At 48.9% G+C, this 70,812-nt stretch overlaps 2 protein-coding genes across 5 annotated transcripts in view; both read left to right on the top strand.

Moving 5' to 3' along the window:
- Positions 1-2,783, top strand: part of GMEB2 (glucocorticoid modulatory element binding protein 2) — a 20,164-nt gene extending 17,381 nt beyond the window's left edge. For all 4 annotated transcript variants that reach the window (XM_081916994.1, XM_081916996.1, XM_081916995.1 and 1 more), the window contains one exon: positions 980-2,783. In XM_081916994.1, coding sequence (XP_081773120.1) covers positions 980-1,626 — 647 coding nt within the window. In that variant the 3' untranslated portion in view covers positions 1,627-2,783. The remainder of the gene's footprint in view (positions 1-979) is intronic.
- A 16,979-nt stretch (positions 2,784-19,762) lies between these two features.
- HELZ2 (helicase with zinc finger 2) lies at positions 19,763-68,282 on the top strand. Its single transcript, XM_081916567.1, has 20 exons — positions 19,763-19,939; positions 33,940-35,046; positions 36,505-36,688; positions 37,526-37,633; positions 38,768-39,294; positions 40,037-40,669; positions 41,784-42,570; positions 45,000-45,075; positions 45,729-49,245; positions 50,877-50,962; positions 52,214-52,348; positions 52,844-53,002; positions 54,852-54,996; positions 56,022-56,138; positions 60,094-60,289; positions 61,804-61,938; positions 63,707-63,928; positions 65,235-65,391; positions 67,095-67,262; positions 68,108-68,282. The coding sequence occupies exons 2-20, from the start codon at positions 34,046-34,048 to the stop codon at positions 68,227-68,229; spliced, it is 8,475 nt and encodes a 2,824-aa protein (XP_081772693.1). The 5' UTR covers positions 19,763-19,939; positions 33,940-34,045; the 3' UTR covers positions 68,230-68,282.
- The last annotated feature ends 2,530 nt before the right edge of the window (positions 68,283-70,812 follow it).

Here is a 70,812-nt window from a genome sequence, read left to right as displayed (position 1 = left end):
CTCACATGGTTGTTATGAGGATAAACTGGAGAAGAGGAAGGGGGAGGAACGGTGAAATACAACTGCATATTAATGGAGGGGTGTTGAAAAACAACGGCAGTTAATTCATAAATTGCTTGGATAAGCCTGTAGAAAACTCAGAGCGTTGAGACAAGTGTGACTCTAGTTTAGGCACCACATTTGTTCAGCAATACTTTTTTACCCCAACTTGAAGAGAAAACACTTCAGCTTTCTAGTTCTTGAACTGGCAGCTGTAGATTGGGGTGGAGGGGGGGTATACTTCACCGTAGGTGCTGCTGCAGCATGTTCTGCTTAAAACATTTTTCACATCAAAGCCACCTTACAGTCATACCTCATGTTACATCTGCTTCATGTTATGTTCTTTCAGGTTACGTCCCGCGGTGACCCGGAAGTACCGGAAAGGGTTACTTTCAGGTTTCGCCACTCGCGCATGCGCAGTAGCGCAAAATGACGTCACACACATGCGCAGAAATGACAAATCACAACCCACCCAGGCGCGCCGCTGCGGGTTGCGTTCTTTTCAGGTTGCGAATGGGCCTCCGGAATGGATCCCGTTCGCAACCAGAGGTACCACTGGACAGTGGTACCTCAGGTTAAGAACTTAATTCGTTCCGGAGGTCCGTTCTTAACCTGAGGTACCACTTTAGCTAAGGGGGCCTCCCGCTGCCACCACCGTGCAATTTCTGTTCTCATCCTGAAGCAAAGTTCTTAACCCGAGGTACTATTTCTTGGTTAGTGGAGTCTGTAACCTGAAGCGTCTGTAACCCAAGGTACCACTGTATTTTAAAGCATGCCATACTACAGTTGCTGTGTCATTTAAGAAGAAGAGGCCAGCCTCTGTTCCTGGCTGTTTGGACTTGGTGGGTGACCTTGCTTATTTGCTGCCCTTTCTTTCTTTCTTTCTTTCTTTCTTTCTTTCTTTCTTTCTCTCTCTCTCTCTCTCTCTCTCTTCCTCCAGCTCTGGAGCAGCAGTGCGATGAGCATCGGAAGAGAGCGAAGGAGCTGAAGCACAAATCGCAGCACCTCAACAACGTGCTGATGACCCTGACGCCAGTCTCCATCCCGTCCCCTCTGAAACGCCCCAGACTGACCCGAGCCACCTCGGGGCCTCCCGCCATCACCTCCCAGCTCCTGACTCAGTCGGCACAGATCGCCCTTGCGCCAGGGATGCCGGTCACGCAACTGGCGAACCTGCCCATAGGCAAAGTGGTCTCTGCCCTCCCAGCATCTGCTCTTGGGAAGACCACGGCACAGGTGACCTCTGCTGGCTCCCCGGCTTCTCCACTGCTGGGCGGATACACTGTCCTGGCCTCTGCGGGCTCGACTTTTCCCAACGCCGTTGAAATACACCCGGATGCTTCCAACCTCACGGTCCTGAGCACCGCGGCCATACAGGATGGCAGCACCGTGTTGAAGGTGGTGAGTCCCTTCCAGCTGCTCACCCTGCCAGGACTGGGCACGGCCATTCAGAACGTTACGCAAATGTCTCCCAGCGGGAGCACCATCATGACTGTGCCATCCAGCATTGTTGAGGGCACCACAGCCAACGAAGACCACACAACCATCGAGGTCACCACAGTGGGGGACGAGCCTGAGCAGAAATGAAGCGGAGACTTTGACCCACCTTCCGAGGTGTGCTCTGGGCTCACATGGCTGTCCCTCTGAGGAGGAGGAGGAGGAGGAGGAAGGGAAGCGGGCGCTGGGCATAGAGAAAGGGAGGCAAGATCAGCTGATGGGAGGATAGTGAGGTTGGGATCCTAGAACAGAGAGAGGTGTGGAGGGGAGGACACCAGGCGAGAGAGAGATCACTATTCCAGGGGAACCATTAAAAGCTACAGCCCTTCCATCCTCGGCTTGTTAGCGTTGTACCATATCTGGCCACCCCCAGCTGGAACAAGGAGCATGTTCAGAGAGATCGAGGTAGGCGAGACAAGGAGGAGGAAAGCTTTCCAGAAATTACAGGGCACGCAGCCAGAAGGTTCAGGCTGGGCTGTGTGTTGCGTCATGCTCGTGACTGGCTGCTTCTCTGTCATGTGGGGGAGAGCGGCTGAGAAGACCAGGGCTCTGGCAGGTGGACTCGGGCAAAACGCACCGGAAAGGGTTTCAAAGGCTTGCTTGCATTTGCTCATTTCTAAATGCAGTGGCGGGCACAGCCCTGATCTGCCCATATTACTGGTTGGGATAAAATTGCGATGTGAGCCTCGTGACCTGGGGTGTTCAGCAGGAGGGTTTGCATGCAGGGCCGGCAGAAACCCATTTGCATAGGAAAGCCCACAACCTCCAAGGCGTATGGGCCTCTTTGTATACTTCATTCAAACATCACACCTTCCAGTCCTTCCTGCTATGAGGCAGGTGCACAGGGGCTGTCATTCTGCTGAATGTTGAATGCCTGAGCTTCTTCCATGTCAGCGGAGGGCTGATTCCATGTCCACTTGCCCTGCCGGCTGCTGCTTCCAGTGAGCCTTTTCCCCTGTGCACAAGCACCTCAGGCCGCTGTATCGTCCTTGAAAAGGGCATTTTAGCCGAAAGGGTGTGCAGCGGGAAAGGAGAACAAAAATGTTCAGCTCCTGAGCTAGCTTTGGATTGCTCCAACTGGCTTGAGGGACTGATAACAAGACAGTATTTTAAAAAAAGAACCAGCAAAGAAGTGCTTGGGAGGGAGACATTCTGCTGCCAAGGTAATGGGTTCTTGCACTGAGGCTTTCTCGAGAGCAGCAAATGCAGAGTTCTTGAATAACCTATTAAATATTTTTGAAAGCATACCCTGTGGTTTATTGGCTGTCTTTGTCTTATACCTGCATCTGGAAGGAAGCCTTGCCGGTTCCTGCAAATGGGCTTGAGAGCAAGTTGTCAGATTTTTGCTCCGTTTATAAAGTCAGGCAAGAGGGTTTTTGTGTGTGTGAAACCAGTTAGATTATTCCAAGGCTTTAATCTTCATTGCAGGCAAATGAAGTCAACAGTAAAATAAAAAGTGAGCACTAAAGCAGCTCAAAGCTCTAGCTAGCCTAGGCAAGTCTTAAAAAGAAATCTTGTAAGGAACAAGGATCACTCAATATTGTTTGAAAGCTGGTTTTCCATCGCTTGCTATTGGGCATAAGACTCTTTGCCCTGCAGATCGGAACAAAGGAGATGCTGCAGGAACTGCGTCCTTCATGTGCGTTCGGACTCTGGTTACTCAGGTTTGCCATGTAAGGTAGCTGGTGGTTTGACACCACAGGAAGTAGGAGACGACCACCAGTTTCCCTCTTTGGTAGGTAAAGGTAAAAAGGTAAAGGACCCCTGAACGGTTAAGTCCAGTCAAAGGTGTCTATGGGGTTGCAGCACTCATCTTGCTTTAAGGCTGAGGGAGCTGGCGTTTGTCCACAGACAGCTTTCCAGGTCATGTTGCCAGCATGTCTAAACCACTTCTGGTGCAACGGGACACTGTGACGGGAGCTCACTTCGTCACGCAGATTTGAAGCGGCTCCATGGTTTAGATCACAGCCCCACCTTCGGCCCTTCCCCCTTGGAACCCGCTCCTGAAAACAGCGTTTTAGAGCTAGTTACCTGATCAAACCTATCCCAGTTTCCTTAAGAAATGTCCTCAGAGAGCTGCAGAGATGCCCACTGCTATAACAATACGCAGACTTTGTATTTTTGGTCAACCTAAGATGGAAAACATCACTCATTATCTGTTAACCTGCTCCTTATGTAGAGACCCAAGAGATTGCTTTCTGAAACCATTGTTCTCTCAAGAAAGCAGGTGCATCCCAGCAGAAATGGTTCGGTTTCGTTTGAGTAATAGCTTCATAACACACAAAGTGGCCCTATATGCCCTGGCTGCAATTTTAAAAAAAGGAGGTAAAGAAAAGGGAGTTGAATAAAATCACTTTTAAGTCAATCTGAAATTAAGCTAGACTGGCATCTCTGGTATCTCTTCTCTCTTATCATGGGTGTCAGTTTATATTAAGGATGTTCAGTATTATTTTATTAATATTATTGCTACAAGTCTGTAATGGCTGTTGGGTAGAACAATAAACTTATGAACTGAGCTCTAAGTAGGTGACAGTAACGTAAATAAAAAGTGGAGACTGGCTGTCTGGTTTCCTTGGCTAGTCAGGATAATTATTGGCAATTTCTTGTGGCGTGCCCTGTTTCTGAACATGAGGCATCTGTGAGCAAGCCATCGGTTGGCTGGCATCTGTCTGTCTCAGGAGACAAATGGGGGAGTGTGCCTTTGGGGATGAAGTCAAACTGTTGGGAGGTTACAGTGCCTGCCATGGCTATAGAGACCCATACGAGAGAGACATGTTTTGTTACAGCTGGGACAGGTGGAGGTGTCTGGTTCTGCTGCTTTCTTCTCCCTGCGCATCTCCCAGCGGTCATTTCCCCTCTGGTCATTGCTGTGGATGCACAACTTGACTGCCTTGTCTCCAGGCTCTGCGGTCATCTGCAGACATCTTTGCCAGCTTTCCCCAGATTTCTATTTCTTTCTTCCATTTTTTGGGAATATCTTGTGCTTATTTATTAGAATACCCGTGGTGGTTTGCAATGCAAAATCAAAGGCCTTTTAAAAAAAAAAAGAAAGAAAGATCCATAAAGCAACATGCTCTGAAATCTGAAGAAAAGTCATGTAGACTAGGAGAGGGGCATACATTGTGTGGACATGTCCCAAGTTGATGTGAAAGAGAAACTTCTTTTTTTTTTTCAGCCACTGGGTGTAGCTGGAGAGAAGCTTTTTGGCAAAAAGAACTAAAAGTAGATTCAGAATGAATCTTAAAACTAGGGAGGGTTTTGTTTTTTAGTAGGACGGATGTTTAAAGAGCAAGCTTTCGAGTTCTTCCAAAACAATACTTCAGATCACTGCTAAGCGAAACAAGGAAAGAGATAAAGGCTGGAGCACAAACATTAATACCCAACAACACAGGCTACTATGACGCTTGCATTTTTTTCTGATGCAAATGCCATAACTATCAGGGGTGTGCATTGACCACAAGTTTCAGCATCAATCCTGATTCAACCCTGGGGGAAAACTCACCTTGGCTGAATAATTTGGGAGGCTGCCTGATTCATCTCAAGATCTTGAGTTCACTGGCGGGGACAACAAACGTTAAAATGGTGGTTAATTTCTTTTTCTGTTTGACAGAACTGAACAGAGAGTAATTCCCTGACCTGATGTTACCATGTTGTCTGCTGCTTTTAAGCAGAAATCATGCCCTCAAATAATACTTTTCCCCTATGGTAAGATTACAAGGGATACAGAGAAGTGAGCAGTTGATGCTCAAACTGGTTCTGCCCCTCCAAAGGAGGCTTCTCTCCTGGTTGAGAAATCACTAACACAATATCCATTTTAATTTTAGGTGTGTTGCCCAGAACCTGATATTCCTTTATTAATGGCTTGGTGAACTTGGATCAGTCGCTGCATCTCAGCCTAACCAGGATTGTTGTGAGAATAAAATGGGAGGGAGAGATCCTAATATGACACCTAGAGATCTTGGGAGGAAAAGTGAAATATAAACATGTTGTTGTTTAGTCGTGTCTGCCTCTTCGTGACCCCCTGGACCACTCCTGCCTCCCACTGCCTCCCACAGTTTGGTCAAACTCATGCTGGTAGATTCGAGAACACTGTCCCACCATCTCGTCCTCTGTCGTCCCCTTCTCCTTGTGCCCTCCATCTTTCCCAACATCAGGGTCTTTTCCAGGGAGTCTTCTCTTCTCATGAGGTGGCCAAAGTATTGGAGCCTCAGTTTCAGGATCTGTCCTGAGCACTCAGGGCTAGCAATTGCTAGAGGGTGTTTCCTATGGTAATATATAAAGGTAAAGGGACCCCTGACCATTAGGTCTAGTCGTGGCCGACTCTGGGGTTGCGGCGCTTATCTTGCTTTATTTGCCGAGGGAGCCGGCGTACAGCTTCCGGGTCATGTGGCCAGCAGGACTAAGCCGCTTCTGGCGAACCAGAGCAGCGCACAGAAATGCTGTTTACCTTCCCGCCGGAGGGGTACGTATTTATCTACTTGCACTTTGACATGCTTTCAAACTGCTAGGTTGGCAGGAGCTGGGACCGAGCAACAGAAGCTCACCCCGTCATGAGGATTCGAACCGCCGACCTTCTGATCAGCAAGTCCTAGGCTCTGTGATTTAACCCACAGCGCCACCCGTGTCCCTTCACAGTAGTTTATAGCATTGGGCTATTTTAGGGCCTGCCCAGGTGCCCAGAGGACAGGATGATGCCACCTTACCACCATTTAACGTACAGGTGCCAAGTGAACAAGCACTTGGATCTTACTTTAACCCTGCCAAGGAGACAGCATCTTCTGTCCTCAGGATAGCTTAGTGTGTTCACGGGATGGTGGTGGTAGTTAAGGGCACATTGTCTGGTGAACAGCTCCAAATCAAATTCTCTTGATCAATGCAGGTAAAGTGATATGTTTGAGCTGGATCCGATACTCTGAGCTACCTTGTGTACTCTCTGGTAAAGTCAAAAAATGGTCCTTTTCTCAAAAGGAATGCAACCAACGAATCGGATTAGAATGACCTCTCCGGGCCACAAACAAAATGGTGTTATAGCTGACCCTTGACCGCTCTCCAAACATTGCGAGTCAGACTGCGGCTGGGTTGTTAAAGGGTAACTAATCCCCCGCTTGGGTTGCAAACCTAAGCATATTTATTTAGAGCATTTTTGCCCTGCTCATCCACCAAAAGGGCTCCCAGAGTGGTTTGCAAGGATCAATAAAAAAGGCAGTCCCTGCGTCTTCAAGATTATAATCTAAAAACCATTATGCAAAATGAATTAGAAGTGATCGGGAGAGGGGACAAACACGGCTGCTAGTTCTTAGCACAACCAGCAAGGCTGGAAAGAGCCCAAGGAGAGGGTGAACTGAAAGTTGCTGGGCGATGAAGCCTGATGGAATGGCTGCTGTTGGCTTACGCATGGATGAGCCTAATGGAGCTGCCCTCTGAAGAGAGCCAGTGAATTGGCCCATGAACTTCTTGGGAGGAAATTCAGCACAGAAATGTACCGTAATACACTTTCAGAATTAAGATGAGTTCGTTGTGTTGCTTGCGAAATGAGATCTGATTTCAGCTTCTCACTCAGCCTGCAATGCAACCCCACCGTGACTCTCACAGGGTAATGACTCTCACTGGGAGATGATCACTTGGGCCAGTCAACATCTCCCAAGCTGACCTACTTCACAGGGTTGTTATGAGGAAAATACAGAAGCGGGGAAACAATGTGCTCCATGTGCGTAGCCAGGATTTTTGTGGGTGGGGGCAGGGCTTTTGTTGGGGAGAGGGACAGGACATCAGTTTGCTATATATTTTTATTTATTTGGGGGGGGCAGCTGCCCCTCCCTGCCCGCCCAGCTACTCCCATGATGTATTCCACGTTGGGGTTATTGGAGGAAAGATGGGGTGGAAATGCATTGTTCTCTGCCTCAGCTGTCCATCAGCTTCCCTCTACAGAAATTACAGTGGTACATCAGGTTAAGAACTTAATTCGTTCTGGAGGTCCGTTCTTAACCTGTAACTGTTCTTAACCTGAGGTACCACTTTAGCTAATGGGGCCTCCTGCTGCCGCTGCGCAGCCGGAGCGCAATTTCTGTTTTCATCCTGAAGCAAAGTTCTTAACCCGAGGTACTATTTCTGGGTTAGTGGAGTCTGTAACCTGAAGCGTATGTAACCTGAAGCGTCTGTAACTCGAGGTACCACTGTATGTACTGAGTTGTGCCTTACCATGCAAAAATGAAAAGAAAGGAAAAAAGGATGGGTGGTTGATGTTTTTCCACAATGCATCACTCTTGAAATCCAACAGGTGCAGTAATCTGAAATCCAACAGCTGCAATTTGCGTGTCAATACCCCTCCCCCCCCCAGAAATAAAGACACAGGAGACGTTGATTAAGTTAATTGGGCATGAAAAGGCCACAACTTTATTGATTAGAGAATTGAAGGTATTGGCCTTAGGCATTGGCACCTATCCACTACCCGGCATGGTGACCGGGATGGGTTAACACGAACCGTGGGGGGTCCTGTTGAAGTACGCCAACTAGGATCCCACGGGTGTCACCGCTCGGGGGCGTGCCGGAGGCCCTTACCTTCCCAGGTTTCGGACAAGACAACGCCCCCCGGAGTCCTTTACCGGACTACCCCTTTTCTTGGGGAAGGTGATGGCGTACCTTCCCCCCGATCCATTTGCATAACAATTGAACCCCCAGCCAATGCCTAACCGCCAATACTAAAGAAAGTTGTGACGTTTGCTACGAGGTAGGCGAAAAAACCAAAAGGCCGTAAGTTCGCCAACTTGGAAAAATTCCTACCAGGCCCCTTGCGGCGACCAACCGAAGTCCATAGCAAGGTCATATCTACCTAAGCTAACCTATACCTAAGGGTGGGAGGGATGGGAAAACCTCTCAGCTGGCCAGGAGTAAAGAGGGTGGTCCCTGGGCGTGCCTGGCCTTAAGTATGCCAAGGCCACGCCTCCCCCAGCCGGCCGATTGGCGGACGGGTGGAAGGCACGCCCAGGGCTTCCCCCAACTCTCGCGGGGGCAGCAGGCCAGCCCCCGCGCTTGGGGGAGGGGCAAGACCGCAACCCCCTCTCTTCCCCCATGGGGTCAGAAATGGCTTTGCGTGTCAATACCCCTCCCCCCCCAGAAATAAAGACACAGGAGACGTTGATTAAGTTAATTGGGCATGAAAAGGCCACAACTTTATTGATTAGAGAATTGAAGGTATTGGCCTTAGGCATTGGCACCTATCCACTACCCGGCATGTTGACCGGGATGGGTTAACACGAACCGTGGGGGGTCCTGTTGAAGTACGCCAACTAGGATCCCACGGGTGTCACCGCTCGGGGGCGTGCCGGAGGCCCTTACCTTCCCAGGTTTCGGACAAGACAACGCCCCCCGGAGTCCTTTACCGGACTACCCCTTTTCTTGGGGAAGGTGATGGCGTACCTTCCCCCCGATCCATTTGCATAACAATTGAACCCCCAGCCAATGCCTAACCGCCACCCGAGCGGAGCTCGCCGCCAATACCTTCAAACCTGCAACCAACTCCTAATCCCTGACATAATGTCATCCAACCAAATATCGCTTCCAGCATCAGAAAGATGCACACCATCCTTTCTATAGAGGGCCTCGTTGCTGAATTGAATGCCTGGGTGCCCTATGACGCACCCGCCCAGGGCTGCCACTCTACGTCCAACTGCCCGCTCTAAAACTTTCCTAGCCTTGTTGACCCCCACTGGGCTCGCACAATCCCGCCATGTCCTCCTCTCCAGCAACGAGGACCATAAAATAGTGATATTTGGATATGTTGCCACCAGCTCGGACAAATCGTCGAAAATGTTCCATCTCAGATCAATGGCTTTACGGTAAGCCAGATCATTCTCACCCAACTGAATCACCAGGGCATCGGGCGGCCCATCAACCGCAGCCCTCGCCATCACCACTGGTTTGAATTCACTCCAGCGCATCCCTCTACGCGCTATCCAAACCAGTTCCACGTTAGCAGGTAAACTCAGGTTGCTGCCCATTCCAGAACTCAAGGCACGATTCCTGGCCCAGTGAACAATACTGTGGCCCACCAACCAAATGCGCACTCTCCTGGGATCTGCAAGGTAAATGGACAGGGGAACAGAGGTCAGGGGTAGCAGTCCTAGTCATAAATTGTTTCTGACATAAGCCTTATACGCATTAGATTTCCACCTCCCCAATTCTTTTATCCTTTCGGTGGAAAGCCCCATGTGCACTGCTGTGGTGGCCGCTCCAATACGGAAGGAATGGGCTGCAAACTCGAGTGGCGGTAAACCACATGCCGACAATGCCGACCTCATCACCCTGGTGAATTGATGCCTAGTCAGGGGGGATCCATCTGCGTGCAACAGAAGTGGGCCGGGTCCTTTCGGCCTCAGGTACAAGAAACGCCGCGTATCCCTCACTGGACAGGGGCCTTTACTGTGAACTGCTGGGAGCCGAATTAGGGCCCCCTTGCCCTGCTGATCCGTCTTTTGAGCTCCACACCCGGACAATGAGGTCGTCTCCAGAGAGGGTCAGATCACTCATTAACACACCCCTCTGCGAGTGGGTGCCCCCTCCTTCGCAGACCACCTCGCCCACGCGTACAGCACCAAAGAAAGATATGGAATATGCGGCCGAGAATAGGCGCGCCTCGTACTTCGACCAGCATATAGTTCGCAGTGATTTGTGTATCCGTGTCAGTAAATCATATGTAATGGGCTGCCTCCTGTCCGAGCTGCGGGGGTGCTGCCTGCGCCATCCCTCTAGCGTTTTACGCACAATGAATGCCGCACACGGGTCGGTTTCAAAGAAGGCTTTACAAAAGTATGAAATCCCTGTGGACTGGATATTAAGCGTTTTTGGGGCCCTGCCTAAGTCCTTCAGGTGCGCCAGGTAGCGGAGGACCTCCCTGGTAGTGGGGGTAGCGCGATGACTTGAGCCAGGCAAGCTCATGCGAAACCTTAAGAAATCGGCCCAAGCCTTCCCGTACGACCTCATCGTGGATGGGGCTACAGCCCCGAATACTCCCTTCATAATTTCTTGCTCCCAATCCTCCAGAGGTGCTCCAGGAAAGGCATCGATGATTGCTCCACATCCGGCGCTAATAAGCGGAAGCGCTCCATCTGGAAACGAGATAGAGCATCCGCAATGTCGTTATTAATGCCGGGCACGAATTTGGCCGAAAAACATATATTCTGTTCCAGGCACAACAAGACAAAGGATCGTAATAGGTTTCCCACTCTGGACGACCGAGCGGACTGCCTAGAGAGAACCGCTACGACTGCTTGGTTATCGGTATTGAAACATACCCTGTGGTTGCGGAATTGGTCTGCCCACAGGTGTACAGCCACCACAATAGGGAAGAACTCCAAAAATGTAAGGTCCCGAGTAATGGGCTGGCCATGCCAGTCTGGGGGCCATTTTTCAGCACACCACTGGCCACGAAAGTAGACCCCAAAACCCAACGACCCTGCTGCATCTGAATGAACTTGAAAGTCAGAGTTGAGCACCAAGGCATCCTGCCATAATGATATACCATTGTACTTTTCCAGAAATTGTAGCCAAATACCCAAGTCAGCCTTAACTTCCTTGGAGAGGCGTACCCGGTGCTGAGGGGCTTTTAGCCCGGCTGACAGTCTAGCCAAGCGGCCGCAGAATGGGCGGCCCGGGGCAACAACCCTGCACGCAAAATTAAGGTGGCCTAGCAGGGATTGGATTTGTCTTAGGGTAACTTTCTTGAGAGGCAAAAGTTGCTGTATCAGAGCCTTGAGGGATGCTAGCTTTTCTCGCGGCAACCTGGAATTCTGGGCCACTGTGTCTAGTTCGATACCCAAATAAACCAATGAAGTGGCCGGACCCTCTGTTTTATCGGCGGCTAGGGGTACCCCTAGTTCGCCGGCTAGGGACGTGAGAGCCTCGAGCAAGGCGGAGCAGCGCGGCTTGCTATCTGCTGCCAAAATAAAGTCATCGAGATAATGAGACACACCCGCGGATCCCGTTCTGAAGCGTAGGGCCCAATCTAGAAATGTGCTAAAGGATTCGAATGCTGCACAAGCCACGGAGCAACCCATGGGCATAGCTTTGTCAATGAAATACGCATCCTCAAATTTGAAACCCAACCATTTGAAATCATCTGGGTGTACAGGGAGAAGGCGGAAGGCAGACTCAATATCACATTTGCCAAAAAGGCCCCTCGGCCAAATTTACGAATCATTTTGACGGCCTGATCGAAGGAAGCGTATCTCACTGTACAAAGTTCTTGAGGAATTGAGTCATTGACCGAGCCTCCCCTTGGGTAGGAGAGGTTATGAATCAAGCGGAATTCGCCCGGGGCCTTTTTTTGGTACTATGCCTAGCGGAGACACGTGACGGCCCTCAAAGGGTGGTTCTGGAAATGGCCCTGCTACCCTACCAGCTCTGATTTCTTTATCTATCTTTTTTCTGACTATATCGGGCCTTTCCCTGACTGATTTCTGATTCCCTGCCTCCCTAGTGCTGGGGGGGGGTAGCCACCGGGATTCTGAATCCCATTGAGAACCCCTCCCACAGGTATTTCGCCGCTGTCTTATCTGGGTACTGCAGATATTATAGTTTGCAGTAAAACAGTAAAATGAAATATATTCCACCTTTATCTAGTAATCTGATGTTTAACTTTTCAACACCTGGTCTCCCATCCAATTTGAGACCACATCGGACCCTTTACACCGTACTGTTCAGCAATTCCACCCCCTGGTTGCACTACCACCTTGGGACGGGCTAGCTGTGACCAGAGTGCTGATAGCCACCACTGGCCCAGCTGTTGAGACACTCAGGGAAATTCAGGCAAATAGCACACAGTTTGAATGATTGCTAAAACGGTTGCCTGCGAAAGTATTAAATAAGTCCCACTTAATAAATGTAAGTCACAGAAATAACTATGTGTTTTTCTTGCCTGAGCTTTGCCTTTTGGCTTTCTATCTGTCCTGCAGGAGCTCTGCCAGCAACACTGGTCTTCAGCTGGTGGATCGTGACCTGATCCGAGGCGAGTCACACAACAGGAGCACTACCAGCATGCAAATATATGGCAAAAGATGAAGAAAGGGGTCTCGGAATAAGAAGCAGGTCTTGGGTTTGAAAAGTTGAAGACCCCTGCTCTACAAAAAGCCAGCATCTTTCACCCAAATCCTGTTTTTAGCATGTATTTCTTTAATCGCTCTGAAACTGTGGTAAGCAGGAAGTCGTTTCTCGTCCGAAATAACAGCATACTGTACAGCTTCTCTCTTGCAATTGGTTGCAACAGACAGGCAGGAAAGCTAAAGCAAGGAGCCTGCGTGTCATTACTCGGAGCTGCAAGGCAGAGAGACGTCACTGGAAACCCGTGACAGGCAGAACCACAAAGGGGAAATGGAAACCGAAACTTAACTGCTTTACAGCTACGTCTGGCTTCAAGTCCTAGTGCCCTTTGCTCTCTGCACATTGATCCTGGCTCCCTCCCATAGGAGCTGCAATGCCATTCAGAAGGACGGGCTCGTTATTGCAAAAACTCTGCAGGGTGCCGGATAATTACCGGGTGAAACTCTGTCCATCTCTCCAGACCAGTATCACTTGGCAGTGGCTTTCCAGGGGGGCTTTCTCGGTACACCTGGAGGAGGAGGAGGCAAGATAAAAAGGGGGGATAAGGATGGAGCTTCACTTGAGAGCTGGGGTTCATCCAAAATCTCTCTTAATTGCCAAGACTCTGCCGCGCATAACCATTGATACAGAGTTCATAGAATTGTAGATTTGCGATGCAGGAATCTTAAGTTGCTTTGAACATGTGCAGAGTGCCCCTTGAGCTTTATCAAAGGTGCCGTTTTCACCTGGGTTCCTCTGTTAAGATCATACCTGAGAAAGGATCCTTTCCACAGAAAAGCTTATTCCCCTCCCTCCCCATTCCTCCAGGGGAGGAGTGAGTCGTGGACATTTTGTGTACAGTATCTGTTCTTTTTGCAAACGCCAATCCCACTGAATCCAACGGGGCTTATGCCCAGGTAACGTAACAGGTTGGACATCTGTTTCCTTCTGCTGCTACGCCATCAATCTCCAGACCTTTCGCCATGAACTGAAAAATGGGCTCTAAATATTAGCCCCCTCATCATCCTCAGTAAACGGTTTCTCTCCTAACCTGCTACTCAGAGACACCGTATAAGGCTTAACGTGCTGGTTCGTCTTTCTGAATTCAGATCAAAGCTGGTTTGGGGCTAAACAGATTGAAATGTGGTAGATATAAGAAAAAACAGGATAAATATGGAGGGCTGCTAACATTGGCCATATGGGCTCTCTGCTTCCCAAAACATGAGTGAGAGTGTGTACACAGCCCTTGTCAGGATAGAAGGGGAAAGGAAGAACGATGTTCACTGCCTGTGGCACTAGTTTGGAGGAAAAGCAGAATGCAAATGTCTATAAATGAGCAGGTTAGCAATACTACCAGAGGACACTAGCTAAATCCGCAGCAGGAAAAGACAAGTGAAATGGGCATAAAATAAATTTGCAGGTTACAGGACCGGGTTGTGTTTGCTTTTCTTTTGAGAGTCTTCAGTTCACTTTCAATGTTTCTTGCATCAGACTCCCGACATTTTCCTCTGCGGGAAATTCCTTGCAACGGTTTGAGAATGCCTGGGAGAAAGGAAAGTCCAGGACGATTACAAAGCGAAATGGACTAGGGCTGTGGTGGTTTGCCTTGCTAAATGGAAAGGGAAAACAGAACCCAGCCCTGCAGGAAGAAAAGGAATGGATTAAAGCAGTTTGGATGTGTCAATGATGACTTGGCTGACTAATATTCTACAGTCTTTTAAATGTGTGGAAAGGGAAGGGGTATTGTTTTGCTGTTTCGTTTTACTCATTTACTTGTTTTTATCCTGTATTTTATTCCGTGAACCGGAATAAATAACAGCAACTGCATATCAGCATCTAGGACCCAACTGACCTCTCAGATCCATGCAAATGTTTTGATCAGATTCAGAATGACAATCCAAGGGGTAGCTCAGTCAGTAGACCACAAGGCTCTTAACCTCAAGGTCAGGCGTTCAAGCCCCACATTAGGCAAAAGATTTCTACAATTCTACAATTTTATTATTCATTTGCAAACCCCCTCCCTCTCCCACTTTTCTTTTATCTAATGCGGGCTGTGAGTTATTTGGGGGGATTTTATACTAGGTACAATGACTTGGAACATTGTACATGTTATATTTCAGTTATTAATTGAGAATTTTAATTGTGCTTAACAGTTTCAGCAAGAATCCCTAAGCGGCTTACGGAAATTATAAAATCGGAGTAAAGCAAAGTAATGCAACCAAATATCGGAATGAAGTAAATACATTATTATTAAATTTAGAGCGCAGGGCGGTTTACAGTATAAAAACACAAAAATACATAACAAGAAACCCACCCCCAATTTAAAAGGTCATCGATTGTTTAATTAGCCAAAGGCCTGGTTATAGAGGAAGATATGTAATGTAACTGAAGATATGTAATGAAGGAGAGAATTTCACAAACAGGGAGTCATTGCAGAAAAAAAAAACCATTCTTGTATTGCCACCCTTCAGATGATTTCACATTTTAATTCTGATTGTGTCTACTCAGAAGTCCTGTAGAACTGAAGGGGGCTCAGTCCCAGGTCAGTGAGGATCACAGCCCCAAACTACTGAGCAGGATAATGTTAATGTTTTATATTTTATATTTTATGTAAAGTGATTGGTGGTTTTGATGTTCAAGCGTAAAAAATAAAGGAATAAAAATTCTCACATCCAACTAGGTGTGGGTGTCTTTAGTAGATGCAACTCCCAAACCTCTTTTGGGTGGTGTTTCTCTTGCTATTGCTTATCTCTCCTCCTTTTTCCTTGTAAAGATAACAGTTTATTTCTGCAGGATCACCTTCTTGATCCTCACATATCAGGGGTATCCCTGGTTGTACCCCACCCTATCAATAAGCAGCTGCTCATCACAAGGTGCCCCCCCCCCACTGCATTTCTTCCTTTGAAGCAAAGCAAGGCAAACTAGCTTTTAAAAACAGCGTGCTTTTTATTCCCTCCCCTTTTTATTTATTTATTTGCTGCGATGCAAATTATTGGCTGGTTGCTGGCAACAAGAGCCTGGGGGGAAACTCCATCCAGATACTAGTTTAAAGGGCTTTGGTTTGGCTTCCAGTCTACAGTCAAAGCAGGGAGGAAACAAGTCCCAAGAGAGATAGATATAGTTAAATGGAAGTTGATGTGGTCATTCAAGGTCACCTTGGTTCAAAGGTAATCCCATCAAGCCAACATAATAGGGTGCCCCTCCCATTAACCTAGAGCCCAAATTCAATCACACTGGGGAAAGGATTGTTAAGACTACTGTTCTCCATAAAGAAACAAAAGAGTAGGCCAACCAAGGGGAGGGGAGAGGCTCTCCACCCTGCCAAAGGATGCTAGCCTAAAGGAAGTACATGTATTTTTTTAAAAAATTACAGTATTAAAGATTTCTTAGTTTGCAAAAATACCTGTGTATTTCAAGCTGTGTTTTCTACAGATCAGTTTCATTTGTTGCGAGACATTAGTGTTGCATACAATGTTAGGCTAGGAAGAAAAGGGGGGAATGGTGAAGTGGGGTGGGAATGGGTACTAATGCTTCTATTCTTTTTTTTAATATATATTTATTAATTTAAAATAAATACATTTATGAAAAACAGACGTACATGCAAGTAAACGAACATACAATCAAACAAACAAACAAATAACAGAATAATCAAATAAACCACCACACTATAAGATATAAAAGATTAATATAATTATCATCATATATACTCCTGGTACTGAACACAATTATAAAATTTATAGAAAAGAAATTTAAAACTGACTTCCAATTAATCTCACTGTACTTTGTCCATCTATTACTTTATCCATCTATTTGTCCATCTATTACTTTATACCGCACAGTTACATATTTCTTATATAATTTCTTTTTACCTCCCTACAAACTTATATTTATACAATGCAATGCTTCTATTCTTTGAAGCCCATCCCCGTTCTGACTGCGATACCATTTGCTCGGCTGAAGCATTCCTTGTTGAGAATTACTTTGCTGCCTGAATCACCCATTCCCACCACCCTTCTGAGTAATACCCCTCCCCACCTTCTCACTATATAGAAGGGTCTGGTGACTTCTGTTTCAGTGTATCTGAAGAAGTGTGCATGCACACGAAAGCTCATACCAAGAACTAACTTAGCTGGTCTTTAAGGTGCTACTGGAAGGAATTTTTTTTGTTTTGCTGCCTGAAGTTTGAGAACAGAATTAGAATGATCAAATCGCAGAGTGAAGGGTCCCTGAGGATCATCCAGTCCACCCCCGCCTGCAATGCAGGAATACACAGCTGTCCCACACGGGGATCAAACTTGCAACCTTGGCATTATCAGCTATTCGGCTCTTGGGGGTCCTGACTCCATTATTTCTCTTGCTTTGCCTTCATCGTCTTCCTGCCTCTCTGGGTACCTGCCCAGTGAAGCAGAGATCCTTGCTACAGTCCCTTCCAGGGCTCTCTGCCTGTTGCTGCTTCCTTCACAAAGTCCTTCTCAGGCCTCCTTTCCCCCCTCCTTTCCTCGCTGCTATTGCTGCCCACCTGACCCACACATTTCAACTTACTGGAGGTGATTTCCTACTAATTGTAGGTTTCACGTCTTGCTCCCTCTTCCTATTTTTAACTGTGTGTGGCTGCGCTTTACATACAGTTTTTGGTTTCCTATCTTTGAGAGTGGTTGCAGTATTTTGAACCTGTTACTAGACAAGCATTCTGGTCTTCCTGAAACTCAGCTTTCTGCTGAGTTTATTATGCCAGCCATGCATGACTGAGGCCTAGCCTGCAATGTCAGCTCAGAGAACAGGTGAGGGGGCTTCCCTTTGGAAAACCCACTTTGCCTCCTGTGTCATAGGCTCACCCTTCCTCTCTTACGCCTTGCGTGATTGCTCTTCCACGTATGTTGTGTGTGTGTATTTAACCGTGGTTATAATTATCTTGCCAATTCTCTCAAGCGTAAGGACTTTTCACTAAGCTAAGCCATTCTTGTTGCCCCGATAGATGCACATATTATTCTGAGCTATTCCCCATTGTGGTACAGTCATACCTCGGGTTAAATATGCTTCAGGTTGAGCATTTTCAGGATACACTCCGCAGCGACCCAGAAGTAACAGAACACGTTACTTTTGGGTTTCACCGCTTGCACATGCTCAAAATGGCGTCATGCGCAGAAGTGGTGAATCGTGATCCGTGTATGCGCAGACGCACAGTCGCGTGTTACGTTCTACTCAGGACGTGAACAGGGCTCCGGGACGGATCCCGTTCGCATCCAGAGGTACCACTGTATTGAACATGGGCCATCCTTCCTTGGAGGTTTTTAAGCAGAGGGTGGATGGGCATCTGTTATGGATGCTTGAGATTCCTGCATTGCAGGGGGTCAGGCTGGATGACTCCCAGGGTCCCTTCCAACTCTGCAGTTCTATGATTCTATACCCTTTAGAGACAGTGTTCCCCTTGTAGAGCTCAGTAGGGAGAGAACTTGGAATGGGAACAAGAGCAGAATTAATTGGCTCTGCCTATCACCTCCATTCTAATGTGGAAAATAGCAGCAAACCCACTTACAGTTCGCTATGGGTCACTTTCTCCCAGGCCCTAGTTCAACACTCTAAGCACTACCCCACACTGGCTTTTGCCCCTGCTTATGCCTTTCCTCAGCATCTTAAAAAGCAGAGACATCACTTTGCCAACAAAGGTCCGTATAGTAAAAGCTATGGTTTTCCCAGTAGTGATGTATGGAAGTGAGAGTTGGACCATAAAGAAGGCTGATCGCGGAAGAATGGATGCTCTTGAATTCTGGTGCTGGAGGAGACTCTTGAGAGTCCCATGGACTGCAAGAAGATCAAACCTATCCATTCTGAAGGAAATCAGCCCTAAGTGCTCACTGGAAGGACAGATCCTGAAGCTGAGGCTCCAAGACTTTGGCCACCTCATGAGAAGAGAAGACTCCCTGGAAAAGACCCTGATGTTGGGAAAGATGGAGGGCACAAGGAGAAGGGGACGGCAGAGGACGAGATGGTGGGACATTGTTCTCAAAGCTACCAGCATGAGCTTGACCAAACTGCGGGAGGCAGTGGAAGACAAGAGTGCCTGGCGTGTTCTGATCCAGGGGGTCATGAAGAGGCGGACATGACTAAACAACTAAACAACAACAAGAGTTGGAAGGGAATCTCTTGAGTCATCTAGTCCAACCCCTGTATTGCTGGAATCTTTTTCCCAACATGGGGAGCCAACTTGAATAAAATATCCCCCCCCCCAATTGATCACATGATGCAATGCGCACATGCTATTTGAATGGCAATGCCTATCAACTTTCCCTCAAGTATTTTATTGGGGGAGGGGGTGAAGGGACCTCAGCCCCTGGGAGTTGGCTCTTATGGCCACTGTGAACATATCATGTGGTCATTTTGCTTATTCCTTGTTTGATTTTAATGCTGATTACTCCCCCAACCCAACACCACCATATACTGGAACAATGACCCAGGAGAGACCTAGTTACAGGTAGGCAGCCGTGTTGGTCTGCCGTAGTCGAAACAAAATACAGTGGTACCTCGGGTTAAGTACTTAATTCGTTCCGGAGGTCCGTTCTTAACCTGAAACTGTTCTTAACCTGAAGCACCACTTTAGCTAATGGTGTCTTCCACTGTTGTTGCGTTGCCGGAGCACGATTTCTGTTCTCATCCTGAAGCAAAGTTCTTAACCTGAAGCACTATTTCTGGGTTAGGGGAGTCTGTAACCTGAAGCGTATGTAACCTGAAGCATATGTAACCTGAGGAACCACTGTAAAAAATTCCTTCCAGTAGCACCTTAGAGACCAACTAAGTTTGTTATTGGTATGAGCTTTCGTGTGCTTGCACACTTCTTCAGGAAGACCTGCAGCTTATTATTATTAACTTCTTATTATTGCACTGCAAATTTGATATCTATCCATTTAAAAGAAGATGTAGGATGGAGAGGCAAGGGCCCCGCGCCCAAGCACGATGCAAGGCCTCCCGGGTCAACCTGGCGCCGGGAACCCATCGCGTCCGCGCAATGCCCGGACTTGCTCCAGAAAGGCGGAGGCGCGCCGAGGCAGCCGGCTGCGCGGATCTGGCTGCGCCGTCGGGGCCGAGCAGGGGCGGGCGCGGCTTGCCGGGCTGCCCCGCCCCGGGGCTGGAGCACCGCCTGATGTAATTTCCGAGAAGCGCTGCCATAGGTTTGGCGGCGGCGAGGCCCCAGAAAACGAAACCGTGGCCGGGCTTTAAATAACTCTCCGGCTGCCTCCCCCTCCACCGGCGCATCTTTCCGTCCGCCCTCAACTTCATCCCAAGGCTGATCGCGGGCATCGGACGCGCATCGCGATTCGGACGCGTTCCCACGGTAAGGTTCTGCGCGGGGCAGGTTGAGAGGGCGCTTCCTCCGCCTGCGTTTCCAGGGGGGGGGGCGTATCTCGGCCGCCCCCATCTCTCCCCGCCACCCTCCTGCTCCTAGGGAGGTTGGATCTTGCGTGGGAACCGGAGCGGCGGCACGACCCGCGTCTGAATCCAACCCGATCGTCTGAATCCAACCCTCCCCCGGGGGCTTGGAACGGGGATCGCGAGGCAGCTCGGAGTTGCGGATCGGGGAGCTTTTGTTGCGGGGATGGGGAGAGTGGGGACTCCCCACGTGGCGAGCGCAGGCTGGGACCCAGGGCTTGCTGCGGACCCAGAGAGAGAGAAGACATTAACGTGGGAATGGACGGTGCGCTTCTAGCCTGGTGCCAGGATGCGCCCTCCATCCCCAACGCCAGGGATCTGGGATCCGCCGCGTCTCTGCTTCCCTTCCCTGCCTCTTCACAAGAGAGAGAAAAGGAGAGACAAAGGAAGGGCGAGTTGAGAGCGCCAGGCGCGATCCGGCAAAGCGGGTTTGCTTGCGCCGATCCAATCCCGAGGATGGCGCGGAGGAAGGGAGGCTGGTGCGCCCTCGGGGCGCGCGGAGGAGCGCGCGGAGCTGCCGGCGCGTCTCTGTATTAGTCTCCGTGAGGTTGAGATCAGCCGGCGGAACTCCCCGAGACAGCCTCTCTCCCATCTTTTCGCAAAGCGAGAGGTGTTTCTCAGCACTGTCTCTCTCTTCCCTTGACCTTTTGCCGCCCTTAATTTATGTATTTTTAAAATAGAAAAGATGTATACTGGTTTCTATTCAGGTAGATATGTTCCTGCGCCCTGCAGCCTCCCCCAAGCTGGCACCCTCCAGATGTTTTGGAACACAACTCCCCCCAGTCGTCCCCCCCAGGGCATGGCCCAGACATCTGGAGGGCACAGTCCAGAGCAGCTGGGGGGGCGGGGAGGCTGCAAACCTGCCAGGTGTGCTTCTGCCCCTGTGGACTTTGCCAGACTTTGGTCTACTCTGCGTGCAGCTGAGGAAATCGCTCCAGCCCCATCCATTCTGAGCCTTGCAAGGTCACTCCTCCCCCAATCTGTGGGTTTGTTTTTGCTCCCCCCCCCCCCCTCTGACTTCACCTGCCTCCAGGTTTGAGGTGGCTTAGGTTGCCAGGCAAGACTTGCCCGCATCTGTTCAGGGCTGTCCTTCCTCCCAAGGCTCAGTGTTTATTCTGAAGGCTGAACAACAACAGGGTGACGTAGCAGAGTCTGGCTGGGCTGCTGCTCTAGCAGCAACAACAAGGACTTCTGTGGCACCCGAAAGCTTGCTCATTTCGGCAGGAAGGGTTTTCACGTATTCCCCACCCACCCAACTGCTGCCTGAGCTTATTTTTTGGGTTTGTGGTTTTGTTACATTTCCACCCCACCTTTAAGGAGCACAAAGTGGCTTACATAATCCTCTTCCTTCCCATTTATCTGCACAACAGCCCTGTGAGGTAGGTTAGGTGGAGAGGGAGTGACAGGCTCAAGGGTGCCCAGCCAGCTTCATGGCTGACTGCAGATTTGAACCCTGGTCCCCCAGGTCATAGTCCTGGCACGCTAACCCAGCCCTTTCCATACTTGGTTCTCCAGCTGTTTTTTTGGACTACAACTCCCATCATCCCTATCTACCAGGGCCAATGGTCAGGGATGATGGGAGTTGTAGTAAAAAAAAAACAGCTGGAGAACTAAGTTTGGAAAGCACTGCTCTAACCACTGCACAATACGGCCTCTCACAAAATTGTTTGAAAACATGCTCCCCCCCAAATAATATGAATATATTTGCAATCTCCCTTTCTTTCAAGGATTTTAGGGTAGCATTCATGGTTCTTCCCTTGTCTGTTTTATCTCCACAACATCCCTGTGAGGTAGGTCACTCAGCTTTGTGACTTTGGTTCAGCCTCCTCACTCCCCTCTGCATTTTATCCTTAGAAACAGCCCTGAGAGGTAGGTTAGGCTGTTTCTAAGGAGCTTTGCAGGAAGGTGGGGGTTCGAATCGGGGTCTTCCCAAGTCTAGACCGGCATGCCAGCTGCGAAGCCACCCTGTCTCTCTCTCCTTTGATCTGGCAAAGTGGGCTTTAGTCCACAGACCCAGATGCCACAATAATTATATCAGTCTTCAAGCTGCCATAAGAAATCATGAAGGCAACAGGCTTATATATTTACTGTGGTGTCCAGTTGTTAGCTTTGCTGGAACAGACAAAAACTTTATTTTCAACATTTCCCCTGTGGATCTGGAGGGCTAGAAAGCACAATAGTTATTGCCCCCAAACCCCTTGACTCTTCCCCCTTTCCTGAAATCCACAATGAATTTCTCAATTTTCAGACTTTTGATGTTGCCGGTTGATGTGGTTGCTAGACAGTGATCACAAAAGGGCTCATCCTATTTTTAAACGCTATGCGGAAAGTGTTTTTTTTAAATATTGCCAGTATTTGAACAAAGCTCAAAAGCTGTTTGCAAAGCAGGTTGAAGCATCTGAAATGAATTGCAAATGTACCTCACCCCACCCAATAATTTCTGTTTGTGCATTACTCGTGTGTAATGTGCAGGCGGATATGTTGAAGCAGGAGGGAGGCTGAACTGCTGGCAGTAGTAGTGATTCAGTGGGGAATCATGGAATTGTAGAATTGGAAGGGACAACTGAGGATCATCTAGTCCGACCCTCTGCATTGCAGGAATCGAGTGCCTTTGTCCACCTAACCCCACCAGCAGCAGAGGTTTTCCAATTAAACAAAAATTGCATGGGACACGTAAGCTGTAACTTCACTATGAACTTAGTCCTGGTTCTGCTTGTGGATGCAAGGGGGGGGGGAGAGGAAACCCCCCCACAATCATTGGGGGGGGGGAGAGAGATACAGATAGCAATATGGAAACCCAACAAAGCTAATTTATAGATTTTGATCTAAGGTAGAATATATGGCTCCGCTGGTGCAATCGCGCAGCAGTGACTTCCCTGCCATTTCGCTCCTCTTTCCCCTGGTTCAAACGCAGACGGTTGCATCAGAAAGTGACAGCATGTTTATTTTACTTTGTCTTCCCCCAAGTGAAGCTAATAACCCGGAGTCTGCTAGGATTGCACAACGCTGTATTTGCAGTTTGCAAAGCCACCCGATCCTCAGTATCGCTGACTGGTGAAGTTAAGGAACAGGAAAAGCTTCTGCAGAAAAATGAAGCCCTGGGCTTTTTCCCGCCTTGCATTGCTAGGATGTAGGGTGTTCGTTTTTTCCGGCTGTTTGCATTCCATGTGCAGGCCTTTGTGTGTGTACAGTGGCGTAGCGTGGGGGGTGCAGGGGGGGCCGGTCGCACCGGGCGCAACATCTGGGGGTTAGGGTTAGGGGGCGCAAATTACTTGCCTTGCCCCGGGTGCTGACAACCCACGCTACGCCACTGTGTGTGTGTGTGTGTGTGTGTGGAGAAGGGGGGAAATTTAGCCTGGGGGTGGGGAATGCCAGAATAAGGGGCTCTCTAGACCAGGGTGTGGGAAACTATTTCAGCCCTAAGGGCAAATCCCAGGGTAGGCAGCGCCAGAGGCAAAGGCGAGCAGAGCAAAAGGTGTCACTCATGGCTCTGAATGTTGACATCCTGTAACGTGGGAACCAGTACAAAATTGCAGCTTCTGTTTTTGGGATGCCCAGCTGCGGCTTTGCAAAGAGTTGTGGTTGTGCTGATAGGTTCTGCTTTGGGGTGTGCCAAACAGTGAGTGCTTGTTCACACCTACCAGTTATCAGTGCGCAATTAAGTTTCAAACAGGGAGGCTGACTTTTGAGTTCCAGAAATGCACACCCTCCTTTTCTCTCTCCACCACAAAGAAGATAAGGTTCAGGATCCTATTATTCCCCCTCCTGCACAACACCCATTGTTCCTTAAGTTACTTCCGCTAGATGACCAGGAGCTAAGAAATTCTATCCTGATATTTCATGCTCAAAGCCTGCTCCCTAAATACGGTTGTGTTTCCACACCCAATATTTCTGTTATCTGCTCTCCAGAGCAAAAGGAGCAGTTCTCTGTGTGCTGGACAGAGAGACACCCTGGGGAGAGTGAAGAGTGTTGCAGAGATTTTATTATAAGCTACTTCTTATTGATTATTTATGCACCACTCTTGGGCCCAGCGGTGCTCAGCAGCACGAATGCGAGTGCCAGAGGGTGATAAGTTAGGAAGGAAGCATTGGGAATCCTCTGTATTGTAGCAAAGAGAAGCCACTTGACAACGATTTGAATGCAGGGACCATAGGGGAGGGAAGCAGTGTTAGAAACTAGGATAGAATCGTAAAGGTAAAGGTACCCCTGACCATTAGGTCCAGTCGTGTCCGACTCTGGATTGCGGCGCTCACCTCGCTTTACTGGCCGAGGAAGTCGGTGTACAGCTTGCGGGTCATGTGGCCAGCATGACTAAGCCGCTTCTGGCGAACCAGAGCAGCGCACGGAAACACCGTTTCCCTTCCCGCTGGAGCGGTACCTATTTATCTACTTATACTTTGACATGCTTTCGAACTGCTAGGTTGGCAGGAGCAGGGACCGAGCAACGGGAGCTCACCCTGTCATGGGGATTCGAACCGCCGACCTTCTGATCGGCAAGTCCTAGGCTCTGTGGTTTAACCCACAGCACCACCCGTGTCCCTTTAGGATAGAATCATAGAATTGTAAAATGGGAAGGGACCCCAGGGGTTATCAAGTCCAACCCAATTTCAGCAATACATCCATGACAGATAGGACCTTAAACCTAAGTTAACAGCTGCCACAGCAAAATGTCTCTGGGCACCACTGTCTCCCCTCAATAAAGTTTTCTTTATTCCCTGGCTTTTTTCTGGCCCATGTAGGACCAGTCTGGATAGTTAGCCTTGGTGAAAACTTGACGTTTTCATCCCAAAAAAAGTTTTTGATTTGAGTTTCCATTGAAATGAGGCTGTGTTTTAATGTTGTTTTTTAATCTTGTTTTTAAGTTGTATTTCAGTCAATTTGTTTTTATATCGGGTGTTAGCTGCCCTGAGCCCGGTCTTGGCTGGGGAGGGCGGGGTATTAATTAATTAATTAATATTATTATTCATGTCATTTCTATACCGCTTCATATTTTAAAGATAAAATCTCAATGCAGTTTACAACACGTCAAAGCATCAAATGAAAGAATATAGAATAAAAGAAATTCAAGATTCCAGGAAAATATTTCAGATCCTTCTCTAAGTGGCATATTGCATTCCCTGTATTTATTTACCTACATAATTTATAGAGCTGCCCCATGGCCAAAGTACTCTAGGCAAGCAGTGTGGTATAGTGGTTAGAGCACTGGACTAGGACCCAGGAGATTGCATGGCTCCCTATTTGAGTCATGAAGCTCACTGGGTAACCTTGGAGTAGTTCGCAGCCTCTTAACCTACCTCACAGGGTCGTCATAGGAATTACCGTAGTTTTTGCTCTATAAGACTCACTTTTTCCCTCCTAAAAAGTATGGGGAAATGTGTGTGCGTCTTATGGAGCGAATGCAGGCTGCGCAGCTATCCCAGAAGCCAGAACAGCAAGAGGGATCGCTGCTTTCGCTGTGCAGCGATCCCTCTTGCTGTTCTGGCTTCTGGGATTTAGAATATTTTTTTTCTTCTTTTCCTCCTCCAAAAACTAGGTGCGTCTTATAGAGCAAAAAATACGGTGACTGAGGATGGGAGGTGAAGCATGTTTAGTGGTACCTCAGATTACATACGCTTCAGGTTACAGACACTTCAGGTTACAGACTCTGCTAGCCCAGAAATAGTTCTTCAGGTTAAGAACTTTGCTTCAGGATGAGAACAGAAATCGCACGGTGGCAGCAGGAGGCCCCATTAGCTAAAGTGGTGCTTCAGGTTATGAACAGTTTCAGGTTAAGAACGGACCTCTGGAACGAATTAATTTCTTAGCCTGTACAGTGGTACCTCTGGTTGTGACCTCCGAAATGAATTAAATACTTAACCCGAGGTACCACTGTATTCTTCGGAGAAAAAGGTGGGATATGAATGCAATGAATCCAATGTTGTTAGCCGCCCTGAGCCCGGTTTTTGAACCAGGAAGAACATTATTATTATTATTATTATTATTATTATTATTATTATTATTATAAGCTCATCTGCTTAGCTGCTTAAGAAAGCTGGAGGGGCCAGCCAGATGGAGACGTCTGTTGCCAACCAGGCATCCAGGGATCTCCGCGTGATTGCAGTTGGACCTGCGCCAGTCGTAAAACATGTCTGGTGCCTGGCTAATTTCCAACACTGGATAGAATCATCAGTGATGAAGACAAAGCTTTGTGTCTGACTGATGCTTGTGGACAGATAAGGTTCAATCCCTGTAAGGGACAGCTGCACATTCCTGAATTGCAGGGGGTTGGACTAGATGACCCTTGGGCTCCCTTCCAGCTGTCCAATTCTATGATTTAGTCCAGGTTCCAGGCACCTCTTGCCTTGACAAACAGAAGCCACTCAGATCTGCTCCCCTGCATCTGTTCAGACTACCGTATTTTTCGCTCTATAACACGCACCAGACCATAACACGCACGTAGTTTTTAGAGGAGGAAAACAAGAAAAAAATTATTCTAAATGAAATAGTGGATATATGATTTTTGTGGTTCATGCTGTGGCCACAGACATGTGATCTGACAGTGAGTTTGGAGTAGCCCAATGCAAAAATCCTGAGGATCCATGTGGATCCATGCTTTGTAACCATGGAGGAGGGAAGCAAGGGGAACCATGGATTCTCTGCTCACGACTGCAGCAGGTCCCCCCCCCCCCCGCCACCCACAGGCATTCGCTCCATAACACGCACAGACATTTCCCCTTACTTTCTAGGAGGAAAAAAGTGAGTGTTATGGTGCAAAAAATACGGTATGTGACAGCCGTCCTCAAACCCTGTCCTGGTGCAGGACTGATAACAGTCAAAGCAGCTGGGAAGGGAGAGGGTGAGTGAGGTGGGATGGAACTGGGGGAGAGGCATGTGCTGGCAACTCGGAGGGCAGGGTTCTTTGGAAACAAAGCGACTGCCAGCTCAGCTCCAGGAGTGCTCTCCCTGATGCAACAGGAGCTGTTAATATTTGCAAACCGGACAGCATTTTATTCCTAGCCTGCATTCTGTGGCTGTTTGTGGGTCTTCGTCCGGGCTCCATTATTGCACCATTGCGCAGAGGCGTGGCTTCGTATATTTGTCCTTGGTCTTGTGACAAAGGTGGGGTGGAACCTCATGTGAAATAGCGGCAAAAGTGTGTAAGCTCTGAATCGGGAAGTCTCTGTTTCAGATCTTGCTCGTGCCGTGAGCCCAGAAGGCGACCTTAAGCAATCCGCCCGCATTCTGCAAGATAAGGTTAAAAATGCGGTCTGGCATTACAGGTTTGTTGTAAAGCAATGCTTCCAGATGTTGAAGGACTCCAGTTCCCATCAGCCTCAGCCAGCGTGGCTTTAGGACTGATGGGAGTTGGGATTCTGGCAACACCTTGCTTACAGTCCCATAAGACACCTCCTCAAGTGTCCTCAAATGCCACTCCCGGCTTCTCTCTCCTATGTTACCGCAGGTTTGCTGTGGTTTATTATCCAAGTTTGCCTTGGAAACAAAAGAGCGTTTATTAGTGGTTGTCCCCTCCCCAGGCCCAATCACACAAAAAACGATTTGCATCTTTGGCTGCTCCCAGGGAAAGCAGTCAGAATCAGGAAGTGAAAATTAAGTGGCATTTATCACCTTGTGAGATGAGAGGAGTGCTTGTGTCTGGGCAGCTGTGCCCCAGGTGGAATCTGAGCCTGAAATAAGAACAGTGTGGCACAGGGCAAGGTGTGAATGTAGCAAAAGGGTCCATAGATAGCACAGTGCCGTTGGTGAGATTCTTTCTGTAGCTGCTACCTTAAAGGTAAAGGTACCTCTGACCTTTAGGTCCAGTCGCGGACGACTCTGGGGTTGCGGCGCTCATCTCGCTTTGCTGGCTGAGGGAGCCAGCATTTGTCCGCAGACAGCTTCCAGGTCGTATGGCCAGCATAACTAAGCTGCTTCTGGCGAACCAGAGCAGCACAAGGAAACGCCGTTTACCTTCCCGCCGGAGCGATACCTATTTATCTACTGCCACTTTGACATGCTTTCGAACTGCTAGGTTGGCAGGAGCAGGGACCAAGCAACAGGAGCTCACCCCGTTGTGGGGATTCAAACTCCCAACCTTCTGATCGGCAAGCCCTAGGCTCTGTGGTTTAGACCACAGCGCCACCCGTGTCCCAGCTGCTACCTTTTTGTTGTTGTTGTTTAGTCGTTTAGTCGTGTCCGACTCTTTGTGACCCCCTGGACCAGAGCACGCCAGGCACTCCTGTCTTCCACTGCCTCCCGCAGTTTGGTCAAACTCATGCTGCTAGCTTCAAGAGCACTGTCCAAGCATCTCGTCCTCTGTTGTCCCCTTCTCCTTGTGCCCTCTATCTTTCCCAACATCAGGGTCTTTTCCAGGGAGTCTTCTCTTCTCATGAGGTGGCCAGAGTATTGGAGCCTCAGCTTCAGGATCTGTCCTTCCAGTGAGCACTCAGGGCTGATTTCCTTAAGAATGGAGAGATTTGATCTTCTTGCAGTCCATGGGACTCTCAAGAGTCTCCTTCAGCACCATAATTAGGAGTCCACATATTTTGACTTAGAAAGGCTATTTATCGGGAAATAAGCATTTGTTTTAAGTTTTTCATGTGTGCTAAAACTGTCTTGAGGTTTTTTTTAAATTGTTTAACCACATTAACAAACATGGATACATATGCTATAATATTACTGTTTTAGTTAAATAAATTGTTATTAAGGAAATGATTATTTTTCTCCTTCCAATAAAGTACAGCAGAAACGTTGTCCAAACATAAACAGTTAACTTAAATAACCTCACAATAATTTCATTGTTATCTGTCTATGTATTTCTAATAATGTAACCAAATCAGTAATTTTTGATATAATTGTAAAAATTACTCTGAAAATTTATTATTCGAAAAATGAAACCTTCATCTGGTTGTAAATGTTAAGATTATACCAGCAAGAACGAGTCTTTCTGTAAAAAAATGACCGTCCCTGCATGTATTCTGAAAGTGGCGAAGGGCAAGCTGGCGGCTCCTTTGGACTTGGCGGAGAAATAGGTGTCCCTTAAACTAGTTTAAACTGGCAGAGTTTAAGGCTGCTATCGAAAAGGGCAGCTTGCCTGGTGAACTGTGACATTTTGGGTTGAAATGTCACTGCCCGGTACTTATCGACCAGGATTCAGTTTACATTGGCCGCCCTCTTTGAGTGCACGATTAGGCCCCTTCAGTCTATGAAAAACAAAGAAGCCCACATTTTCAGAGTTGCAGAGGCTAGGTCTTTCTGTATTGTGCCCAGTATACAGACCAGAACCACCGAGGCACTAAACCTGCCTTCCCCACAACCAGATGCCCTGGAGATGTTTTGTACTACAACAGCAATGACCCTGTGAGATCGGTGAAGGGGCTGCATCTGACTCCAAGGTCACCCAGTCAGCTTCTGGGGGATTTGAACCCAGCCCCTAGTCCAACACTCAAACCACACTGCTAGAGTCCTCCTGCTAGGGGGGCAACTCTATAAACTGAGTAGGTAAATAAACATGGGGAAAGCAAAATGTCACTTAGAGAAATATTTTCCTTGAATTTGTGTTATTCTGGATTGTTTTATGCGATGTTTTAATGTGCTGCAAACCACTGTTATATTCCCCCCTCTTTAAAATATAAAGCGGTATAGAAATGAACTGAAAAACAATTATTATAAGGCGCCATTTGGTGATTAGCTTTCATGTCTGAGTTTCTAGCACTGCCTGTGAAAGCACATGAGCAGCCACGAGTGCCACGTTGGCAACCCATGGTTTTGTGGGTCTCTTGCATGGTGTGGGTGTGTTTCCTTTGCATTGCAGGTGACCCAGTGCCAAGCAGACGCGAACGTCCACCTTTGTTTTTAGTTTTTGTCCCGTTCTCAGAGGCCCTCAACAGAGTGCTTTGCATTTGTCAGAGCGAGCGATTCTGGGAGTGACTGTTTGCCCAGCTGGAGAGCAAATCTCATCTCGCATCTGCACTGTATCTCTGCAAACAAATGATGTTGTGGTCTTGCCCCACCCAGTTTCTGGGTCAAGCTGCCAGTGACTCACAGATCTTGCATTTTAACTTTTGAGGGCTTCTCTTGGGACTCCCTATTTGTTTAATTTTTTTTGTTTTGTTTGCTGGAGACATTTCCCTTTCAGTTTTGAGAATGACTCGACGGATAGTCATTCCTTCAGGCTCACATCTGCTGATGCAGCACTGACACCCACGCTGCGTGGTCTCCTTGACTTGGTTCCTCCTTCTCCCCAACCAGCCATCCTTCTCCCCAGGGCTGGGCCAAGGGGAATGCCAGCCACTCTCAGGGCTGCGCACGATTTTAGTCCTCTTCTAGTGACTTTGAGTGCAAACAGTGTTAGAAACTCAGATATACAGTCGTACCTTGTTTTGCGACCAGGATCCGTTCCGGAGCCCCGGCCACTAGCCAAAACAGATGCAGGGCAAAGTGCCGTGTCCATGTGCGGAGCGGTTTTCATTTCTGTGCATGCATAAACGGCAAACCCGGAAGTAACCCGTTCCGGTACTTCCGGGTTTGCCACGGACGTTTGCCAGAATGGATGCTAGACAAGGCAGACGTTCTGGAGGTATTACTGTACAGTCAGACCTCGGGTTACAGACACTTCAGTTTGCATTTTTTCAGGTTACGGACCGCCGAAACCCAGAAGTACGGGAACGGGTTACTTCCGGGTTTCGGTGGTTGCGCAGAAGCGCTCTATCGTGCTTTGTACATGCACAGAAGCGCCGAATTGCAATCCGTGTGTGCGCAGATGCCCAATGTGGGTTGCGAACGCTGCGTGTTGCGAACGTGCATTCCGCACGGATCACGTTCGCAACCCGAACGTCCACTGTATAAGCGAATTGCCAAATGGCACCTTAAGCCAAGTTACGGTCGCCACAACAAGAGTTTTTAGGTGCCATTCCCCCCATAGAGTTGTTTATTATTGTTATTGTTATTATTATTATTACTTCTATACCGCTTTAGATTTTAAAGAGAAAACCTCAAAGCGGTTTGCAACACATTGAAACATCAAACAAAACAATCCAGAAGAAAACATATCCAGCCTTCAAGGAAAATATCTCAGATCTTTCTCTAAGTGGCATTTTCCTGACATGGCTTAGCGTTATGTCTGAATTGGGTGTCATGGCTTGTTCTTGCCTTACATCCCATGGTTTGCTGGAGGAGAAGTGGAAAGTTTAGCTTTGCTGGCTGAGGCTCATGAGAGCTGTAGTCCGTAACATCTGGAGAGGGCAGAACCATTGTGTTTGGCACACAGAAAGTCCAAATGAAATCCTTGGTCTCTCCAGCGCAAATATCTCTGTTGCAGTATTCGAAATTAGCCAGGTGCCAGGCCCATTTTGCAGCTGTGGGTTAAGCCCCAGAGCCTAGGACTTGCTGATCAGAAGGTTGGCGGTTTGAATTCCTCCGATGGGGTGAGCTCCCGTTGCTCAGTCCCTGCTCCTGCCAATATAGCATTTCGAAAGCATGCCAAAGTGCAAGTAGATAAATAGGTACCGCTCAGGTGGAAGCTGTACGCCAGCTCCCTCGGCCAGTAAAGCGAAATGAGCACCACAAGCCCAGAGTCGGCCACGACTAGACCTAATGGTCAGGGGTCCCTTTCCCTTTCCCTTTATCAAGCACTTGCCACCAAGTGAAGATGCCTGGCGCCAGGATGTTGCCTGACATCACCATCAGGGGATCATTAGATCTGGACTGTTTCCATACGCCAAGACCCCATCCTGTTGAATTTCAGGTACCAAAATGCCTTTTCCGTTCAGCCAGAGCAGGAGCAGGCACCATTAAGGAAAAGAGGTCGGAATAGGCCGATAGACATGTTGACTATCCCTGGATCAAATGCCTTTTCTTCTTTGAGTTCTCAAAGTTCTTAAGGTAGCTCGCGGTTGCCATCTGAACTAGCCAGATCATTCACAGCCACTCCATCCTTTGAAAAATAAGACTTTTAGAGCCACTGTGCCCCAAAATGGCCACTAGACATTCGGTTTTGGCGACTGTAACCTTGGTTTAAGGAGCCATTTGGCACCTGGTTTCTATATCTGAGCTTCTAACGCTAGTCTGTTAGCATAATGGAGCAAATCAGCATTGCTGGCTTAGGGCGAAGTCTAGGGAGGAAGAAAGCTAGGAGAGCTGGTTCCTGTTTTGCTGCAAGCAGGATGAGCTGGTGCAACACAGCTGGCAGAGAAACCAGTGCCTGGTGGAGCGAGGTTTCGAGAAGCCCATGGAAGTCGGCCAGGTTTGGGGGCAAGGAAGGTTTAGGAGAGGGTTTTCGGTCACAGCAGTGATCCCGATATTGTACTTGGCTAGACAAGAGAGAGAGAGAGAGAGAGAGAGAGAGAGAGAGAGAGAGAGAGAGAGAGAGAGAGAGAAGGTACTGCGTCGTATTGGGTGCTGCCTGTCCCTTAAAGGTGCCTCTGGATGAATTTGTAGTCCATAAACAAGGTTTGTTAAATTCTACCCCTCCAATCCACTGCTGGCCATTCTCAATACTTCCATTGAAATACAGTCATACTGTATCTTTGCACCAGCGTGAAGAAAGATTTGCAACAAGTACAGTAGCACCTCAGCTTACCGTACATTACCCTCAGGTAATGTAAACTTCGGGTTGCAAAAGCGGCAAACCCGGAAGTGTTTCGCCGCACGCATGTCCAGAAGCGGTCCCTCCGGTTGCGGAAACTTCGGGATCCGACTGGAGCTCCGGAACGGATCCTGTCCGCAACTGGAGGTACCACTGTAGTTGCAAGTCTTCACTAGGGCCATGTGCAAAAATGGCTTTCCAAAGCTCTCCATCCTATTTGTGGGTAGAGAAACTGGGAAGATAATTTCATGGAATTTCTCCAAGGGTTTCCTGGGGGTCATGGGTCACCATTAGCTGTGGCACAACACACACACAGCTGCTATTAGTTACACAATAATATAGTCATACCTCGGGTACAGTCATACCTCGGGTTACAGACGCTTCAGGTTGCCTTTTTTTGGGTTACGGACTGCCGAAACCCGGAAGTACTGGAACGGGTTACTTCCGGGTTTCGGCAGTCGCGCATGAGCGGAAGTGCTAAATTGCACTTTGCGCATGCGCAGAAGCACCGAATCGCAGCGTGCGCAGACGCAGGTTGCGAACGCTACAGGTTGCAAACATGCATCCCGCAAGGATCACATTCGCAACCCGAGAGCGTTCACTGTATTTCAAAGAACTGCTACCCTGCTTTGCTATCTAGGGAAATCAAAGTTGCTTGCAAAACGGAAGGAAAACAAATAAGGGCTTAAGGGCCTGACTTCTGGATTAGGCCTAAGAGAGCCCATCTTGTCTGGCCTTCTGTTCTCCTCCTCTGAAGGGTAGGACTCGAACCGATGGCTTCAAGTAACAACAACAGAGATTCTGACTAAACATCAGGAAGAACTTTCTGACAGTAAGAGCTGTTTGACAGTGGAATAGACTTCCTTGAGAGGTGGTGGAGTCTCCTTGGAAGCTTTTAAGCAGAGGGTGGATGGCCATCTGTCATGGATGCTTTTGTTGAGATTCCTGCTTGGCAGGGGGTGGGACTGGATGACCCCCAGGGTTCCTTCCAACTCTACCGTTCTATGATTCTATGAACAACAACCTACCCATCTGACTGTTTATTTCCTTGACATCTGACAGGAGGGCGTTCCGCAGGGCAGGTGCCATCACCGAGAAGGCCCTCTGCCCCGTTCCCTGTAGCTTCACTTCCCCAGGGAGGGAATCACCAAAAGGCCCTCGGAGCTGGACCTCAGTGTCTGGGCTGAATGATGGGGGTGGAGGTGCTCTACCCTTAGGCTGTTTAGGACTTCTTGAAACTGTGGACTTTTAAAAACAGTTCTGAATAAAACGCTAATTGCTTATTTAAAAGAAGGGCTGACTTGCAAGGCAGATTCCTTATTCTCCTCTTGTTAATTCTTAGGAGTTTTGAGAGCTACCCTTTGCTGGGCATCCATAGCTGCCTTGGATCGACATCTCACAGAACCAATTGTTCCCTGCTGACTGAGCTCATAGGACCTTTTCAAAAGATGCCCCTGTTGAACGGGGCGGTTGTGACACCGCTGGACGGTCTCCAGCAACAACTCACCTTGCTTCTGGCTTGCTCAAAATGTGCCCAGCAGGAGAACGAGAGCACCTACAGGTTGAAGGAGGTGGCGCATCGCTGCATGATGGAGATTCTCCTGGGCAGGCGCAGAGGCAAACGGGGGAAGCTGTGGCGAAAGGTAGACAGGCGACCCAGCTTCCCAAACCCCACGCACTACGACGTCTGCAGGTATTACATTGCCGGCTTGGGTTGCACCAAGCACCGCAACCGCTGCACCTTCGCTTGGAGCTGGGAGGAGGTGTTAGTGTGGACGTTCGAGCGCGCCAACAACATGGAAAGGCGGGCCCTGAAGAGGCTGGTGCAGCAGGCACAGGTTGGCAGCTCTGCCAACGGCCTTTCCAGACCTCCGGCTCTCAGCATCTCAGAGGAAATCCGGAGCGAGTTCGGGGGCCGTTTCCAGGAGATCTGCAGGGTCTGCTTTTACCAGACCCCACAGAGGATCTCTGTTAAGGACTCGGCGCCAGCTTGCCAGGGGCACTGGGGATCCCTTTTGGTCCACGTGATCTCTGACGGCAAGAAGAAGGAGCAGTACACGGAAGTCCGCCCCTGCCCAGGAGGCTTGAAGAAGTTCAGCTACTGCAGATACGTCTCCGCTGGCAAACCTTGCCGCCACACTGTTCACCGGTGCAACTACTCCCACAGCGACGTGGAACAGGCCGTCTGGGAGGCGGAGGCAAACCGAGGCTTGGTGCGCAGAGATCTCCTCCATCTGCCAGGGGTGGAGAGCAAGCCGGGCGAGGAGGTTTTGCAACCCAGTGTGCAGTTCTACTGCAGGGTCTGCCTGGTGACCTGTAGCTCCCAGGAGTCCTTTGAGAACCACTGCTCCTCTGTGGAGCACACCCAGCTGATTGCCACGGACCCCGTGACTGAGTGGGCTCACCGCGCCCCTCCCTACGGCCTGATGGCCTTCGCCCTTTGCAAAAGGTAAGCGCTGCAGTTATTCTTTCCTGGGCCCGGGTCTCTCTGGCGGCCAGGAGTGCATTTACGTGGTTAAAAGTTACATCCCAATTAGATTACTGCAATAAGGTATGTTTGGTGGAGATGGAGGACAGGGCCTTCTCGGTGGCTGCTCCCAAACTTTGGAACTCCTCCCACCCTGAGAAACCAGACTGGCTCCCTCCTTGTCATTCCGATGGCAGGTGTAATGGTTATATGGGGTTGCTCGTGCGTAAGTTGCCGCCACTCCTGGCTAGGTGGCCTGGTTAAACCTTTCCTGGCTGGACAGCCCTTCACTTCGTGGCTCTTCAGTCGCTAGCAGAATCCGTCAGTGAACCTCTTCCAGCAAAGAAGCTCTTTGATGCCAAGTCGCCGCCTACTTTCCCTGCGCGAAAGTCTTCTGCGCAGGGTGGGTGTGGGCAGCGGAGGACCTGTGCTCTCCTCGCTGGTCTCCAGCGAAGAGTCCTGGAGCCTCCTCTCTGCTTCCCCCATCGGGCCCCCTCTATCCCTGGTGTAGCGCTGATTATCTTCCCCAGCCGGAGAACTGCCTCTCTCCCTGCTTGGCCCCTCTCCAGCATCGCTGTGGAGCCTCGCCTCCTCCGCTAGTTGCGATGGCAGTTCTCTGACAGCAGGTGATGACTTTCTTGTTCTAAGTGGCTTGGGGGGGGTCTGACTGCTTTTAATAAAATGACTGGTGTTATTGCACTTATATGTATGACATGCGTAGAACCATAGAATTGTTGAGTTGGAAAAGACCCCAAATGTCCTTATATAGTCCAAGCCCCTGTAATGCAGGAATCTCAGCATGCATACATATTTAATTGTTTATTAATGATGGGTTTTTTTGTTTTTAGCGGTAATTATTTTAACTGTAAACCACCTTGATGCTCTCTCAGGGAAAAAGCCAGAGTGATAATAATAATAATAATAATAATAATAATAATAATAATAATAATAATTTATTTATACTACGCCCAGCCACTCTGGGCATCTCCCAACAGAACACTAAAAACAGAATAAAACTCCACACTTTAAAAACTTTCCTAAGCAGGGCTGCCTTCAGATGTCTTCTAAAGGTCAGATAGTTGTTTATTTCCTTGACATCTGATGGGAGGGTGTTCCACAGGGAGGGTGCCACCACTGAGAAGGCCCTCTGCCTGGTTCCCTGTAACCTCACTTCTCGCAGGGAGGGAACTACCAGAAGGCCGTCAGAGCTGGACCTCAGCATCCGGACTGAATGATGGATTTAACTCAGATTACCCAGAACAGTTTGCAAATTAGTTCCCATTCCACCTTTGCATTACTCAAAAGGTGACCCAGCCACCTATGATTTTTCGGTGCCCCTGGGTGTGGCTATACAAACTGAAGGGCATGGCTGTGCCAAAAGCACCTGTCTTGATTCTTTTATCCCATATAAGTCAACTTTGGGTTGGTGTCTTCCTGCAGAGTTGATGTCTGTGAATATGGGGAAGACTGCATCTACGCCCATTCTGCCCAGGAGCTGGAAGAATGGATTCAGCGGGCAAAGGTCTCGGAGAAGAACAAGCGGACCGCCAAGCAGTATGGCCTCCTTTCGTATCAGGACCGGCTTCTTGCTGAATACCAGGAAAGCCACAACGAAGTCTTAATCGTAAGTTTCACCATTTCTGCATATTCCATAAGTTTTGCTATCCATTCCTCCTTTGCTGGGACTTCTGCTTCTCCATTTTTGAGCAAGTAACATTATTGCCGCTGGAGTCCAATTTAGGTAGTTCTGTCCCTATAATTCCCAAAAGAAAAGCTTTTGGGTTTGTTTGTTTTTTGCAAAGGTTATTTTAAACATCCTTTTAATTCATTTCCCAGTAAGCTTTAACCTTACTACAAGACCACCACATATGATAAAAAGAACCTTCTTTCTCTTTACATTTCCAACACTTATTTGATTTAGATTTATACATTTTTTGCCAGCTTACTCGGTGTTAGATACCAACGATATATTATTTTCGTATCATTTTCTCTTAGACGATAACATGCTGTAAATTTTATATCCGTAATCCACAATCGCTCCCAGGCCTCCATGTCTATATTGTGACCAAAATCTATTGCCCAATGTATCACTGAGGATTTTACTTGCTCATCCTTTGTTTCCCATTCCAGTAATATTTTATACATTTTAGACAGCACTTTTACATTACATTCCAACAGTTCTCTCTCCAGTTGAGATATTGGTTCCCCAAACCCTCATATCCTATCTTTCTTAAATACCTCATTCAAATGATGATATTGTAACCATGTTGTTTATTTCCATCCTAATTCCTTAAATTCTTTTAATTCATGCTCTCCTCCCTCTTGTTTTAATAAATTTCTATAAGTAGTCCCAGAGGGATCTTTTCTCTGAATGCAGACGAAAAGGGGGAAGGCTCCCATCTCCCCCGGCCAGGTCGTTGGCTACTGGCCGCTTGGCTCATCTGGTTACCTCTCTCACCAGATTTCTGAGGATGTCGACGGCGTTAAGGTCACCTGTCCGCAACCTCTGCGCGTGCAGTCGGAGGACAAGAAGATGCGCTACCGATGGGTTTTCACTGTTCATTCCAAGGTAAGCTTGAGAAGGCAAAATAAATCCTAGAGATGTTGAAGGAGGGAGTCTCGTATCCTTACTTTAGGAAGATAGGGCTGGATTAAACCACCCCATTCTGCAGGTGGGAATCAGTGCCAGAGTGATGATAATAATAATAATAATAATAATAATAATAATAATAATAATAATAATATTTTATTTATACTGCGCCCTTCCTGGTACAAATACCAGGCACAGGGAGGCTAACAACAAATTTAAAACACTTAATTGTAAAAGCAGCATGAAATACAATGTAAAAACATGAATAACAATAAAATTCAAAATTCAGAAATCAATTTAGGGGAAATAAGCATTAGATAATCCCAAGGGGCTAGCTGGTTGAATTGGTCCTACTTGGGCCAGTGAGGAGGCCAGGGGAGAATTAGCTGTGGGATCTCAGAGTGGGTTATCTTCATAAAAGGGGAGGGGGAGGGAAGAGAAAGGAAATAAAAGATCAGGCTGAATTCAAATTAAAGGCCAGGTGGAACAGCTCTGTCTTACAGGCATACAGTGGTGCATGTTCTGGTTATCTCCCGCTTGGACTACTGCAATGCGCTCTACGTGGGGCTACCTTTGAAGGTGACCCAGAAACTACAACTAATCCAGAATGTGGCAGCTAGAATGGTGACTGGGAGTGGCCACCGAGACCACATAACACCAGTCTAAAAAGACCTACACTGGCTCTCAGTACATTTTCGAGCACAATTCAAAGTGTTGGTGCTGACCTTTAAAGCCCTAAACAGCCTCAGTCCAGTATACCCCCATCATTCTGCCCGGACACTGAGGTCTAGCACCGAGGGCCTTCTGGCGGTTCCCTTGCTGCGAGAAGCCAAGTTACAGGGAACCAGGCAGAGGGCCTTGTCGGTAGTGGCACCTGCCCTGTGGAACACCCTCCCACCAGATGTCAAAGAGAACAACTACCAGACTTTTAGAAGACATCTGAAGGCAGCCCTGTTCAGGGAAGCTTTTAATGTTTGATGTATTACTGTATTTTAATATTTGGTTGGAAGCCGCCCAGAGTGGCTGGGGAGGCCCGGCCATATGGGCGGGGTATAAATAAGAAATTATTATTATTATTAGACATGAGATAACATGGCCGCCTTCCAATTTCAGAAGCCGCTGGTGCATGTGGCCCTGCTGAAGCGCGTTCCTGGCGCTGCCTTCTACCTGGCAGGGAGCGGGCTCAAGCGAGGTCTCACCTACGCCTCGGGAGAAAGATTCAAGGCCGTACGGGCATCTCCGCCAGCGACGGAGGTGGAGGTGTGTCTGGAGTGCCAGACCTTCGGCGTCTACGAGCAGTGGCTGGTGTTCGACTTCGGCGCTCGCCCGGTCCTGCTCCGGAAGCTGCAGGCCCGGGTGGGGCAGAAGGAGGCCCCCTGGCAAGTGGACCCGTCGTCCGCGGGGCAGAGCAGCCGCTTTGTGGACTTTGAGCGGTGGCACAGCGGCAACCGGGTGGTGGTTCCCAGCGTGGAGCGCACCGGGCAGGAGCTGGAGCTGCTGGCCAAGTACAAGGCCCCGTCGCTCTCCCTGGACTTCCAGCGTGGCGCCCAGGGCAAGCCCATCGCCCGCCTGAACTACCGTGAGCAGATGCACAACTTCCTGTTCAGGGAGGAAGAGGCGCAGGAAGCGCTGATCGCCAAGTGAGTGAGGCCAAGGTGGCCTGAGGCATGCAGCTTGCTTTTTTAGCCTCAACTTTCCTTTCTGCATTATGGGGGTAATAATACAGGGTTGTTGTCTCTAGGAGAAGATAATGTAATACAGGGACGTCCAACTCCCAAGAGACTGTGATCTACTCAGAATAAAGTGGGAGTGATCTACCCATTTTTTTGCGGGGCGGGTGGGGCAGGTCAAAGTTGTTGAGCTTTTTTGCGGGGGGGGGGGGAGGTAGAGATTGGTGAGGGGGGGTGCAGGTCAAAATTAGGTCAAAATTGCTGGATTATTTTTTTGGGGGGGCAAAAATAGATAAACGATAAGTCTTCCGCTCTTCAAATTGTACGCAGATAAAGGAAAGAGGGAGGGGTGAGGGCCATAGCTGTCAACTTTTCCCTTTTCTTGTGAGGAATCCTATTTGGAATAAGGGAAATTTCCTTAAAAAAAGGGAAGCGTTGACAGCTATGGTGGGGGCCAAATGTTCCTTTTTCTCCGCTGGCAAAAATGAGCCTGCGATCGATTTCTGACAATTGGTGGCCGGCCTGTCGATCGCTGTCTACCTGTTTTTTTGTTTTTTAAATAATAATAATTACTATTACTATTTAGCATGCATTCTCCTTTGATCTTTCAAGATTTTAAATTCATTCATGTCTCTTTTTCCATCTTGCCTCCTCCCCTTCTTCCCCACCTCTTTCCCTACTCTTTGATTCCCCCTCTTGTTCTGATATACAGGCTCAACTTCCAAGTGACCATCTCAATTCAGCAGATGATGGAGACCCTTTCCATGGGGATGAAGTGTGCACCCCCAGGGGAGCTATTTGCCCACCTCCCCACCCCTTACTCCCTGACCCCGGATTCCGACGAAGGCTACCTCCTCTACCGCTTGGTCAGAACTGCCTTCCTGGCCCCGGACCCTCCGGCCAACAACCGCGTCTTTGAGGTCTCCGTCGAGATGAAGGCCGAGAAGAGCATCTGGCTTCTCCTGCCCAAGCGCTGCTGCGTCGAGCTGGGTCTCCGTGCGGACATGTCCCTCAAGGTGGAGGTCCAGTTCCAGATCGACCAGCTCCAGTTCCGGCAGTGGCACTGGGCCGTGGACCAGCTGAAGGACGAGAAGCTTGTCTTCCCCGACGTCGCGGCCTGCTCCATCCCAAGACCCCTCGGTCAGGTTCTCCTGCAGAGGGCCAACAAGAAACAGAGCCAAGCCATCTCCTTCATCACTGGGCAGGCGGCTGGAGTCCGGCAGGTGCCGCCTCTCTTGATCTACGGGCCGTTTGGGACCGGGAAGACCTACACGTTGGCCATGGCCACCTTGGAGATCATCAAACAGCCAAATGCCCGTGTCCTGATTTGCACCCACACCAACAGGTGAGTTGGGTCCTTGGAGAGGAGAGGGCTCTGCTTCTGAACACCAGGGGGTGGAAACCACAGGAGAATTCAGGGAATCAAATCCCTCCCCTGGTGGCAGCCCAGAATCAGGGAAACGATAAAAGTTCTTACCAAGCAATTCATTCAATAATCCGCAGAGACCTATATAAACCAACAGCCAGGAGACCCAATAGTTTCTGTAGTCTGAGGAAATGAAAATCAATTAAAAAATATTTTAAAATAAATAAAAGGCAGTTTTAATGTTGGCCTGGTGTTACGCAGTCAGCTGCCATTTCAGGAGGGCCACTACAGAGCTTGGAAGGGATTTTTGTGCGTTTGAAAATGTGTACTTTTACACTCCCACCAAAATGCTGCACTAATGTTTCACAAAACTGACATCTTAACTTGCTTTTTTGCGTACCGTAGTTTTTATGCACAGCTTTCGTACAGTGTGGTGTTGCTTTGTAAACATGTTTTTTTTTTACTCTCGCCCCTGGCAGAAGCACTTTGGAAACAGTGCAATGTTTTGAATAATCTGCTAAAAATCTCTGGAACTTTATTGCATAGAACAGCCCTCGCACACACACCCTAGGACTTGCTGATCAGAAGGTTGGCGGTTCAAATCCCCATGACGGAGTGAGCTCCTGTTGCTCGGTCCCAGCTCCTGCCAACCTAGCAGATCGAAAGCACATCAAAGTGCAAGTAGATAAATAGGTACCACTCTGGTGGGAAGGTAAACAGCATTTCCTTGCACTGCTCTGGTTTGCCAGAGGCTGCTTAGTCTTGCTGGCCACATGACCCAGAAGCTGTACGCCGGCCCCCTCGGCCAATAAAGCGAGATGAGCACCGCAACCCCAGAGTCGGCCACGACTGGACCTAATGGTCAGGGGTCCCTTTACCTTTACCTAAAAGGCTCTCACATGGAGAGTGTCTGCCTTGGAAGCAAAAGGTTCAATCCCTGCTGGCATCTCCGTGAGGAGTTACTCCTGCTCAAAATCCTGCAATGCTGCTGCCAGTCCATGTAGACAGCATGGAGCTGCATGCACCAACGGTCTGATTTGTTACAAGCTCTGTGTTTTTAAATGGTTGCAGTAAACCCATCTTATTTTTCCAGTGCCGCCGATATATACATCCGTGAGTATTTCCACGATTACGTGACATCCGGGCACCCCGAGGCGGTCCCGTTAAGGGCCGTGTACATCAAACGTAATATCAATATGATAGACCCCACCGTGAAGCTCTACTGCTGCTTCTCCCAGAACCGAGACGCCTTCCGCCTCCCCACAAAGGAAGAACTGGGTCGGCACAGGATCCTCATCACCACCGCCATGCAGTCCCGGGAGCTTGGGCTGGCCCCTGGCTATTTCAGCCACATCCTGATCGACGAAGCTGCCCAGATGCTGGAGTGCGAGGCCCTGGTCCCCCTCTCGCTGGCCACCTTCGAGACCCGCATCATCCTTGCGGGGGACCATATGCAGACGACCCCCAAGCTGTTCTGCCTGCAGGCCGGGGAGCAGTCGGCCGACCACACGCTCCTGAACCGCCTCTTCCAGTACTACCAGAAGGAGAAGCATGACGTGGCCTTGAAGAGCAGGATCATCTTCAACGAGAACTACCGCTCCGCGGCGAGCATCATCGACTTCGTTTCCAGGCACTTCTACGTTGGGAAAGGGGACGCCATCCGCGCCATGGGGAACATCCCTCCGCACCCTGAGTTCCACCCGCTCATGTTCTGCCATGTCGCCGGTTCCGCCGAGTGGGATGCCGCCAGCTGCTCCTGGCGCAACGCCTCAGAGATTAGGCAGGTGGTGGAGAAGGTGGAGGAGATGGCCCAGAGGTGGCCGGATCAATGGGGAGAGCGGGACTTCAGGAGGATATGCGTGGTCTCTTATGGGATCCAGGTGCGTCAGAGAGGGTTACTGTGTGGTTGGGACTGTGCGTAATCAGTCGTACCAACAGGCTAAAAAACAGTTTCTATCCATGGGCTGTTAGGCTGCTGAACAGAAAATAATATAGTGCAACTGACTTTCAGGGTTGGCGTGTTGTGCGACAAGCACACAGAGTGCAAAGAGATTGAGTGTTTGGGGGGTGGAGGGAGGCTTGGTTAGGTAAAGGTAAAGGTACCTTGCCCGTACGGGCCAGTCTTGACAGACTCTAGGGTTGTGTGCCCATCTCACTCAAGAGGCCGGGGGCCAGCGCCGTCCGGAGACACTTCCGGGTCACGTGGCCAGCGTGACGAAGCTGCTCTGGCGAGCCAGAGCCGCACACGGAAACGCCGTTTGCCTTCCCGCTAGTAAGCGGTCCCTATTTATCTACTTGCACCCGGGGGTGCTTTCGAACTGCTAGGTTGGCAGGCGCTGGGACCGAGCAGCGGGAGCGCACCCCTCCGCGGGGATTCGAACCGCCGACCTTTCGATCGGCAAGCCCTAGGCGCTGAGGCTTTTACCCACAGCGCCACCCGCGTCCCTTTAGACAGCCCTTTAGACTTTACCTATTGAAAGAGCTGCATGGTGTGGATCTCATATCAGTGTTAATTAATTAATTAGTTTAATTAGTTAATTAAATAATTAATTAATGGTTTAATAATAATAATAATAATAATAATAATAATAATAATAATAATAATTTATACCCCAGCCACTCTGGGCAGCTTCCAACAGAACACTAAAATACAATAACCTATTAAACATTAACAGCTTCCCTATACAGGGCTGCCTTCAGATGTCTTCTAAAAGTCTGGTAGTTGTTTTTCTCTTTGACATCTGGTGGGAGGGTGTTCCACAGGGAGGGCGCCACTACCAAGAAGGCCCTCTGCCTGATTCCATGTAATTTGGCTTCTCACAGCAAGGAAACCACCAGAAGACCCTTGGCACTGGACCTCATTGTACACAGGTTGTACATTGACAGTATTATTATTATTATTATTATTGTTATTATTATTATTATTATTTATTATGTGCTCAGTGACAGGAGGGGCGACATTTTTTATTATTATAATTTTTTAATTTAATTTTACATTTAACTATTTACACCAGACATCCTAGCCTTTGGCCCTCCAGATGTTTTGGCCTACAACTCCCATGATCCCTAGCTATGAGGACCAGTGGTCAGGGATGATGGGAATTGTAGTCCCAAAACATCTGGAGGGCCGAAAGTTGGGGATGCTTGATTTACACTCGTACATAAATCATCATCAAAATCATAGAAATGTAGGATTCCCTGGACTTCCTTGGACTTCCCTCCAAGGATTCCATTGTTAATCTTTTCCCACCTGCAAGGTATAATGTTCTCCATTTTATGGAAACTTTATTGCCTGTTCACCAAGGCATTTAAAAAACAAAAAATGCTTGCTTTATAAGCCAGGAGGTTTGTATGCAGCAAGACCAAAGCTAGAGCTCTTCAAAGCCAAATCTTGCAAGCATGCAAAATAACCACATGCAAAATAAATTGGGAAAATATTGCAGGTGAGAGCAAAGTTCCATCCTACCCAACAGTAGCCAGCAAGATGAGGATAACTATCCCAAACAAATGGCTTTGTGTATCGATAGGGAGACTGCTAATTACAAATGCTCCTGTTAAGACCTTTTTATTTGCCCAAGTCTATTCTCAACAACGGACGCGGGTGGCGCTGTGGGTTAAACCACAGAGCCTAGGACTTGCTGATCAGAAGGTTGGCGGTTTGAATCCCCACGACGGGGTGAGCTCCCGTTGCTCCTGCCAACCTAGCAGTTCAAAAGCACGTCAAAGTGCAAGTAGATAAATAGGTACCGCTCCGGCGGGAAGGTAAATGGCGTATCTGTGCGCTGCTCTGGTTCGCCAGAAGCGGCTTAGTCATGCTGGCCACATGACCCAGAAGCTGTCTGCGGACAAACTCCAGCTCCCTTGGCCAGTAAAGCGAGATGAATGCCGCAACCCCAGAGTTGTCCATGACTAGACCTAACTTCAGGGGTACCTTTACTATTCTCAACAACATTTTTAATTAATGCCCACTGATTCTCTTTGAGCACTGTCCTGTTATTTTAACTGTGATTATGTTCTGTGTTGCATGTTTATTTTTGGTTCCCTGTGCACTGCTCTGATATTTTACTGTGCGATCAGTTTAGAACTCCTTTGAAGCAATAAATCAGTAGCAAACATTGCCAACTCCCCACTCTGACACGATTCGCATGCTTCCAGCAGCTACATGAGAGGCAGAAATGCAGCAGGGCCCGTAATGGCAAAAAACCTACATCCCTTATGCAAGGGAGCCTTGCTGCAGAAGGACACAACCAGCCTTGTTAAAGCCGCCTGCCTGTTGGTGAACTGACCGGCTCCTCTTTATTTTCACCAGGTGAAAGCAATAAGGCAGGAGCTGAGGAAGAAGCGCCTGGGGGACGTGGTGGTGGAGGGCTACGAGAATCTGCCAGGTTGGTACTTGCCCAGCTGCCAGGTGTGCTTGAAGCCAAAGAAGGAACCGCAGCTTATGAGAAATAAGAAAGCTATCCCATAACCCTTTCCAAGCAGCCACTCCCTGTCACAGGGCCAGAGCTCAGTGATAGAGCACCCATTCACCACTGCCTGTCAGTGTAGACAATGGACCATTGACCTGACTTGGTCTAAGGCAACTTCCTGTTCTCCCAGGTCTTAGCTTGGTTACAGAGCATCCCCTTTTGCATGTCCCAGATTAAAACCCTGGTTGGTGCCTTCAAGTCGGGCTGGAGCAGCTTCTGTCCCCCGCCAGAAACCCTGGAGAGACACTGCCAGTCAGAGTAGACATCACTGAGCTATGTGAACCCAGTGGTCTCGATCCAGCTAAGTCCTGCTGAAATCAATGGAAATCCTGTGAGTAGGGTTTAGTTGTGATACAAGTCTAGGTTGCATTGGACTTGGTTGGATCGAATTATATGTTTCAGACCACCTCTCAGTTCCCACCTTTAGCCTTTCCCTCCATGATCAGATTGTGGCAAATCTGGGTCCTGTTCGAGGGACTCTTGATTGTATCTACCTCTGCTTCATGGTCTCCATTTGGAAGCCGCAACCCTTTCCATTCCCTTGCAATTCTGTCTTGTTTTTAAAACAGGGAGGGAGTTCCGCGTTATCATCATCAGCACTGTTCACACCAGGGAGAGCCTCTGCCACGTCAACTGCTCCAACCTGGAATTCTTCAACGATGCTCGGGTGCTGAACACCATCATGACGAGGGCCCAGTCCCAGGTTGTCGTCGTGGGGGACGCAGTGGCTTTGTGTTCCTTCGGGCAGTGCAGCAAAGTCTGGAAAGGCTTTCTCAAGGAGTGCATTGACAAGAAGGCTGTGACTCCTGAGACCTTGACGCTGGAGGAGATAAGGCAGGCGGTGTGCGACCGGGCCAGCTGGAACAGGGGGAGCCCCCAGCTCGAGGAAGAGGGCAGCGACACCGAATCCTGGCTGTCGGATGCAGAGAGCTTGAACGTCGACGACCCCATACTGCAGGAGCTCCTGGATGAGAGCAAAGACATGGTGGTGACGGTCTCCGACGAAGGGCTGATGAACGTGAAGTCCGAGGTGGCCACCGTCCAAAGCAGCAGGCAGGAGTACGTCAGCTTCCACCTGCAAACCATGAAGGAGTGTCTACGCATGAACCCGAACATGTACAAGCGATGCGAGCTCATCAAGGAGAAATACGACCGAGCGTCTGCCTTCACTCTGGACGACGTCCCTTCCTTGAACATCCATATCAAAGGCCGGGTTCACTGTGGGATGGGCTTCACTGGGGACCAGGTCTTGGTGGAGATCCTGCAGCCCGGCCCAGGGAAGGCCACGGGCGAGGGAAGTCTCCGTGGGAAAGTGGTGGGGGTTCTGAAGAAGGCTGACCGGGACCGCATCTTCACCTGCATGATGGACGAGTTCGATCCCCGCGTCATGGTCCCCATTGACCAGACCGTCACCAAAATCTTTGTCCCGGGGCTGAGAGATGAACCCAATGTCATTCCCATCCGCAGGGTGGATCAAGGGGGCAAGATCAAGCTGAAGACCTGCAAGAAGATCACCCAAGAACTGAGGAGGAACTGCCTCTTTGTGGTCCAAGTCCTGAATTGGCGGAACGGCTTTTACTTCCCCTTAGGGATTATTACGGAGGTTCTTCCTCTTGCTAAGACCCTAGAGGAAGGGTTGCGTATCCTTGACATAGAATACTGCCTCAGCAGCAAACACCCACCCTCAGTGAACAAAGAGGTGGCCACGATCTCCTCTAGCAAGCTCTCTCTTACAAAGGGTAACCGGAAAGACCTTCGGGCTTACCTCACCTTCACCGTTGACCCCCCAGGTGCAAGGGATCTGGACGATGCCATCAGTGTCCGAGACCTGGGTGACAAATACGAGATAGGGGTCCACATTGCCGACGTTGCTTCTGTGATCCCCAAAGGCTGCGCTCTCGATACGGAAGCGAAGAACCGGGGAGCCACCTATTACGCTCCCGGAAAGGAGCCGGTTTGCATGCTCCCGTCTCAGCTAAGCCAAGACCTCTGTAGTCTCCTACCGCAGAAAGATAGGCCTGTGATCTCTCTCTTCGTCACGGTGGATAAGAAGACGGACCAGATGACGAATGTCTCCTTTGCTGTGTCCACAATCTGCTCAGACCGGCAGCTGACCTATGAGGAGGCAGAAGGTATCATCAAGAACTGCTACAAGGCGGAGGCGCCTTCCCTACGCTTTGACACCCTGGAGGACTGTGTTGCGGTTGCGTACCACTTCTCCCGCGTACATCGGCTGTTCCGGCTTCATGAAGACTGTTATTATGACCAACTGGACGAGGAATGCCCTCTGGGCCAGAGGTGCTCCCACCAGATGGTTGAGGAGTTCATGATCATGTTCAACAGTTCCGTGGGCGAGTTCCTCACCAACAGGGCTTCCACCAGAGATCGAACCCCTCTGCGCTGCCAGGTGGAGCCCAACCCACAACAGATGGCTCAGATGAGGGACAAATACCGTGATATAATTCCTCTGTCCACCCACCTCTCCCATCATCTGGGAGCTGCAGCCACAGGGGTCCACTTGGGGACCAGCGAAAAGTTTACCCTCCTGACTTCATTGTGGGACCACCTCAAGTCAGCTGCCGATGCTTGCGATGTCCCCAAGATGCTCGACCTTATTACAACGGACGACATCCATCCCAAGCTGGCCCCGGCGAACATGGAGTTCCGGAAGCTTCTGTCCCGCTCCTTTTTCCTTCGCTCCAATTCGTCTCCTCAGTCCAAAGTGGGCCACTATTCCTTGCACGTGGACTCTTACACCTGGGCAACTTCCCCCATCCGACGCTACATGGACCTGATCCTCCAGCGTCACATCCTGTCTGTGATTTTAAAGAAGCCAGTGCAGTACTCCTCAGAGGACATCGAGTTCCTCTGCCACGATTTCAACAGGAAAAACAGCATGGCAAATGCCTATGAGAAGAAGGCCCACTCGTTGGAGATGGCAACTCAGCTAAAGCAACAAGCCCAACAAAAGGTTTCCTTTGTGATGTGCGTGGAAGGGATGGCCAAGAACTTCAGAATCATGTTTCCTCTCAACAAGGAGACCCTTCGAGACCCTCAGCTTGTCAACTACAGAGCTCTTCAGCTGGTGGCGCAACCGGCCTTCATCGAGGAACGGAGCAGCGTGAGGCTGATGTGGAAGAAGAGGATCTACTCCGTGGTGACCTCAAAGGAGTGCACTCCAAAGTCACCAGTGCTGTGGGACAAGAGTGTCTCCCTCTTCAACGTGCAGGCCTGGCGCAACCTCCTCGCAGCTGTCAGGAGCAAAGATTATGAGGAGATGATCTCCCTCGTTGAGAAGGGCCACAGCACGCAGCTGAGGACTATGGGCCGGATGGAGAGAAGCAAGTGCTCACACTACGTAGAACTGTCCCTGGAGCTCAGCGCCGGAGATGTTTTGTGTCTCCAGCTCACCACAGATGTCCAGCGGGGCTTCCTGGTGCCGTCTTTGCAACTGTGGACTGTGGCCCCAGGCTTCGACGTATGTCTGCAGCACTCCGAGAGGCCCATCGACTGCTTCTCCAAATACGCCACCCTGGCATCCAAGGAGATATACAAGGATGCCTCCGATTATCGCAAAGTGTGGCTGCCCATCTCCGACATGGAAGCTGCCTCGTGCGCCGTGGCAGAAAACGACTCCATCGTCTTGCACGACGTCAAGATCTCCTGGGAGAAGCAGAGGTCAAAGAAAGGACACCTCCTGGGGACGTTCTCCTTGACCAAGGAGTTCATGAAGGAGTGTGCCATTGAAGTGCACCTGAGCCACTGCTACCTCTGCGTCCGCCTCTCGGGCCTGAAAGCTGATGGGGTCCAGGATGACGCAGAAGCCCTCAGCCGTGGCCTCCAGCAGCTCAGCCTGACCAAGGGAAGCGCTGAAGCTGGCAAATTCACAATCGACCCTGCTACGTACACCTGGGTGGCCCACGGGCGGACCGATGAGTTTGATGACAACGAGAAATCTGACCAGCGAGGTGCAACGATGGTGCGTTTCAGCATCCACTTTATGTCCATGGAAAAGATCCCCGTGGAGGTCACCCAGCAGACGTCAAGGTTCACCGTGGAGCTGATTCCAAAGTTGCTGCCTGATATGTAAGTGCATTCCTCCGAACCATTTTGGTTGTTCTACAGTTGAGTTTCAAGAACTTTTATCATTGCGGATCATATGGATAGGCAACAGTTCACAATGCTATAATAATAATAATAATAATAATAATATAATAATAATAATAATAATATATTTTATTTATACCCTGCCCTCCCCAGCCAAGACCGGGCTCAGGGCGGCTAACAACCAATAATAAAAACAAGTTGATTGAAATGCAACTCAAAAAACAAGATTAAACACAACATTAAAACATTAAAATGCAGCCTCATCACAGGAGGAGAAAGGAAAAAAGAAAGAGGGGGAGGGAATCACATTGATTCTAAGCCAAAGGCCAGGCAGAACAACTCTGTCTTACAGGCCCTGCGGAAAGAAATCAGATCTTGCAGGGCCCTGGTCCCATGAGGCAGAGCGTTACACCAGGTCAGAGCCAGTGTTGAAAAGGCCCTGGCTCTGGTTGAAGCTAATCTAACTTCCTTAGGGCCCGGGACCTCTAGGGTGTTGCTATTTATGGACCTTAAGGTCCTCCGTGGGGCATACTGGAAGAGGCTGTCCCGTAGGTACAAGGGTCCTAGGCCGTGAAGGGCTTTAAAGGTCAAAACCAGCACCTTAAATCTGACCCTGTACTTCACCGGGAGTCAGTGCAGCTGGAAAAGCACTGGGTGAATATGCTGCCATGGCAGAGACCCCGTGAGGAGCCTCGCTGCAGCAGTCTTTGCTAACCTGGTGCCCTCCAGTTGTTTACAACTCCTGTCAGCCCCAGCCAAGCTGATGGGAGTTGTAGTCCAAAATGTGGGGTGGGCACTAGGCCTGCAAAGGGTACAACTTGCCAGTACAGGGCACAACTGGTTTGCAGCAAAGTCGGGAGAGTGCAGTTTCCATGGTGGTGCTCCCTTGCCTTCACCGCCATGGTGAGCAGTGGTGCTGTCACAGCTGGGAGTCCAGCAGAACAGCAGGGCCCCACCTCACATATGGGCACCAATGACCATGAAGCAAAATCTCCCCACTTTTGAGACATTTCCACCACATATGGTGATTGTTCCTTCTTTCTCTTTACGCAAAAGCAACATTGGCCCTCTGCTGCTTTACTTCCAAGGCCATTCTATGCCTATTTTAACACAGGGAGAGTTTGGCACAAGGGAGGATCTCCGTTTTATTGGCACTTAAAGCCAGACCTAACAAATCAGCAGTTTCCAGAACAATTTGAGTACTGCCAACTTTCAAAATTTGCACTTCTCCTAATTGTGCAATATTGTTGTCCAGCAAAGTAGCGCAAAGTAGAAAAGGCCATACATTGGTGAAGGTAGCATCTTGAATTCATGCTCTTAGAGAAAATAAGTTTGCAGAAAGGTGCCTTTTATGCAAAAATTGCACACACAAATGTGTATATCTGGAGAATTTCACACTAAATTGCTGGTGAATTTTCATGAAGAGCTCTTTTAAAATCACACACTGACTCAGGGAATGCGAGGAACCAAATACAGTACAAGATTAGAAAAATGAGAAACCGAGAAATCAGCACATTCTGAACCTCTCCAGACTCTCCCCTTCCTTTTTTTCTTCCATCCTGCTTCTCATTGGCTTCAACCTCACACAACATTTCTTCCTTTTCCTGCAGCCGGAAGGAGACCGCCATTTGGAAACTGGAGCACGCGACTGAGCTTGCTCAGCAAATTGCCCTCGGCAAGGAAATCTCTGAAAAACGTAAGTGGAAGCAAACCGTAGTGTTTAGTAATAACCATAATAGGTTCTGATGCTCCAAAAGCAACCATGATTTGGATTGTACATTATTTCAGCATTGTATATTTACATTGTTCTAACCTGCCCTGGGATTTTTATGTTGAAGTTTGCATAAGAAATCTAATCCAATATTGTCACTGTCTATATTTTCCAATAATTAACTAGGGTTGATTGAGTCACGTGCCTTTTAACCAATTAACCAGTTGATTATCTACACAAATGAGTTTGTGTATCACCAGAACCTTCATATTAGTTGTTATTTGAGATGCTCAAAATAATAATACAGTGGTGCCCCGCAAGACGAATGCCTCGCAAAACGAAAAACACGCAAGACGAAAGGGTTTTTCGGTTTTTGCGTCGCTTCGCTAGACGAATTTCCCTATGGGCTTGCTTTGCAAGACGAAACGTCTTGCGGGTTATTGCGAGTTTTTTTCCTTTTTCTTAAAGCCGCTAAGCCGCTAATAGCCGTGCTTCGCAAGACGAAAAAACCGCGAGACGAAGAGACTCGCGGAATGGATTAATTTCGTCTTGCGAGGCACCACTGTAACCTTTAACGCTTTTGTTAGGGCTTGCAAGATTCAAGGTACAATTGCATGCACAGCGATCAGGATATTGCTGTCAATTTGAGGCATCAACTCGGAACTAGAGGTGGGGGACAAATTTGCTCAGCGTGGGAGAATTTTTTCCTGGGGATTCAAGTACAGAGGCTTACACCCATTTCTCAGCTGGTCAGACTTTATTCAGTAACGCATTACAGGAAGAGCCCACTCCTGCTCTATACCAGGGTCTCCCGCTGTTTTTGGACTACAGTTCCCACCATCAAAGACCACTGGTCCTGCTAACTAGGGATGATGGGCGTTGTAGTCCAAAAACAGCAGGAGGGCCAAGTTTGGGAATCCCTGCTCTATGCCTACTTGGTGACTTTTTGCAGTTAACCCCTTCGACCACCTTAAACAGTGGGGGCTGTTGTAATATAATGTAATAATGCGTTGAATAACATGCAAAATCCTCTAGATGCAAACTTTAGTGTTGAGTGATACTTTAGGGAGGAGCGATACCATTTAAATGCGAAATTTTCACGCATTTTAAAAATCAGAAAACGAAAAGCGGGGTTTAGCAGATTTATGACTTGAGCGCAGGCGAAAATGATGCAATTGATGTTTTGGTGATTGGATGTGTGTTTTACATTGTTGTTGTTGTTTTAAAAATACACAGCAGTGAGGCAGTCTAAGTTCTGGGCACTCCAAAGCTTTGATCTTCCTGGAAGCGTCCGGAAACTCAACCCGAGCCAGAACCGTGCCATTTCAGAGGCCTTGAGAAAGCCTTTCACACTCATCCAAGGCCCGCCAGGTGAGTTGACAGCATGGGGGGGTGCGTAGTTGATTCTTGGTGGGATGGGGGTTGGGGTGCTGCTGATATTAAATCTGCCCCAACTGTTCCATGACTTTATTTATACATATCTCATTAAAAATCCCATTAGAAGTTCAGTAGAACCAGCGCCAAGTCAGGGATATCTGCGCTGGTAGCTCAGTCGGTAAAGCGTGAGACTCTTCATCTGAAAGAGTGGTGCGTTCCAGCTCCATGTTGGGCAAAAGATTCCATCATTGCAGGAGGTTAGACTAGATCAGTGTTTCCCAACCTTGGGCCTCCAGCTGTTTTTTGAACTACAATTCCAATCATCCCTGACCACTGGTCTTGCTAGCTAGGGATGATGGGAGTTGTAGTCCAAAAACAGCTGGAGGCCCAAGGTTGGGAAACACTGGACTAGATGACCCTTGTTTTCCCTTCCAACTCTATGATTCTGTAATGGCAGGCCCTTCACTGCTATTTCCCCTCCTTGTCCAGGGACTGGCAAGACCGTGGTTGGTGTCCATATCGTCTACTGGTTCCATCAGCTGAATCTGGAAGATAAAGGGAAGGAACCAACTCTGGATGATCCTGAAAAATCAAAGAGCCACATCATGTACTGTGGGCCGTCAAACAAATCCGTCGATGTTGTTGCCGGTAATTGTCTTTGTTGAGTGCAGAGGATCCATCCTTACATCATGGAGAAGCAGTCAAAGTGGAGATTGTCTGGGGTGTAAATTTGTTTGGGCTGTTCCCGTCACAGCTGTGCTTCATCCCTCTGCGAAGACCCCTCTGTCATTGAAATTCTACTCAATATTGATCCAGCGTAGATTCCAATGTATAGTTAGCAGAGTAACAACTTAAACACATTGCAGGATTCCCCTCAAAATAGACCCGAGGCAATTAATATTTCATCCAGCAGAGCTTTGCTGCTACTGAAGGCAAATGAACATAATGGTCACAAATGCAATACATTCAGGATTGGCACTGTCCTTAAGAAATCCAGCTGCAGCAGACTTAAATATAAAATAACTTATAATAAGACTAAACCTTAACACTATATACAGAACACCACACCAGAAGGAAGAGAGAGAGAAAGAGAAAGTGAAACCCAGGCTCCTTCTGGCCTCTTATTATAGTCAGCATTATTATAGTCATCTCTTATTGACAGAAGAGATAACAGAATCATTTTACACCAGCTATACTCAGCTTCTCTGAAGGAATAACCCAAACATCATGAACCTTCTGCTTGTTTCTTTCACACATAGAAGCTTCCAGAACCCTCTTGAATTAAATAGAATTGGAAAGATCTCTTCACATCAGATCAATACTTTCTGCACTAACTGACACCCTTCTGCTACTTCCTGAATGCCTTTAAATCCCCTATAATTCTCTCTACCTGTCTGAAACGTCACTTTTCAGGATGTGACCTGCGGTGAGGTGGAACTTCTTGAAGAGTGTCGACCCGATAGTCAATCCCAAATAAACGTTATTGAACAAGCAGGGAATAGCAAAAAGAAAGAAAAAGGTGTTTAAAACAAATAATGCGAAGTTTAAGAAACTTGGATTGTTGTTGTTAATAACAATAGGTCCCGCTGAGACTCAAAAGGGGCTTACACAACTTCAAACAATACAGATAAAATACAATAAGCCAAAAACAAATAAAAGAGAATCATTAAAAAATTATTAAACTGTAATAAAATAAAAACATTTAAAAGCAAATCTATTAAGTTACAGATAATACAAAAAAACAACAACAAAAAACGGCACAGCACTGTTAAAAGCAGATTCCTTAAAACTACAATCTTCACCTGCCAGCAGAAAGACAGCAAGGAGAGAGATTCCTTTAAAAAATTGTCTGGTGTCCGCTCTGCATAAGACACACTCCCTGAACTCCGGGGTGGAGCAGTAGTTTGCTGCCTGTCCTGCTCTTAATGATATGTGTACAATGAAATTAACCCTATGCCCTAAATGAATCCCCACTCCTCAGTCAAGCCAGCCTTCTGGTTTTCCTGCAACAGTAAGCTGGTTATCAACTTCCCATGACTCTTCCCCACCTCCTACAACACAGGCAGAGCAATCCTCAGTATAAGAAGCTGCCAGAATTTATAGTGACTTAAATTCAGCCCACTTTAGTAGCACAAGGTGAGCCAGCATAGCTATGCCTGAGCCAAGTTGAGGGAGGTATGCAGGTATTACCCTGAAGGAGCTGGAATGAGGGACTTGTGCTAATGTAGCCCTGGCTGGGCCCCAGTTTATCCCCAACAGCCCAAGTTCCACCAATTCCCAACAATCTCGTGCTGGTGGGTTTGGACTGTACTGTTGGAATGTTTGTTAATATTCTGTGACTTCGTAGCAAACTGTATGGGCAGGGCCTCTCAATTGACAGCCGAGTTTAATTTGTTGCATAGGAACAGCCTAGTGTCTGTAGCATCTTAAGCTTTGGGTCGCTTTTAAAAGGCCGCAGAGTTCATTTTTCAGCCTAGCTGTTTTGCTGCCTCTGCAGAGATGCTGTTGAAGATGAAGAATTCTCTGAGGCCCTTGAGGGTGTATGGAGAAACTATAGAGACCATGGATTTCCCCTATCCAGGAAGCAGCCTACATGTGTCCCGGAAATCCCAGCGGGACGCGAAATCCAAGCCGGAGATCAGGTTCGAACTTCAATTTCCTCACACAATCAGATATGTAGACATTTTTCTAACAGTGCTTAAAGTTAAATCTGCTTATTTATACGATTTGATACAGCTGAATGTTGTTTCTTTTCTAGTGGGAATAATATATATAAAACAGATGGGATACCAAACCATAGTTTGGTGCTCCAAGGATGATCCTGGATGCAATATTTGGCTTGTGCACTTCCCCTTTTCCTTTCCTTGGCCCTGTGATGAATTAGTTCCTTCCTGGTTTCTGGCAAACCATGGTTTCCCATTGCGTCTGAAGAGACAAACTCTGGTTTGTGCCTACCCTGAAAACTAGGATTGCAGCTGCAATTTGAAGTTGGTTTGATGCAGCAAGCCCAAACAATAGCCTGCAGATCCGGATGTTGTGGCAAACTATACTTTGGTGCAAACCAGGAAGGAGCCAAGGAAACAAAGATCATTGGGTGGGGAAGAGAGAGAGGACAGTGGAAAGAGAGTGTTGCAAATGAGCCCAATATCCCTTCCAGACTTGTGAATAAATAATATTTAGTTGATTTGCAGTGTAACCCTTCGCATGTTCATTTGGAAACAAGTTCCACCAAGTTTTCTGGGGCTTTCTGCCACATTTGTGTGCTAGGATTGCAACCTCTGCATTTTAACAGATCAAATTAAAGCAAATGTCGTTTTAGCAAAGCTAAATGGAGGTGCTTTTTGAGAAGTGGGTTGGAGGAAACTTAATGAGCCCAAGCTCCCAACGTCTTACAGGCAATGGACCTCTTCATATATCTTTCCATTTTGTCTAGCAGCAACACATCCAAAACGGCCCTAAACAAAATGAAAAGGGAGCCTGAATTCTCAGTTTTGTCAATAAAACTGTCCTGTTGATTGACTAAAGCTTTAACTGAGTAATTAAATGATCTGAAAGTCTGTAGCCCTAGTAACTTGGAATGATTTGGGAGAAAGCTTGCAAGGGGTAGCGCTTATTGCTTGTGCATTGTGTTTAGTCTTTAACTTAAAAGGTAATACTTTCTGCACAGGGACATAACTCTACACTACTTGATCCGTCGTCCACCGAACCCTTTTGCAAGACAAATCTGTGAATTCGATGCACGTGTGAACAGAGGAGAGGAGATAACAGAGGATGAAATTGACGAGTGAGTGCAACGCAGACCTAGTTTTCCGCCAAGCCTTCGATGGAGAAACCTATTATTACTGCTTTGATTTGCATTCTGAGATTTCAGAATCTGTCCTTCAGACAGTCCTTTGGTGATAGGCAGTCTCATGGGCCCAGTTCAAATGTAATGGTAAACCATAACTATGTGAATAAGCCCTGGGGGCCTTGCACTCTCCTGGCTCCCTTTCCAATGTGTGTCAGAATAGGAGATTGAAAGCTCCTGCTTTTGATCTGTAACAAACCACAGTAGCCTGTGATGTCTTCACTCGGAGAAGCACGGTTTGCTTGAAGTGTGGTTAGAGAACAAGCCAGGTTATTAAACCTCGGTTTGATTCTGGTTTGTTCTCACTAACCAGTTTCAACAAACCACCATTTCCCAAGCATGGGCATCACAAAGAACTGTGGTCCTGTGGGAAAGCAGGATAATGGGCTAGATCAGGGGTCGGCAAGTTTGATCTTGCCTGGGTCCTGCGGAGATTGGTCCTGCGGAGATCTCTCTGTAGGATGGACTTTCAGCGTCTGTGCATGCGCACCCGCGAAAGCGAGTCCCTGCGCTGTGCTAACCAGTTTAGCGCAGCATGCGAGCGGGCTTCTCAGTTGGGGGGCGGCTCGTGGGCCGGTCAAACGACCTCTGCGAGCTGCTTCCGGCCCATGGGCCTTAGGTTGGTGACCCCTGGGCTAGATGGACTTTGGTGTAATTCAACGGGATTCTTAAGTTGCTCTCAGCTGACTATGATGAAGTCCCCTGAGTCTTCATTTTCTTTCAAAAACGTCAAACTTTTTAAAACCCTCGAGAGGTACAGGAAAGGTTCTGACGCTTAGTTTGCTGAAGTCTCAGAGAGGAAATGGCACACCAGGCTGGATTTTATGGGGGTTTGGATTTGGGGACCTCATTCGGTTCAGCCTCTCCGCATCCCTGGTTCATATGTTCAAAATTCCACTATTGGACGGGGCCTGTTGCTACAGCCTCATAAAAGAAATAATACGTGACCCAGCAGCCGCTTATCTGTGGCTTGCCTCAGTCAAAAATATACTCCCATGCCCACAAACATGGTGGCCTTGTATCTTGGTGACGTAATATACAGTGGTACCCCGCAAGACGAACGCCTCGCGAGACGAAAAACTCGCAAAACGGAAGGTTTTTTCGTTTTCGAGTTGCCTCGCAAGACAAATTTCCCTATGGGCTTGCTTCGCAAAACGAAGCTTGCCCAGGGGACAGCGGGTCTTCTCTTTTGAAGCAAGGGGCAGCAGGGAGAAGCGATCTTCTCCCCGCAGCCCCAGGTCCGGGGACAGCGGGAAGCGCTTCCCGCTGCCCCCGGACCTCTTTTGAAGCAAGGGTTTGCGGGGAAAAGCGATCTCCCCGCAGCCCCTTGCTTCAAAAGAGGTCCGGGGGCAGCGGGAAGCGCAGCGCTTCTTCCCCGATGCCCCCGGACCTCTTTTGAAGCAAGGGTTTGCGGGGAGATCGCTTCTCCCGGTGCTCCGAAGCCGGGCGGGGGGGAGGGAACACCTGCCCCAGCCGCCCCGCTTCGGAACGCTGCTCCGAAGCGGGGCGGGGGGGCGGGAACACCTGCCCCAGCCGCCCCGCTTCGGAACGCTGCTCCGAAGCGGGGCGGGGGGGCGGGAACACCTGCCCCCACCGCCCGGCTTCGGAACGCTGCTCCGAAGCGGTGCGGGAGGGGCGGGAACACCTGCCCCAGCCGCCCGGCTTCGGAACGCTGCTCCGAAGCGGGGCGGGGGGGCGGGAACACCTGCCCCAGCCGCCCCGCTTCGGAACGATGCCCCGATGCCGGGCGGTGGGGCGGGAACCTCTCCCCCCGCCGCCAGGCATCGGAACGATGCCCCGATGCCGGGCGGTGGGGCGGGAACCTCTCCCCCCGCCGCCGGGCATCGGAACGATGCCCCGATGCCGGGCGGTGGGGCGGGAACCTCTCCCCCCGCCGCCGGGCATCGGAACGATGCCCCGATGCCGGGCGGTGGGGCGGGAACCTCTCCCCCCGCCGCCCGGCATCGGAACGATGCCCCGATGCCGGGCGGTGGGGCGGGAACCTCTCCCCCCGCCGCCCGGCATCGGAACGATGCCCCGATGCCGGGCGGTGGGGCGGGAACCTCTCCCCCCGCCGCCCGGCATCGGAACGATGCCCCGATGCCGGGCGGTGGGGCGGGAACCTCTCCCCCCGCCGCCCGGCATCGGAACGATGCCCCGATGCCGGGCGGTGGGGCGGGAACCTCGCACCCTGCCGCCGGGCATCGGAACGAGGTCCTGGACCTCTTCTGAAGGCAGGCGGGGGCAAAAGTCTTTGCTCCCCCCGCCTGCCTTCCCGGGACAGCGGAGACTTCTCCGCTGCCCCGGGCGATCTTAAAATGCTGGCGGGCGGGAGCGAAGCGTTCGCTGCCGACCCCCAGCATTTTAAAATCTCCTCGGGGCAGCGGAGACTTCGCTCCCGCCCGCCAGCATTTTAAAATCGCCCCGGGACAGTAGGGGCTTTTAAAATGCTGGCGGTCGGCAGCAAAGCCCTCCTGTCCCCGGAGCTTGCGGGGCGGGAGGTGGGAAGAAGGGCTTTTCTTCCCACCGCCAGCCTTCAGAACAGCCTTCTGAAGGCTGGCAGTGGGAAGAAAAGCCCTTGTCCCGTCCCCCCCCAGCCTTCAGAAGAGGTCGGGGGACAGACTGTCCCCGGACCTGGTCTGAAGGCGGTTTCCCTAGGAACGCATTAATTGATTTTCAATGCATTCCTATGGGAAACCGTGCATCGCAAGACGAAAAAACCGCAAGACGAAGAGACTTGCGGAACGAATTAATTTCGTCTTGCGAGGCACCACTGTATTACTTTGCCCGCTTCCTCCCAGGGCTCTCATTCAGTGTGCGGCTGTAAGGAAAGCTAAGTGCATTCTCATGGAGCTGGGCTCTTCATCTGCTCTCCAAACAGTATCTATGCTCCAATCTGGCAGAAACATGGCAAAGTACAAAATGTGCAGACTTTGCTCCCCTCCTAGTGGTGCAGCAATAAAACTGCTAGCACATTTGCAAAGCTAAAGGGGGTGGGGTGGGGTCCGGTTGCGGAATCCAACTCTTGAGATTCTCAGCTTCCCTTTTCCGCCTTTCTGGATCTCTCCCCCCCCCACCTTTTTAAATTCAAGTTTCTAAACTTTACGAAGATAGGCTTCAAAGTGTGTGCGTGAAGCCTGCTGAAGTCCCATTGGCCAGAAGAACAATAACAATAAATTTATTATTTATTTATTATTTATTATTTATACCCCACCCAGCCACTGGTTTCCCCAGCCACTCTGGGCGGCTTCCAACAGAACACTAAAAACGGAATAAAACCAAACATTAAAAACTTCCCTAAACAGGGCTGACTTCAGATGTCTTCTAAAAGTCGGATAGTTGTTTATTTCCTTGACATCTGATGGGAGGGTGTTCCACAGGGCGGGCGCCACTACCGAGAAGGCCCTCTGCCTGGTTCCCTGTAGCTTTGCTTCTCGCAGTGAGGGAACCAGCAGAAGGCCCTTGGAGCTGGACCTCAGGCCAGGGTGGAGACACTCCTTCAGGTATACTGGGCCGAGGCCATTTAGAACGATGGGGGTGGAGACACTCCTTCAGGTATACTGGGCCGAGGCCATTTAGGGCTTTAAAGGTCAGCACCAACACTGCTCAGAAACGTACTGGGAGCCAATGCAGGTCTTTCAGGACCGGTGTTTATATGGTCCCAGCAGCCACTTCCAGTCACCAGTCTAGAAAAAGTTGGGCAAGATGGTCAAAATGAGCGGAATCAGTTATGAGAGGTTTTCGGGGTAGGGGAAGCTAGACTGCCAGAGTGCAGAATTGTATTACTATTACCATTTATTAATGGCTTTAAAGGGGATGTAGAGGAATCTGCCTCCCTGTAAGGTTTTGGGTCATGTCAAGGTACTGAGCTGTCTCCATTGCGGTCTTGCAGTTATAAGCAGTTGCTAACCAAAGCCCGGTCGCATGAGCTGAAGCGCCACGACGTCATCCTGTGCACATGCACCACGGCCTCCGCCGCATCCCTGATCGACCACCTGCAGGTGAAGCAGGTACTGATTGACGAGTGCGCCATGTCCACTGAGCCAGAGACCCTCATCCCCCTGGTGAGCTACAAGAAGATGGAGAAGGTGAGCCGGCCGCTAATGATTACAGCCACGGCAGTTCTGCTGATGGCTCGTTTATTTAGATATCCCTCAACGCCAAGACGGGTTCCTGTATTATTTCACGAGGTTGCCGCCAGGGTCCCCTGCAGACTGCTGCTGGACTGCAGCTCCTGCAACTGACCAAGCCGCTTGAGAGTTGGTGGGAGTTGGAGTCCAGCAGAATTTTGGGGGGGGCACGGGTGGCACGTTGCCAACCGCCAATTTATTTACTCATTCATTTGTTCAAATAATAATAATAATAATAATAATAATAATAATAATAATAATAATTTTTATTTATATCCCGCCCTCCCCAGCCGAAGCCGGGCTCAGTTTACATAACACAGTTTACATAAAATCACAATCAATTAATAGGAATACATTCTAAAATCAATTCATTCTGTCATCAGTTCAGAATCAAATTAATTCAGAATCAAATTAAACTTGTCACTCAAAGGTTTCCAAGTGACTTACAGCAAATAATAAGGCACAATACATAATGCGATGGGGAGGGAATCATATAATACAATGGTCCTCAATTGGTGGTCGCAGACCACAGGGATCCATGACATATACCTGTCTATTGTCTGGAACTTCCTGTTTTGGGGGGCTGTGAGATCGCAGCACCCAAAAATGTGTGTTTTAGGGCTCCGTGCTCTCTTGCGGTTCACGTGACTCACACAGGCCAGCTTTGTGCTGGGACATGTTGGAGGGTATTATTATTTGATTGATTGATTGATTGATTGAGTTTATATACTGGCCTATACCCCAGGGGTCTCAGGGTGGTTCACAGAATAAAATCAAGATATTCATATACCAAAAACTACCACAGAGGTATCAATATTTTCAGAAGTTGGGGATCTGCAGTACTTCGCTAATTGGGAACAACTTATATAATCCATTAATTTTTTCACATAACTCCATGGGGGGATGATGACCCCATAGCAGCCGTATAAATAGTAACGAACAACATTGTTGTTGTTTAGTAGTGTCCGACTCCTCGTGACCCCCTGGACCAGAGCACGCCAGGCACTCCTGTCTTCCACTGCCTCCCGCAGTTTGGTCAAACTCATGCTGGTAGCTTCGAGAACACTGTCCCACCATCTCGTCCTCTGTCGTCCCCTTCTCCTTGTGCCCTCCATCTTTCCCAGCATCAGGGTCTTTTCCAGGGAGTCTTCTCTTCTCATGAGGTGGCCAAAGTCTTGGAGCCTCAGCTTCAGGATCTGTCCTTCCAGTGAGCACTCAGGGCTGATTTCCTTCAGAATGGATTGGTTTGATCTTCTTGCAGTCCATGGGACTCTCAAGAACAACACTAGCAGCGCTCAAATAATAAACAAAGCGATACTCTGACTCACTAATTAGCAAATAGACAAAACCTCAACCTCCCTCCTAGTCCCAAAAACCATTCACATCACACCAACAAGTTTTGCCCGCTTTGCAGTTGACCCAGTTGTGCCTCCTCAATAATAGCGGGCATCACCACAATTATTTCCTTCCAGGTGGTCCTACTGGGAGATCATAAGCAGCTGAGACCCGTGGTCCACAATGACTTCTGTAAGACCCTCGGGATGGAGACGTCGCTCTTTGAACGCTACAAAGACTGGGCTTTGATGCTGGATATCCAGTACCGCATGGTAAGGGGCGCAGCTGCTTGTTGCGGAGTTGAGGCGAGGCTGGCAAAACATGGCGTGCCGCCTCCCAAGTTCTTTGGAGGAAAGGAGGAATTGCAGCAGGAGGCAGAATAGTTTGTTCACCTGTTCTGCCTTTTGTTTCCTGCTGGATCTGTCCCCCTTGTGCTGGTTTATTGGGGGATACTGTGCTAGATCATTGGTGTGGGTTTTTTTGTTTGTTTTAAAATGTTTCTCACATGGTAACATTATCTCCAATATGGTTCTTTACTCTGCATGAATTTTAGTGCTGATACCTGCCCTGGGCACATTTTTTTTGCGGGGGGGGGGGGAGGCAGGTGAACACCGGTAAATATCATATTGGCCCTAATATAATAATATAATAATAATTTATTATTTGTACCCCACCCATCTGGCTGGGTTTCCCCAGCCACTCTAGGCGGCTTCCAACAAAAACAAAAAATACACTAAAATGTCACACATTAAAAACTTCCCTGAACAGGGCTGACTTCAGATGTCTTCTGAATGTCAGGTAGTTGTTGTTCTCTTTGACATCTGCTGGGAGGGAGTTCCACAGGGCGAGAGCCACCACCGAGAAGGCCCTCTGCCTGGTTCCCTGTAGCTTTGCTTCTTGCAATGAGGGAACTGCCAGAAGGCCCTTGGTGCTGGACCTCGGTGTCCAGGCAGAACGATGGGGGTGGAGACACTCCTTCAGGTATACTGGATTGAGACCGTTTAGGGCTTTAAAGGCCAGCACCAGCACTTTGAATTGTGCTCGGAAACGTACTGGGAGCCAATGTAGGTCTTTCAAGACCAGTGTTATGTGGTCTCGGTGGCCACTCCCAGTGCCGCATTCTGGATTAATTGTAGTCACCTTCAAAGGTAAACCCACTTAGAGCACATTGCAGTAGTCCAAGCGTGAGATAACTAGAGCATGCACCACTCTGGCGGGACAGTCTGCGGGTAGGTAGGGTCTCATCCTGCGTACGAGATGGAGCTGGTACACAGCTGCCCTGGATACAGAATTGACCTGCGCCTACATGGACAGCTGTGAGTCCAAAATGACTCCCAGGCTGCACACCTGGTCCTTCAGGGGCACAGTTACCCCATTCAGGACCAGGGAGTCCTCCACACCACACTCCACCACCCCCCCAATTCTGATCGTGAAAAGAAAGTTAAAGTGCGGCTTACGTTCTTGACCTTACGCTGCCGGCAAAGCGATGCGGCTCCGCCACCCCCCCCCCCCAGCAGCCTGGGAGTGCAGGGCAATGGCGCCTAGCTTGCCTGCCGCTCCCAAACCTCCAAATTTTAAAGGTGCAGCTTATTTGTTGGTGCGGCATATATTCGGGCCAATACGGTAAATGAATTATTGCAGCCCTTTGCTACCACTCTCCCCAACATTTGGTATTCAGAGGTAGAATGCCACTATATATGGCAGTTCCATTTAGCGGTCATGGCTAAGAGATGCCCAGCATTGTGGAAAGGGCAGGTTCCATGTTGGGATCCTCAGGAGATTGGAAATAAAACTACTGATGCCTTTATACAACCCTGTGGTGAATCTACACCAGACTTTCCCATATAATACTTTTAATTATTCCTTTAACTGTACTGGTGGTTATGAGTGTGTTTTCCCCCAACATGCTTGTTTTACGATTTTATAACTGATTTTTAGACTTGTAAACTGCTTAGAAGCCATTTTGGCACGTAAGCGGCTTATAAATTTGCTGCTGCTGTTGTTACTAACAACAAATGCCTCCCTTTTTCATCCCATCAGCACCAGGACATCTGCCAGTTCCCCTCCGAGGAGTTTTACAACAGGAGGCTAAAGACCTGTGCCAACCCTGCCCGCGGCCACAGCACCCTCTTCCACAAGGACAGGGCCGGCTGCTGTGCCATAATCTTTGGCCACATAGAGGGGCGAGAGAAGAGTCTCGTGGTCTCCACAGAGGACGGCAATGAGAACTCTCGGGCCAACTTGGAAGAAGCGGAGCAAGTGGTGAGTAAGGAGTAAAGGTTTGGCTCTCTTCAGTTGCCCCTCGTGAGGAACGTACTGAGAGTAAACCCCAAGGAGGGGGGGAATCTACCCTCCCTTATGGGACATCTTCGGGAGAAGATATGGCTAAGGAATAAACCCTGCACAGATCTGGAGTGAAGTCTCTAAGGTGGTTGGATGGCTCCTTGTCCGCCTCCTTTCAGCAACTCCTGCAGCCAAGGTGATGCCAAACGTCTTGCTCTGCTTTTCTTTGGACCCCATCAACCAGGCTGAGAAGGGGGGGTCTTGTTGTCTGGGCAGCCTAGGACCTCCAGACAAACTGCCCAGCCTTGCACCCCAGGGAGGTATCCTTGGTGCTGCCAATTGCAGCAAAAACAGCACGGAAGGCGGCAGTTACAAGTTACCTTCCTCTACAGCCACAGCAGGCGCTGTGATTCTTCAGCCGTTTGACCGCACCTTTGAATGCCAACATCTATCCGCCATCCAGCAGTTATTAATACCGTGGTACCTTGGTTTACAAACTTAATCCATTCTGGAAGTCCGTTCTTAAACCGAAACCATTCTTAAACTGAGGCGCGCTTTCCCTAATGAGGTCTCCCGCTACCAGTGCCCTTCCCCTGTTCAGATTCCGTTCTTAGACCAAGGTAAGGTTTGCAAACTGGGACACTGCTTCTGGTTTTGCGGAGTTCTTAAACCGAATTGTTCGTAAACGGGACTGTTCTTAAACCGAGGTACCACTGTATTATTTGCTGTATTTATACAGGTCGTCTAGTAACATGCTATTTCTGTGACTCACAAGAAATAAGACATTAAAATAGAGGAACCAAAGAAGTATATACCAGCATAAACCCTTTTCAGCCTGCAAAGAAAAAGCTAGTTACAGCTAGAACCCAGATTTTTAAGATCACAGTTTATTTCTTTGCGTGATTTGATTTTTGTTGTTGTTTTTTAAATATTGCAGCAGGCTCTCCACTGCTACAGTTTTGACTCATTTTTATCTTCATCAAGTTCCTTGTACACCACTTAGAGAGTATTACAATTAGCCAGTATATAAGCTGTCAAAATAAATGAATAAAAATAAAGTGAGCTTTGGGATAGCTTTGCAGGGGCAATCAGATGTTGATGGACTTGCATTGCCTATCAACCCCAGTCAGCAGTCAGGGATGATGGGCTTTGTAGTCCCAACAACATCTGGAGAGCCAGCCCTAAACTGGAGACTCCATCTGCCCGGTGCATCTTGGGTTCTGTTTCTGAGTCAGGCTACTGTGGGTGAAATAAACAAAGATGCTGTCTTTTCGCTGCCTTTCAGGTGAGGATAGCAAAGCAGCTGACACTCGACAGAACCACCAAACCTGCCGAGATTGCCATCCTGACTCCTTACAATGCTCAGGTGGTCGAAATCAAGAAACTTCTTCTCCAGGCAGGGCTGCGAGATGTCACCGTTTGCACCATCATGAAAAGCCAAGGTAAGTCCCACCCGTGTGACACGGGGTGCTGTGTTTTAGCCAGCACGACCTGCCGGGCGTTGATCGCCTTCACGCAGTGCAGAGTTAACTGTGGAACTCTCTGACACAGGGAGCAGCGATGGCCACCAGCCTAGGTGGCTTTCAAAGAGGATTAGACAAATTCAACTAGCCGTGCTGACTGTTGGAGGCAGCAATACTTATTAATCCCAGTTTCTGGAAACCACAGGAGGGGAGAGTTCCTGCTTGCAGGTTTCGCACAAGCATCCAGTTGTCCGCTGTGTGAACCGGATGCTGAGCTAAAAGGGCCTTTGGCCTGGCCCAGTAAGCTCTTATGACCTGAGAAACAGCCGCCCTGCACTGGGAAAAACATCCTGTGTCTGCACACAAGCGTTTATAATTATCCCTACGGCTAATCTTCCCTGCTCTTCCCACTCCCAACTGCCAGCTGTGTGAGCGGTGCAAAGGAACGAAGTTTGTAACTTCCGTTTGCTGCAGCAAGGAACTGCTCTTGATAAGGTGAAGTGCACCGCACTTGGGGGTATCTTTTTCTGATAGCGCAAGGAAAAGGGAAGAGCTGGGGAGTGTTGGTGTTGACCTTTAAAGCCCTAAATGGCCTCAGTCCAGTATTCTGAAGGAGCGTCTCCACCCCCATCGTTCTGCCCGGACACTGAGGTCCAGCGCCGAGGGACTTCTGGTGGTTCCCTAACTGCGAGAAGCAAAGCTACAGGGAACCAGGCAGAGGGCCTTCTTGGTAGTGGCACCCGCCCTGTGGAACACCCTCCCATCAGATGTCAAAGAGATAAACAACTACCTGACATTTAGAAGACATCTGAAGGCAGCCCTCTTCAGGGAAGTTTTTAACGTGTGACATTTTAATGTATTTTTAATCTTTCTTGGAAGCCGCCCAGAGTGGCTGGGGAAACCCAGCCAGATGGGCAGGGTACAAATAATAATTTTTTATTATTATTATTATTATTATTATTATTATTATTATTATTATCATCATGCTTGCTGGAGGACAGGTCATGTGCTGTGGCAAGCAGAACTGTGGATGAAAAGTCATTGGCCCAGAGTCATCCACCCCATGCTAGTGAGTTTGGGGTATTCAGTACGCCTCTAAATTCAGTACTCAGGGGTATGCGTTTCGCACGACTGAGCCACTCCTCCGGCCGAGTCCTCCGACGGTGATTAGCGACCTAAGCCTTTGATGAGGCTCCAAGCACGTTCCCATTACGCAGAGTATACAATCACAGCAGGACGAGAAATATGAGCTACATTGCTAAGAGTTTTATTTCTAACTACGCAGACAGAAAAGAAATAGACATCCTCTCTCTGTGAAAGCGGAGAGGCAACTGGTACAAAGAAACAGGAAACCAGTAATATCAACATCCATCTCCCGTGAGACTTCCAACAGTCTGGAATCTCTGGAATGTAAACAGAGTCTTGTGACTCCAAGCACTGCACAGTGGCACAAACAGAAACCTAACATCCGGTTCTCCTCTGAATACCAAGTGAACCACAAGTGAGGAGGATGCTGTTGCACTCATGCGCTCACCATAATGTGCGCCTGCTTGGCCACTGAAAGACCAGGATGCTGGGCTAGAAGGCATTTGGTCTGAACCTTGGAAGGGCTTTTCTTCTCGTGTTCCTACAAGGTTCCTGGGTGGAGCAGGGCTAACCGTGTTGCAATTTCTGGCCTCCAGGAAGCGAATGGAAGTACGTCCTTGTGTCCACCGTGCGGTCTTGCTCCCGTTCCGAGGTCGACCGGAAGCCTACCAAAAGCTGGCAGAAGAAACACTTGGGTTTCGTGACCGACCCGAACCAGATCAACGTCTGCATCACTCGGGCGCAGGAAGGCCTCTGCATTATAGGTAGGTGACCTATATGCCCCATGGAGGACCTTAAGGTCCATAAATAGCAACACCCTAGAGGTCCCGGGCCCTAAGGAAGTTAGATTAGCTTCAACCAGAGCCAGGGCCTTTTCAACACTGGCCCCGGCCTGGTGGAACGCTCTGCCTCATGAGACCAGGGCCCTGCAGGATCTGATTTCTTTCTGCAGGGTCTGTAAGACAGTTGTTCCGCCTGGCCTTTGGCTTGGAGTCAGTTTGATTCCCTTCCCCTCTTTCTTTTTCCGTTCTCCTCCTGTTGATGAGGCTGCTTTTTAATGTTGTACAGTGGTGCCCCGCAAGACGAATGCCTCGCAAAACGAAAAACGTGCAAGACGAAAGGGTTTTTCGGTTTTTGCGTCGCTTCGCAAGACGAATTTCCCTATGGGCGTGCTTCGCAAGACGAAAACGTCTTGTGAGTTTGTTCGCTTTTTCCCTAAAGCCGCTTGAAGAGGCGCAGTTGCGATGGACCGCAAGACGAAAAGACTCGCGGAACGAATTATTTTCGTCTTGCGAGGCACCACTGTATTTTAATCTTGCTTTTTAAGTTGTATTCATTCAACTTGTTTTTATTATTGTTTGTTAGCCGCCCTAAGCCTGGCCTTGGCTGGGGAGGGTGGGGTATAAATAAAATTTATTATTATTATTATTAAAGGTACGTGGCTTAAGGCAAACAGTGAGAGGTGGGCAAGTCCGTTGCTGTGGAGCCTCGTTCTTGCTGGAAAAAATGCCTTCTTCGGAGAAGGTAGCTGCGAGGAGAGGGATGGACTGCTTTTCATTGTTGCTTAACTCTTCTCTCTTCCCCCCAACCCCCCTGGCTTTGCTTACAGGAAACGGTTACCTCCTGGAGAGCAACCCTTTGTGGCGTAGACTCCTCGAACACTACAGGAGCCGCAGATGCTTCACGGATGCCACTGAGATCCAGGTCATGAAGGTGCAGGCAATTCGCTGATGAGAACCAACAGCTCTTGGGGGAGAACTCCTCTGCGTTTTTAAGGCACCTGTTTCGCATAATTGCTGGCCGGAGGCAGAACCAGCGGCTTGTCTAGCTCATGGGAATAGCTACTCAGAAGCTACTGTGTAAAGAACACACCTCTGTGATGATATGCAAGGCCATTCAGCCGGGAAGAAAGCACAACAAACGACCTCCAACCTTATTTTGGTGATTGCACTAGACTGTGGCCAGCACAGCACCACGTGGCTCAGGCAGCATGAGCTTACGATGTGCCTGGGTGGGCCTGACTCTGCCATGCTGCCTTCTCGTAAACCAAGGGATATGGGGGCTGCGTGAGTGGTTCTGTCTTGGAAGCTGGACTTTTCTGGATGGCACCACTTGCCACACTGCTGTTTTCTGAATGCATTCCTTTTGATTTTGTGTATATGTGTAGAGAATCTTTTAGAATGGGGGTGGGCAACTCTGTGGACAGCTTGGGATGTGCATCTTAGCTTTTTGCTTTGGGGTCCAAATGGATGCTGTAGAAAACCAAAAGGAGATCCAAACCAGGCTGTTCAGGATCCTGCCAAAGGAAACTGCACCAACCAAGCTGCAATTGCCGCACCGATTCCTTGCTCAAAACGAGCAGACCAGCTTAGTGCATTTGGGGAAGAGAGACACCGCAACGTACAGAGGACCAAGCCCAAGTTAAGTTTTTGGTTTTTTTTAATAATGAGGCCATCACAGCCATTAAACCCAAATCAGGGTGGCCTCTCTCCTGGGGAACTTTTCTGTACAAATGTTTTTAAAGTGGCCATTTTAAATTTTTAACTTGAAAAGTGTTTCTTCCTGGCAAGAATATAATGTATACTTTTTGTAGCTTGCTTTTTAAAAGTTGCACCTACTGTAGAACCGCAAACCCTGTGACGCTTTGTGCTTTTCGATCCACCAGCAGTTCTGGACATGCAGTGCAAGTCTCCAGAAAATAACCTGGTGTGCCAAGAATGACCAGGTGTTGCAAAGTAGCTTTTTCTACACACACACACCCATCGCCCATGATCTCTGTATGGGCCTTGATGATGTCGTTTCCGATCCAGTGCCTGGTCAGGCTAGGATAACTGAATGTAGCTGCCCAGCTTTGCTGGGTACTGTCTCCCAATATCGCATGGTTTTGAACACCTAGTTCAGCAGATCCGTGTGCATTGCACTGTTTCCACACGGGTTGTGTGCACTGCACCAGAGGAGAGAAGGCTTACCTTTTATCATTCCATTAAGTGCCTACCTTAAAACAGAAAGTCTGCATGAGGCTTGATGCACAGGGAGCTTGATTCTCAAAATGAGTTGCCCGTCAGCTTTTGCTGGACTCAGCTGTTCTGGCCTGGCCTGATCCAGCTCTGCAAAGCCCATGGAGGTGAACTGAGCCACGTTTGTAGTAATTTGCTGAAGCTAGACTACTTTTTCTTCAACAACGAGGGTTGTGGGGACTGTTTTTCTGTTCCGGCACCTCTCCACTGTCTTTATATTGTTGTGATGTATATATAGGGCTGCTTTTTAACAGCAGGTGTGGTGGGATGAGGGTCTTAGAATTCTGCAAGCAGCAAACCTAATTATTGTGCAAACCTTTGGTATCCCATTTCTCTTAGCATGAGGGTTTCCCCTCTAGAAATGTTTACTTATTGTCAGGAGTCTTAATAGCAATAAAAAAGGGGGGGGAGGGAGACTCTTTGCCCCTTAGTTCTACCTCGATTGTTTTAAATGTGAATGTTTGAACTTTGTTAGTGCAAATGCAGCTTTATGAATCACTTTGCTCTGGAACAGGAAGGAAGTTTTGGACAGGAGTGCTGATCTTATAATAACAGCAGCGGATGTATAAAGAAAGAGCAGGTCAATATACAGACATAATCGTATCCTGGCACTCACTCGCCCTTTCTTTGTGCAACGGTGATGGAAGCTTTTAAGCCAGCCTTGGAAATGAAAGCTGCCAGCCCATTTTCACTAGCCTTCATGCTTACTACATGGGTAGTAAGGGGCATAAAAAGAAAACAAGCTCCACATTTTATTACATAGAAAAATAAAGCTTCCATTGCAGGCTACCCTGCAATGTGCCCTGGCTTGCTATTTTTCCCGCCCGCATCCTGTCTCCCTTCTGTAATCTTGTGCTTTCCAGATGTTTTGGCAACTCTGGCCAACATGGCCAATGAGAGTTGCAGCCCCAAAGATGGAGTTCTTGGGAAGGCAGTAAGATCGTTTGCTGTAAGCCACAGGAAGGGAGAGGGCTCTTGTTTTCGAATCCTGCTTCTGGATTTCCCAAAGGTATCTGTTTGACCACTGTGAGAACAGGATACTGGACTAGATCGGCCATTGACTTGATCTAGGAGGGCTGTTCTTATGGGAGACACCAGGCTGTGTTCTTTCTCCCCATTCTACATTAGCTACTCCGCTCCTGGCCAACTCTGTTCCTTTCTTCCACTTCCAACTTTGTGCCTTATACAGTAGCTGCTGCATACCTGGCAGAGATCTACAACCTGCACTGTTGCTCCTTCCCGAACCACAATTGCCACACCTTTCCCTCGCCCTTCTGCTAGGTTAGCAAGCTGTTGA

The sequence above is a fragment of the Podarcis melisellensis genome (assembly GCF_964234715.1).
Source record: "Podarcis melisellensis genome assembly, chromosome: 6".
Lineage (NCBI taxonomy): Eukaryota > Metazoa > Chordata > Lepidosauria > Squamata > Lacertidae > Podarcis > Podarcis melisellensis.
This window is presented reverse-complemented; position numbering and strand designations above follow the sequence as displayed.

Excerpts from the sequence above, each read along its gene's own strand:
- HELZ2 (XM_081916567.1), top strand. The coding sequence starts at position 34,046 with ATGCCCCTGTTGAACGGGGCGGTTGTGACACCGCTGGACGGTCTCCAG. Across the intron at positions 65,392-67,094 it reads CACCATCATGAAAAGCCAAG|GAAGCGAATGGAAGTACGTC; the intron begins GTAAGTCCCACC and ends TCTGGCCTCCAG. Across the intron at positions 67,263-68,107 it reads GGAAGGCCTCTGCATTATAG|GAAACGGTTACCTCCTGGAG; the intron begins GTAGGTGACCTA and ends CTTTGCTTACAG.